At 35.0% G+C, this 72,089-nt stretch overlaps 2 protein-coding genes and 1 pseudogene across 2 annotated transcripts; all 3 read left to right on the forward strand.

The window, feature by feature from the left end:
• Window positions 1-43,808: 43,808 nt before the first annotated feature.
• LOC143602139 (uncharacterized) lies at window positions 43,809-44,793 on the forward strand. The gene is made up of 3 exons (XM_077079351.1): window positions 43,809-43,853; window positions 43,931-44,397; window positions 44,469-44,793. Exons 1-3 carry the CDS (start codon window positions 43,809-43,811, stop codon window positions 44,791-44,793), a joined length of 837 nt encoding a protein of 278 aa, XP_076935466.1.
• A 6,376-nt stretch (window positions 44,794-51,169) lies between these two features.
• LOC143602137 (uncharacterized) lies at window positions 51,170-59,349 on the forward strand. Its single transcript, XM_077079350.1, has 21 exons — window positions 51,170-51,306; window positions 52,208-52,284; window positions 52,453-52,530; window positions 52,599-52,730; window positions 52,805-52,855; window positions 52,964-53,107; window positions 53,202-53,324; window positions 54,195-54,272; window positions 54,359-54,445; window positions 54,519-54,641; window positions 54,751-54,834; window positions 55,150-55,248; window positions 55,352-55,552; window positions 55,649-55,724; window positions 56,163-56,266; window positions 56,344-56,603; window positions 57,561-57,647; window positions 57,730-57,960; window positions 58,053-58,131; window positions 58,779-58,842; window positions 58,928-59,349. Exons 1-21 carry the CDS (start codon window positions 51,213-51,215, stop codon window positions 59,041-59,043), a joined length of 2,388 nt encoding a protein of 795 aa, XP_076935465.1. The 5' UTR covers window positions 51,170-51,212; the 3' UTR covers window positions 59,044-59,349.
• Window positions 59,350-61,635: 2,286 nt separating this feature from the next.
• On the forward strand, window positions 61,636-63,620 carry LOC143602140 (putative pentatricopeptide repeat-containing protein At1g77010, mitochondrial pseudogene; annotated as a pseudogene).
• The last annotated feature ends 8,469 nt before the right edge of the window (window positions 63,621-72,089 follow it).

Here is a 72,089-nt window from a genome sequence, read left to right on the forward strand (position 1 = left end):
CTCGGAATTTGTTTTAAGGGCCCCGGGTTCAACATGATCCTCGGTCACCAACTTCTACTTCTACCCGATTCTTTGTACTTTGATTTATTTCAGGTGTAATTGTACCGTAATTTAATGCTTTCTAGATAGGTGTTTTTTGTTTATTCTTTGTATTGTAATCGTATTAAAAGTGTTTTATTTATTTTATACCGAACGGTTCCTACAAAAATATTATTTAATTGAAAATGAGAGAGAAAATGTAGTATGTTTTAGTGTAGCTTTGGATTTGAAGATAATGGAAGGAGTGAGAAAAGAATAATTAATTAACTAACATATATCGGATATCCGAAATAACCAAATTTTCAGATAGTTTGGGTTCGGATTTCGAGTTTTTCATTCGGATTTCGAATTTAATTCTTTTTTTAACACCCCTAATAAATATTGTTCTAGTCATGTAGATGATAAAATTGGCCATAGCGTGACGAACCAAAAGTCTTAAAATTACATTACGTCATTTCTGTTGAATAATTTGGGTTTGAAGGTACTCATACACCACATTTAGAAGAGCCTCAATGGTTAAGAAACGCCATAGATGTACTTGCACTTTTGGCGTACCAATGGTCTATAGTTGGGGCCACTCCCCTGCAGAGTTTCTGGCATAAAGGAACTATAATGACTCATATCAATAAGCGAAACATAATGCAATGGCAACCTAGAACACCCTACAAAACTTCTGACAATAACCCCAAGACAAGTGGTAATCGAGTGAGTTCAACGGCTAGACGGAACCGATGACCCATATCAAGACATGGGACAAAATGGTCGGACATATGCAACCGATGACCCATTACCTCTAATGACGATCCATGATATTAAGGTCACTTAAGTGCAAACTCTGCTAAAAGAAACATATTAACTGAGTCAAATTTGAACCTTAAATGCTCAAGCTATATAAAGCCTAAGGGTATGTTTGGTTGAAAGGAATGGAATGAAGGGGGAATGGAATGGAAGAAAGAATGGAATGGACAAAGGAATGAAATGGATCATTACAATTCATTCGTCTTGTTTGGTTAACATATGGGAGTGAAATGAATAATTTGATTGGTATCCAAAAAAAAAAGTTTAGGAATGAAATAGAAATAATAAAAAAAATCCTATCCCAAAATATATATTTTTTTACCAAAAAAAAACTGAATTGTCGACGATGGTGGTAGCTCTGGAGATGAAAATGGTGGTGACGGTGGCGACGGTGGTGGTGGCGGTCAGGCGGCGGCGGTGGTTGTGGTGGTGGTGGTCAAGCGATGGTAGCATTAGTAGTGATGGCGATGGTAGGGTGGTGATTACGGTGGTGGTGGCCAGGCAGTGATAGTGGTGGTGGCGGTTATGGTCGGGTGGCGACGGTGACAATGTTTGGTGTGGTTATGGCGACGATGGTGGCGGTGGTAGCTTTGGTGGTAAGGTGGTGGTGGTGGTGGAGGTGGTGATGGCGACGGTGGCGGTCAGGTGGTGGTGGCGGCGACGGTGGTGGCAGCGGAGGTGGTGGTGGTGACGGTGGTGGTCAGATGATGGTGGTGGCTATTGTAGTGGTGGTGGTTGTTAGATGATGGTGTTGTTGAGAAAGTAGGTTGAAGGAGGAATGAAATGAAAAAAAAAGGGTGGGAAGAAATGGTTTTGATGGAATGAGATTCCATGTGTAATGGATGATTCAATTCCATTGTGCAACCAAACACCTCTTATTTCATTCCCACGCAATGAATCATTCCATTCTGCCTGTCATTACTGCATAACAAACGCTACCTAATTGAGTAATGAAATACAATTCTCGATTCAAAACCATGTATATTTCCAGAATTTGTATCAACACTAACCATTCTGATCCAACCAATTTTATATTAAAATAGAATTTTAATATATAGATTTTATTTTATATTAAAATAGAGACTTCTAGAAAACAGAATTCATGAGTCAAAACTTATATTTGTAAAATATTAATTCACCGTGAATGGTCGTTGGCCGTAAAAAAAAAAGGAATTCTTATCACTTTACATTTATTAAATCAATACACGGCTACACATGTATATTATTCAAACGCACGTGTATGAATATTCCCATTCAATTCAGAGCCAAATGTGTATTTCCTGCCAACATATACTATATTATTTATTTATTTTAACGACATTCCAACGTTTAGATGATGAATCTCTAAAATTGTAGTACAATATGCAACTTTTTATGTAACTACGAAAATAATATATCTTGTAGAGATAGAGAACTTTATACAAAAATTTGGTTATTTGTTGTGCGGCGGGAAAGGTGAAAAACCCGGTACTGCTTAGACGTCTACGCAGGCAAGGGCGTGTTGTGTAGGTGAGTCTATTTTAACAAACGACGTGAAAGGAATTGGGAGGAAGCATGGAAAGTCATATTCTCCGGTTATATTTTACTACAAGAGTGAAGAGAAAAGAAATGAATGTTGATATTTAGACAACCTGTAGTGGGCGCCTTGCCCTCCTCAAAACGCCCCAAAGCGCTAAGGCACATCACCCCCAGGGCACTTTAGGTTATTTTTTGGTGGTGAGCGTTTTGTACAAAAGTGTCACCCTGTTTAATCAACCAACCAATTTGGTTTTTTTCCTCACAAACTCCAACTAATAAAAAATTTATGTTATTTATATTTAGTTTAAATTATAATAATCAAGTAATAATTAAAATGGTTTCTTTATCACTACACCACTCTTTGCAAAAAACATCATTGCTGACTGAGACGTCACGTGTCGTAAAACCAAAGGGTGAGGCTTTACCACACACATGGTCTTATTTTATTCTAACTACATCTTGGAGAGATTTAAGTAAAAAGTGAGACTAATCGAACTCCAATTTTATGAAAACTAGGGTTTCGATCCCCGCCCACCCCTCGGGCGTTGAGGGGGGTTGTGAAACCATAGCAGAAATTCAGACGTTCCCAGAAATATCCGGCAATCGTACATAACAAAAACTAACCGTCGTCCCAAATGATAGTAAATATATTAGCACTAAAACTTTTACTTTATTAAACAAAATGAATCAAGAAATTCACAAAAAGTCTTCTAAAATTAAATGCAAACTTATATTTACAATACCTAGATCTCAATTTAAGAATAAAGGGATCAAAATAGCACATTCACTCTCTCGTTGAAGTTCCAACACCACCGTCATCACCTGAATTCATGAAGATTACCAATCTAATTGTTGGGGTATTTTTTGCTCATGAGAAAGCCCAACAAATTTTAGTGTATATGGGTTTATTACTATTATTATTGTTTAGTAATATTAATAAAAAGAAAAAAAAAAGAAAAACAAATTAGTCTTTAATATGGTAAGAATATGTTGAGACTTGGTTTGGGCCTCGTGAGCTCAATCGCTCATGTTGTGTTACGTGGGCCTCACGTAAGAGAAAAAGGGTTTAATGTGTTTTTGGTTGTTGCCTGCCGACAACACGAAACAAAAATATTAAGAAAGCTTTTGGTGATTTCCTCTACTGCCGTCAACAAATAACGAAGAAAGACAGAAGTTTTGCTCCAAAGTTTATTTTGGTGTTTTGTGAAGATTAGAGACGTGCCAGAGATCGATTCATTCTCTTGTTGGTGATACCTATTACTCGTTACTCTTTTGTAGTTTGATTACATATACTTGAAGATTGTTTGTACCAAGTATATGATGATTTGTGTATGCCTCTAGTTTTACCTAGAGAAGAACTTTGTATTGCTATTATTGGTGATAGTGGATTTGAAGCGGCTCTAGTAGTCCCGTGGTTTTTACTCTCGTCTTGAGAGGTTTTCCACGCTAAAATTATTGTGTCATATTTACTTTTAGTTTACCTTATTTGTTTGCATCCTCATTGGTTCTTTTGGGTCGGGAAAAAGTTTAGTCAAACGAAGATTAATTCCGCAATTTTTGTTTACTGTTCGTGGCTAGGTGGTCGTTTTCCCCAACAGAGTGGTATCAGAGCTTCGGCTCTTGTTCTTGGGTTAAGACTTGTTTGAACGATGGAAGCTAATATAGGTAGGATGGTGAGTTTGAATGGTTCTAATTATCATGTTTGGAAAGGCAAGATGGAAAACCTTCTTTATGTAAATGATTATTATTTGCCTGTTTTTAGTATCGATAAACCTGAAGATAAAACTGTTGAAGAGTGGAATATTTTGCATAGGAAGGTTTGTGGGTGTATTCGACAATGGGTTAATGGGTTGATGATAATGTTTTGAACCATATTAGCGGGGAGAGTCATGCTCGTACTCTATGGACCAAGCTTGAAGAGTTGTATGCTCGGAAGACCGGGAACTATAAGTTGTTCTTGATTAAACAGTTGATAAACTTGAAATACCGTGATAGAACTCCTGTTACTGATCATTTCAATGTTTTTTTGGGTGTTATTAATCAGCTTGCAGGTATGGGTATTAAGTTTGAAGACGAGATACAAGGTTTATGGCTTCTTGGTATTTTACCGGATCTTGGGAGACTTTTAGGACATCGTTGTCCAACTCCGCAGCTAACGGTATTATTACTATGGAATTGACTAAAGGTAGTATTATAAATTAAGAGAAGACACGAAAGTCACAAGGTTCATCTTTGCATTCAGATGCCTTGCTTACCGAAAGTAATGGGAAAAACCATAGTAGAGGCCCGGGTAATATAGCAAAGCACCGCAGTAAGTCCAAAGAGAAGTTTGAAGATTATGAGTGTAATCATTATGGTAGAAAAGGGCACACAATAAAATATTGCAGACAACTGAAAAAGAAGAACAAGAAGGCTAATTACAACAATAAAACGAACTACAAGAAAGACGACGATGATGAAGGTACTTCGGAAACTAACACTGCCACCGAAGAATTTCATATTTGTTGTGATTCTGATAGGGTGAACGTTGCACGTGATGATTCGAGTTGGGTTGTTGACAGTGGTGCTACTTGTCATGTGACATCACAATGGGATTTTTATTCGTCTTATACTCCTGGTGATTTTGGGAATGTCAAGATGGGTAATAATGGGCTATCAAAGATCGTTGGTGTTGAGGATGTTTGCTTGAAGTTTGATACTGGGATGGATTTAGTTTTACACAATGTAAACATGTTCCGGATATTAGACTTAATTTGATCTCCGCAGGCACATTAGATGATGATGGTTTTCACAGTACCTTTGGTGGTGGAATTTGGAAACTCACTCGTGGTTTGTTGATCGTGGCAAGAAGTGAAAGAACTTCAAAGTTATACATGGCACATCCAAAAATTTCTAGAGACTCGGTTAATTCATTGACGAATTCTAATGTGACCGATATGTGGCATAAGAGACTTTCTCACATGAGTGAAAAGGGGATGTCTATTTTATTGAAGAAAGATGCCTTGTCCGGTGTGAAAGATGTTCATTTGAAGAAGTGTTCTCATTGTATGAATGTAAGCAAAAGAGAGTTTCTTTTCATAGTCATCCGCCTCATAGAAAAGAAAGTATACTTGACTTGGTGCATTCATACATATGTGGTCCTATGAAGACGGCTGGTTATATTTTGTCACATTTATAGATGATCATTCGAGGAAGGTATGAGTTTATACTTTAAAGTCTAAAGATCAAGTGTTTGATGTGTTTAAGCAGTTTCATGCCCTAGTTGAGAGACAGACTGGGAAGAAGCTTAAGTGTATTCGTACAGATAATGGAGGTGAATACATTGGTCCTTTTAATATTTATTGTAGAGAGAAAGGTATTCGACACCAAAGGCCACCTCCTAAGACACCACAGTTGAATGGTTTAGCAGAACGAATGAACATAACTTTGGTTGAAAGGTTTAAGTGTTTGCTCTCACATGCAGGGTTGCCTAATTCTTTCTGGGGAGAAGCTTTAAATACAGCGGTACATGTTATTAATTTTACTCCTTGTATTACTTTGCATAATGATGTTCCAGACATGGTTTGGAGTGGCAAAGATGTTTCGTATCGTCATTTGCGGGTCTTTGGATGCAAAGCATTTGTGCAGATTCCCAAAGATGAAAGATCAAAGCTTGATGTGAAGTCCAGACAGTGTATATTCCTTGGTTATGGGCAACATGAGTTTGGATACAGGCTATATGATCCGGTTTTAAAGAAGATGAGAGTTTGTGGAAGATGAGAGTTTGAAAGATATTGAGAAGACACAGGTAGTTCCTCAGTACATTGATGATCTCATTGATTTGGAGATATTCCTACTCAGCAATCTGAGCCACATTACGAAGATGGTATTACAAATGAAGAACACCATGGTACCGATAATGTTGATAATCAAGAGCAGGTAGAGTTGGATGAGGATATTCATCCCGAGTTACCAGTAGATATGCCTGCATTTGTCCCACTCAGGCGGTCTTCGAGAGACCGTCAACCTTCTACTCGTTATTCTACTAGTGAGTATGTCTTACTCATTGATGGGGGGAGAGCCCGAGTATTATAAAGAGGCCATGGAACATAAGCATAAAAGAGAGTGGGTTGAAGCCATGCAAGATGAGATGAATTCCTTGTATGAGAACAATACCTTTGTGTTAGTGAAGTTGCCTAAGTGGAAAAGAGCTTTGAAGAACAAGCGGGTCTACAAATTGAAGACTGAAGAACATACCTCACGGCCTAGGTACAAGCCAAGATTGGTGGTCAAAGGGTTCAGTCAAAGAGAGGGTATTGATTTTGATGAGATTTTTTCTCCAGTCATGAAGATGAGTTCCATCAGGGTGATCCTTGGTTTAGCTGCTAGTCTTGATCTTGAGGTTGAGCAAATGAATGTCAAGACAACATTCCTTCATGGTGATTTGGATAAGGAGATTTATATGAAGCAACATGTCAAAATTCAAACTCACTCAAAGTGACAAACTTGAAGGTGGGGTTTTGTTGGATATTAATAAAGCACACATGGACATGATAAACACAGGTGTACAAAATCCATATTGTGACTGACGTGGGACGACTTGCTAATTATTCCTAAACCAGATGCAAACCGAATTCCCGACTCCTATTCCTTACACTAAGATTACATGCATTCATGATTCCTTCAACATAACATAACGGAGCCAAGCAAGAATTGATTGCATAGTGCGTTAAAAAAATTAATAAAAACGAAAAGGTACTAAACACAATTGATAATAAATAAAATTAAGTGATTAGAGGTATAAACAAAGAGACTGATATGAATTTCTTGGAATTTTGGTCAAAGTAAGATACCATGACAGTGAAAGCCCCAAAACCTCCTTCACAATACATCTGCATTTTAAGTAAATATCTAAAATTTGATAAAAAGCACATTCAAAGCCATGCACAGACCCCCTCTTTGACCCATGATTTCACCAAATGTTTGTCGATGTATCAGGCGAAACAAACAAAACCACATTTACTACAAACCATATCCAAAGCCACGTGAATACCTGTTTCAAACAGAAAAAAAACATCAATCAAAACGGGTCATTTCACATTTATCTGTTTTTGTTTTAAAAACTAATAAATCTTCATTAAAAAAAATCAAGTTACCAAAGTAAATAGTTGGTGACGATTGAAAACTGTGGAAGAACGGTGACAAACCACATTTTCATGTACACATTTTGTTGAAACTGATGGATGGTTTAAGCCATAAATAAAATTGCCCCTTAGGTAGTAGATCAGAGAACATGTATCCATTCGTTAAGTGCTAACCGCCGCTGCCTAGGGTTTCAAAAATGGAAGCCAGCAACAGTCGTAATCTAATCTGAACAGATGGCAGACAACATCACCGTCTTAATTTGGCCACGGCCATATAAAACCAAAAGTCAAGGGTATCCGACACGCCGTCATCTATGGTTCCAAAATGGAACCCGGAAACAGACGAATCGGAGTCCTAGTAATCACGCAATAATCAAAACAAAAATTAAAAGAAATATATGACACTGGAAGAAAAGTTGTGTGCATGGAACATTAAATTATGCATTACCTATGAATGAAAAGTTTTCGGAAAGACTGATTGAACAAAGTCTAAGTAATAAAGGAAAATGCTCTAACTATTATATCACATGTGGTTAAAGTCAGAAGACGAAGGTGCGCTTAGATCAGGGGCGGTTGCTACAGGAGTCTGAACTTAGTAAATGTGAGGAGGGAACCTCAGTATCATGGTTTGTTATTATAGACACGCATAAAGTTGCAGACACGTGTAACACTTTAAGAGCAATAATAAACGTACAACAAATATTGCAGAAGAAACAACACATTAAGCAGAAAAATGTATGAACAGTGTGAAGAGATTTCAAAATTAATATATATACTAATTCCCAAGTTGCCTCAACCAATTATAGAGAAAACACGTAAACTCATTCTTTTATATTGTTAAAATGAAATTTCGAATATACCCCTGGCTACTGTAGATTGCTACAGTTCCACCATCGGTTTCCTTTAATACATGGATTAATTTTAACTAGAGAACAAATACAATATTCAATTTCTTTTTATTTCCTTTGAATTAGGGTGACAATGCTGACCAAAACAATTTCAAATTGGTCAATTTATATTGTTTTAAAAATCATACGAGTTCGAGTTGGGTTGAGTCATAAATTTTAACTAAAAAAGTCAAAAGAAGTCACTTGAAATTCTTCGATCTTATTTTCAGGTCAAAATGGGTCGACAAGTTTAATGAAATGGGTCGATGTGGGGTTAGTGTCTTGAGGAAAAGTGGCAGGTTTGGGTTGAAACGAGTTTTAGATTGAAACGGAACGAGTTCGGTTTAGGTTTTGGCTCGGATAAGGTTTCGAGTCGACACGTGTTTTCGCACTGGACGGGTTGGATTTCGGTTTCTTTTGTTTCGTTTTGATCGATTTTTTCGGTTTCGATCAATATGGTTCAGTTTTAGTTTCGTTTCGTCGAATTTTCGGTTTCGGTTAATTTCTCGGGGGTTTTGTTGTTGTTGTTGTTGAACGAAGACAATGGAGGAAATGTTTTAGATTTCTTACTCTTTCCGTTTTTTATTTATATTATGAGTTATGGTTTTTTGAATTTTTAGTGGTTTTTTATCTTAATAAAAACCCTTAAAAATTCAAAAAAATTAATAAAAAATCATAACTCAAAATATAAATAAAAACCGAAAAAGGCAAAAAAAACTAAAACGTTTCGTTTGTTGTCGCCGTTCAAAAAAAAACCTCGAACCGAAATCCGTTTTTTTAACAATTCGGGGTTTTCCATTTTTTATTTTTTAACCGTTACCCGACCCACTAATAAGTACAGGTCATCCTCAATAAAAATACCGCAGTTATCGAGTTAATTAATTGTTATAATATTATTGTTTAATTATTTATATAATATACATACATACTTTCACAATGTTGTAAAATTTACCCTAAACTAAGCTTTTACCTAAATACGTTTCCCTCTTCATATTATAGGGACTAGAGTGCAAATTTGGTTATTATAATCTTTAACCCGGTTGCCCAGGTCCAAACCCAAACCCGATTTCTTGATTATCAAACCGTTTATACAATTTCATGACTTGAACCTCAATTCTCGTAACGAATTTGGGCGATTGAATCAAGTGGTGTATTATACTTGCTTATTTCGGCCATATCAACGTTTTAATTTGGTTAATCGATCAACAAATGATTCGTTATACCTAATTAACCTAGCCGGCACTAAATTGATCTTGTTATACATATAAACGATTATATTTATTCAATTAAACTTGAAGATATAGCCTTCTAACCCTCGCCGTCATAACCTCTCAACCCAATTAGATTATCATCGTCGTTTGCCTGCTTGTTCGTCACTTCGTTTAGCCATCACTATTCGTTCTAAATAACCAACTATATAACATTATCTGAGGTAATTGATTTATGATTTGTATTCGTCGCTGATCAATTAACGAAAACCCTAAAATGTAATTGATTAACAAACACATATTTATCCTATTGAGAATTCTAGGGTTTAAACTGATTTGGAATTTATTTCTGTTTATTTATATTTGTGTGGTTTGAATATATAATTAGGCTAGCCACTAGCCCAGTTGGTTGGTGCACCTGTGGTTAGTTTTTTGGAGCGGCTGGTTGCGGGTTCGAACTCCAGCCGTCTCTTTTTTGTTTTATTTTTAGTAATTTTGTATTTTTAATCAATTTTAACTAATTTTAACCATAACAAATGTAAAAAAAATTATATTTTTATAAAAACCGACAAGAATACATGTGTTTTCCCACATATTTATTAAAACCCTATATATGTGTGTGTATATATAAGCGTGTATATATATATATATAAGTATAATAAAACTTGTTTAAATCTAAATATTTAAGGTTTATATAAATAAAAATTGGTTATATATATTTAAATTATTAAACTAACTTTTATATCATAAGACATAAATATGTATTTTATATATTTAAATGATTAAATTAACATTTTTATACTTATATATTAAAAATATGTATTTTTACATAATAGTTTATAATATTAAATATATTAACTAAACTATATTAAAAGATCTATAAAATAATAGATAAATCTAAATAGTATATAAATAATAATAATTAATCATCAAATTCCCAATTTTCTTTCAATTCGTCAATTATCTATATTTATTGTTTCCGCACTTATTCTTAATTAGGTTTTATTATCAAATCTTAATCTACCGTCTTCATTCTTATTATATTATTATCCTCGTCTGCTTATCTGATAAGGTGGGTATCTCACTCCCCTCTTTTACACATTTTATTTTATTGTTTTGGGGACATATGTGTTACTAGATATTTTATTATTATTTAATATTCAGTCGCAACTGTAGATCATGTATGTATATCGATTTATGCCTGACGTGTTATATACTTATATGATCTATTTAATTCGCATTCGGAGAGGTCCATCATAATCTCAAATAGTATGATCATACGAACTTCGTAGTAGCCAATGCCCATTTTGCAAGGCCACAGTTTTACTGACAACTTATTTTACTTGCACATTTGGTTAAATTGTTTATCTCACTTGAAACAGTTTGCACATTTTTCCTTATTTACTATATACTTCACTTATCCGTTGTTTTACTCACTCAACCTCGTGTTGACAAATTATTTGTATTTTTAACGCATATGCAGGTCACCGTATATTTTATTTATCATGATTATTGAAGAAACTTAGGGTTTGCCATGCTAGATGTAAGGCCACGTTCCCGGTAGCCCTACTTTCGTGTTGGATTTACTCATAAACACAGTTCTAAATATCAGAGTTAATTAAAACATTCGCGGAATATAAAAGCTTTCGTAAAACATTTCATAGCAAAACACATATTGTCTTAAAGCAACATCTTGTCTTTCAAAATAAACAAAACATTAAACTTAAACGTCTTGAGTCTTCCGATGCCAGCCTCTTATTCAGTGCCACGTGTCTCCTCAAGCGAGTTGCCTCATCCTACTCACCTGCGTGCATACTAAAAGTCGGCTACGCTGAGTGAGTTCTAGTTAATCATACATTATACAATACACATAAACTTATATCCTTTTAATCATACTTTCATACTTTCATACTTTCTTTTGTACTAACTTGCTTTCATATCTTATGTTATAAAGAGCATTACGCCCTACATTCCTCGAGTATTATTAGGGCTCGGTACCCTCCTTCCTCGAGTATTATTAGGGCTCGGTACCCTCCTTCCTCGAGTATTATTAGGGCTCGGTACCCTCCTTCCTCGAATATTAGTAGGGTTCGGTTCCCTAGTTCTCGAATATTAGTAGGGTTCGATTCCCTCTTCGTTACCATACAACCATACATCATACCTCGAGTATTATTAGGGCTCGGTACCCTTTTCGTAACCATACAACCATACAACCATCCTTTCCTTCTTTTATTAACTTTATCACGTTCATGCACATAAGCATACGTATCATACTTACCTTATACATAGCGTTACAACCTGACAGTACGTGCAATATCCGAAGATCGTTCACGTACCATCAAGCAATCATTCACACATTCACATTATTCACGTAAGGCATACACTTATCTCTTAGGATAAGCGTATTAACAAACATATTGAGTATGCACACAGCCCCGAAAACATAACACATAATGGGGCTAGAAACTCACCTGAATCCTGTTACGCTCTCCGTTAATCGTTATTCTCTTCTTGAGCTGTGCACGGCTAACTGTATAATATTTGGCAGCGGGGTCTAGGGGCGGCAGCCCCTAGCAGGGTCCAAGGGGCAGAGCCCCTGGCTGGGGTCGAGCTGCCAGGTCAGCTGGGAAAAATTTTATTTCCATTAACTGTCGTAACACATTTTCCATTATAATTTCGAATCATTAATTAATTTGCTAACTCAAAAGTTCAAGGGGTGAATTGTAATTAATTCATTCTTTTTCTAAGTCCAGGGACTGTTCTGCCATTTTATTAAACTTTCTAGTTCGTTATTCAGTCTTTAACGAATTGACTTATCTTAGCGAACTGGTCATTTGTAACGAACTGAACTCTCTAGCGAACTGGACCTCTGACGAATCCGTCCTTGTACGAACCAGTCCACATAGCGAATCAGTTCAAGTAACGAATTGGGCCTTCTAATTCGTTATCTTCTTTAACGAATGGCTATAACGAAATTGGGGGGGGGGGGGTTAATTCGTTATCTTTTCCTTAACGAATCAGGACACGAACTAAGGCTAGTTCGTTATCTTTCCTCAGCGAATCTATTTAACGAATCACCCTTAATTCGCTAAATTCCCGTTAGCGAACTAGGGTTAGGTCAGGGAATGTCAGAACATTCCCTGACATACCCTTAACCTCGTATTACTTTTCCGGCGCCGTCATTGCCGGAAAGCCGCCGCAAAAACGCGAACTCACCGGAAAAACGATTTTTAACTCGTTTTTCACCGTTTTTCGCCCCCGTTCGATCCAGATCTGAGCTAGGGTGATCCCTAAGCTCATCATAGATTCGGTTTATACCCGATTCCACCCGGATCTCATGATTTAAACGGTTTAACGGTGTCGGCTCGTTGTTTCGCAACTTTATCTAACTGGTTAAGCTCATACAATATTAAACTATCGTTACCTCGGATCGGTGCTCGGTTTCCTTCTTGATTTCGGCTAGAGATAAGGAAGAACTAGAGAGAAATCTTAAGTGTGTGTTTTGGGTGGTGTATGGAATATGTGTGAATGAGGATTAAATTGATATTAAGGGTTTATATATTTATGGATCATGGGCTTAAGCCCATGGTCTTTCCTTCTTTCTTTCCTAACCCAAGTCCATAACCCATATTCATTTACCCAGCACTGGCCCAACTCGTATTCTATTTATCTAAACCGATAACGACCCACTATGAAATAACGAAATTTATTTTTATTATAATAACCGAAAGTAGGATGTTACACTAGAGAAGAGAGTTCAAGAAATAATTTGATTTGTCTTATTTGTTTTGAAATTAATTAATAGATATTGTCATTCTAAATATTGCATGATAGTATATTGAGAGCTGTGAGCAATCAACTCACGCCGCGGCATTTCCGCCTTAGGTTGGGGTGTCACAGATTGGTATCAGAGCCGAAGGTTTAAGATAGGTCGTTAGAGATGCCTCAGTAACATGCTTAGGAACCATATATGTGCTAATCTACTTGCCTTATGTGTTCAATTTATATTGTTTACTGCTTTCTTAGTTAATAGTTTTTTTATTATTATATTATTGTCATGCACACACACAAATCTGAGGCTATGCCTCAAAATTTTAAATTTTATTTAATATAAAAATCAATTAGATTGCCTTTATTTTTGGGGAAATTCCTTAAGAATTCCCTAGTGTTGTTTTCACTCCCTCACATTAGGGCTAGGTTGTGTGACAAAGTCTTGTAGTAACTGGAAGGGGGAGAGAACTGTGAGTCTAGCCTTGACAACCGGTTCCGAGAACCCAAGGTAAGACGATATTCCTTATATGGAGGATAACCTGACCACAATACTCGATCTTATAGGCCAAAGCGGGACACAACTGTCATATGACCGACACCCTAGGCTGTCAAACGTGACCACATTAGTGGTTGCATTCCTTATATTTTTAAACCGAATTCACGTTGGTTCGTGACTAAATTCGGTAATCTTTCCGATTATTTTGTGTTATATTGTTTTTAAATGGTTAGTTGGGTACCCCGACTATCCATTTCCCAACTTGTTTTTGTTTTTGGTTGGAGTTCATCATATGTAGTGGTTCACAGGATGCTCCAACTACCCCCATTTTATTTCGTTAGTTCCTTATTTAAGTTGGTATAGTTAACATGCCATGGAACGCTCATGGGTCGTTCAACTTAATTGTATTGATAATTCGTTAATTAGTTGGTACAGTTAAAATGCCATGTGATGCTCATGGTCCGTCCAACTCACTTATTTTAAATCGTTATTTAGTTGGTACAGTTAAAATGTCATGTAACGCTCATGGGCCATCAAACTCCATTACTTTTGTTTGTTAGTTTTAGTTGGATCATTCAAATTGTCATGGAAAGCTCATGGGGGGCCAACATCCACAAATATATTTCATTAGTTTATTGTAAAGCTAACTTAATCAACAAATATTTTAACTTTTAAACTAACTTTATCTAGTTATCTCACGTTAACCTCATTAATTGCGTCAACTCATATATATTTACTCATATGACCCGTCATCTTATCCTTATTTACTTTTATTTCCCGTAGATTGTCTTCGCTCAGAAATCAACGTCGTCACCAATGTTCATCTGGTTCTCACGATCGCCGCTTGGCTGCTAGAATCACGAAGGAGTTTGCTGCTACTTCGGATTTGCTAATGGATCTGCTACTTCGGCTGCACCAAACAACTATGATTTTTGTAACTTTCTGAGTACCAAACACACTTCCTTTCGCGGTGAGGGAAATGCCACAAGCTGCTGGAATGGTTTGATAAGATGGAGAATGTGTTCATTGATGTATATAAAATTATACATCTTTTTAGCATCAAATAATCTCTAAAAACCGCAACTTCCATCAAATAATACAGTTCAAATAGCTACTTATCATGTTAAAATGTATTTTCAGGTGAACCCAAGCCTCAAACGAATAAATGAATGAAAAGCCAAAGAAAAATGAAAGAAAACCCAAGAAAACACTAAAGCACGCCCCCATGCTTTAATATGCAAGAAAAGACAAAACTCTGCAAGAAAAAGACAAAATACTGGACAGATGGACACGGGGTCGTGCCCCATGAGGCATGGGGCCGTGGTCACCTTTCAAAAAGGACAAAAGATATAACAGATCACCAGAAACACGGGGCCGTGCCTCAGGAAGCACGCCCCCGTGTTGAGTCATCATGTACGATTTGACAGAGCATTAAATGCGAGTGGACAGATGGACAGGGGGCGTGCCTCATGGAGCACGGGGTTGTGCCTGAGTACCCAAACAACCTATGAATAGAGGAGCATGTTGCACTCATTTGATGTGCTTGAAGAAAACTTCTATACATGTTTCTCTTATAAAAACACCCACTTTACAATCATATTGAAGGTCTTGTGGAGAGTTTGAAGACTTGGAGGTCATCATCATCATCATCCATCACCATTGTAGAAGGAAGATTCATCCATATATGGTTAGATTGTTCTAGTTTGATCATATGTTTGTTATCTTCATCTCTTTTAATATTCATTACCAGGCTCATTATGAGCTAAACTCCATTTACCATCTAACTTCTATGAAGAAGCTTTGTTTTACTTGATTATTATGTTGAACATGTGATTTCGATTGGTAAAGTACATGGTTATTTTTCAATTATCCTTTGATGAAGAAATGTTTTATCACTTTAACTCAATAAATCAAAGTTGATTACTAATAATCATTCATGATTCATTCATGTTCTTGGAGACTAAAAATGGTAAAAAGGATACCTTGATAACTTATTCAAGATAAAACATGGATCCTTATATTATACTTAGAAATGATAAGATATAAGTTATGATCTATTTCTCTAGTTTTGATAATTCTGAAATAACATTGTTAGCACGATTGTTTAAGTTGTCATGTTAGTTTAATAAATCATATGTTAATGGAATGTGTAATTATAACCTAATTAAATCAACCAATGGGAGGTTGTGTGAGTTAACTACAATCACCCGAAGTTGTTAGAATTGGTATTTGAGAAATCGAAGTCAATCCTAATCTTTCTACCTTACTAAAACTACTTGAGTACTTAAATTGACATTCTCCTGGTAGTATGAGATTAAGCAAGGATGAACTTGAAAATACGCATGCTACTTTCTTTTGTGTCATAAATATGTTCACTTTGAAATGAAGGACTATTCTATCATATATTAATAGGGCAAGTTTATCACATGTTTACTTATTAATCATCAAGGAAGAATGAAGTGGATTCTTGATCTTAGATGAAAACATTCATATAATTGAATTACTCATTTAGAATTTCTCTTCTTGTCACCTATATATTATATATAAGTATTTCTATTAAAGTTTAAAAATCAACTCCGAAATGATTAAAACTCTCCGATTGAACTAAAACGAAGATTCATTATTAGAAACATTTGTGTACACGGATCGATACTTGGTTCTTATCAATACTATTATACATATACGATAGGTACACTTGCCTATTTTGTGTGTTTAGTCTTAGTAGAAATCACTTTTATAAATTTAAAACATGTTCTTGTGCGAAAGCTAAATCTCTCATCCCATACTATTTTATAAGCGCACGCGCAACACATCACATCAAGTTTTTGGCGCTGTTGCCGGGGACGTGGTACGTTTTTAAGAACGATTCAAGTTTTAATTTAATCGTTGTTTATAATTGTGTAAATTTTTAACTTTTATTTTATTTTCTTTTTACTAACTATTAGATTAGATTTTCTAAGGCTAGTCTAACATTACTTTAGCTTAAATTTAATTAACTTATACTTTAGTTTAGTTTTAAAATAGCCTAACTTTTAGTTTAACTTTCACTAACTATTAATTTAGTCTTAAATATTTTAAATTTGATTTAATCCCATGTATGTCCTCTACATTCGGACCTAAGCTTGTTTCCCCAAATTCTGAACCGAAACGACTTTTTCGTCGACGAATACGTAAACGGACTGTAGAATCCGCTGAGACAATCAAAGACGAGTCAGTAGACGCCACCACATCAGGAGAAAATCAAACCGAAGAAATGATGGAAACACAAAACAATGAATCAAACATGATCTAGTATGCCAAGCCAACTCTGAAAGGCTATGGAAATGGAGTGGCTCAACCCGATATCATCAAACATTTCGAAATCAAATCAAGCACCAGGTGGAAAATTCAGTTCAATTTCAAGGTCTCCTAGACGAAGACCCTCTTTATTATATATCCTGATTCTTACGAATCTGCGGAACTTTAAAATCCAAAACTGTTCAGAAGATCATTTCAAACTCAAACTCTTTCCATTCTCTCTAAGGGGACAAGCCTTAGAATGTATAGAATCCCTTTCTTCTTGTTCCATTACCAATTGGGACCAGATGGTTAAATGGTTTCTCCTCAAATATTTTCAGCCTGATAAAAATGCCAAATACCAAGCCAGCATTACCGGATTCCGGTTTGATGATGACGAGTCGTTACACGCAGCATGTGATAGATATAAAAGTCTTATGAGAAGATGCCCACATCATGGACTGAGCGTATTGTTACAAGTACAAACTTTCTTTGATGCACAATCCAGTCAAAACAAACAGGCCATCGACCAAGTCTCCGGTGGAGAACTGGGATCCAAATCACCTAACGAAGCATTTGAAATCATGGAGAAGGCAACAAAGAAAAGTTTCGCTTATAACCCACCAAGATCTACACCAACACATAAAGGAATGCACCACGTCAATTCTAACACTCTTGTCACCGCACAAGTTGAAGCACCCTCTAAAGAATTCGAGCAATTTCAAGCCGAACTATCAAAAACCAAGATCCCTGTGACACATGTGGAGAACTCATAAGACAAATGACTGCAAACAAGTCATTATGGCCATGAAAGAAGTTTACTTCATCACCCGTCAAAACAACACTTTTAGCAACAACTACAATCCATTATGGAGAAACCAACCGAATTTCAGTTGGAAGGACGGAGGTAACACTCAAACTCTACCCGGATTCGAAAAGATGCCGATGAATCAATCTTTACAAACTAAACCTTAATATTAAGAACAAAGTTCCAGTAGCCATCAAAATCCGAACTACTCAAAAATTAAAGAAATGTTAATCCAAATCATGACAAAGATAATGAAGCAGAAAAGAAGGCCGACTCAAGAGCCGTTGATATCAGCGGAGTATTGTTAAAGCATGAAGCTGACATAAAAAGTCAACAAGCATCATTGCAGAATCTAGAAACTCAGATCGGACAAATTGCCCAAAATTGTCTAAAAGACGACCTGGTACTCCTCCAAGCAACACAATCACAAACCCAAATGTGACAGCCAGGGTTGTTACATTGAGAAGTGGCACAACCACTTATGCCTCACCAACTTCAGAACCAGTTATGGAGAAGGAAGTCCCCCATAAGACGCATGAGCACCTGATTCCAACAGGCACCGTACAACCTAAGGAACCAGTTTGAACGTATGTTCAAACTATTCCATACCCTGGACGGCTGAAGCATGAGAGATTGGAAGCTCAGTACAGGAAGTTTTTAGAATTTTTCAAACAACTCCACGTCAACATCCCTTTCGTCGAAGCCATTGCTCAAATTCTGAAATATGCAAAGTTTCTCAAAGATGTGCTGACCAACAAAAGGAAGCTGGAGGAGCTCTCCCATGTCACCCTGAGTGAAGAATGCTCAGTTGTTCTCCAAAACAAGCTGCCACCAAAAATAACCGATCCAGGGAGCTTTACTATCCCTTGTCTCATAGGAAATTTGTCTGTTAGCAATGACCCAGGAGCTAGTATTAACTTAATGCCTTATGCGGTTTTTGCAAAACTAGGTATAAGAGAAGCAAAGCCCAGCCGCATGAGCATTCAGTTAGCTGACCGATCCGTTAAATATTCTTGGGGCGTTGTTGAAAACATGCTTGTCAAAATTGACAAGTTTCTTTTCCAAGTAGATTTTGTAATTCTAGACATGGAGGAAGACAAAAGAGTACCTTTGATTCTAGGAAGACCCTCTTTAACTACTGCAAAGGCTATTATTGATGTTTGCACCGGCAAACTCACTCTCAGGGTCAACCACGAGGCAATCACTTTTGAAAAAGGAAAATATATGGAATTATTATAGCAGGTCGGTCTAGTAATTAGAGGGCGTGAAATGCCGGAATGATGCTAGGATATCCTGACTCTCAAAAGAGAAAAAGAGAAAGAGCTATGAGTTCAAGTAAGAAAGTGAAATTTGAGTTATCAAATAATGACGGTGCAGTTTTGTTTTCATGTTTGAAAATCGATTGTTTTGAATTTATTGTGTTTTATTTCCTTGTTTTGTTGTGTCCTCAGTTCGGATTGCAGGCTGCAACTCGCCTGCATGAAGCCAGTAAAAACTCTCCTCTAATAGTAGAAAGTTATGCAACATCCGCAACATCACGATGACACACTATACTGTGTTGACATCATCGATTCTATCGTGAGTTGCTATGTGCGGAAATCCTCCATCAATAACACACTAGAAACACAAGTCTTAACTAAAACTGTCACAAAACCTATTTTAGAAAACGAAAATCTTGATGATCAAGAAGTATCAGAAGTAATATATGAGATCACCGAATGTAATGAAAAATCAAAACCATCAATCTAAGAACCACCAGCCTTAGAGTTAAAAGAAATTCCGAACCATCTCGAATACGCCTTTCTAGAAAAAGACTCTCAACTCATAGTAATTATTTCATCTCACCTTTCTAAAGAAGAGAAAGACGAACTTCTTAAGGTTCTTAGAATCATAAGAAGGCTATCGCAAGGAAGATAATGGATATCAAGGGCATCAGTCATTCCTTTTGTACTCACAAAATCCTCATTGAGGAAGAATACAAACCCGTGGTCCAACATCAAAGACGTCTAAATCCAAACATGCAAGATGTGGTGAATAAGGAAGTAATCAAACTCCTTGATGCCGGATTAATCTACCCAATCTTAGATTCACCTTGGGTTAGTCCAGTTCAAGTAGTACCCAAGTAGGGAAGAATGACAGTTGCAATGAACGAGAAAGAAGAGCTAATACCAATGAGGACCATCGCAGGTTGTCGAGTTTGCATTGACTACCGGAAGCTTAATGACGCCACAAGAAAAGATCATTTTCCACTTCCTTTTATCGATCAAATGCTCGAATATTTATTAAGAAAAATGTTCTACTGTTTTCTTGATGGATTCTCCGGATACTTTCAAATTCCCATTGCTTCTGAAGATTAGAAGAAAACCACCTTTACATGTCCGTATGGCACCTTTGCCTACCTGAGAATGCCATTTGGATTATGTAACGCTCCAGCCACTTTCCAACGTTGCATGGTGGCCATCTTTCATGAAATGATCGAGCACTCAGTTGTGGAACTCTAAAGAAAAGAAACAGAAGGTGTGGGAGAAGAAGTGCAAGATTTGCGGTAAGATGCACGGTGGTGAGTACAGGTGGGGTATTGGTTCTGATACATGTCTTAAATGCGGGAAAATTCATGCCAGATAATGCAGAGTTGGGTCGAATGTCTGTTACAAGTGCGAAAAGGCGGGACATTATGCGCATGAGTGTAGTGCAAAGCTCGCATAGTGCGGTAAGACGCGCCATTTTGCTAGGGAATACACCGATGGGGGGGGAGGAGGCGGAAAGAAGGACGCTGAACAGGCTAGGCCAAGGACTAGGGCCTACATGCTGAATCAAGAACAGGCCAAGCAGATTCCTGATGTTGTGACAGGTACGTTTCTAGTAAACGGTATTTCTTCTTCGGTATTGTTTGATTTGGGTGCCAGTAGAAGTTTCGTAGCTACACCATTAAGTAAGTTAGAAAATATGAAATGTTGTCATGTGCCTAAAACCTTTACAGTAGAAACCGCTAGTGAAACTACGATTAAAAATAATGAGAATGCTTAAGAACTGTAAGATAGAGTTAGAGGGTCGCGAGTTCCCTGTTACCCTATACGTTATGACCTTAGGAGGAGTCGATGTAGTTTTGGGAATGGATTGGCTATCTGAGTTTGAAGCTCAGATAGCGTGTAAGAGTAGGTTAATAAGGTTAAAGTCCTTTGATGGTGGTACGGTGACAGTTTATGGTGATAAGGAAAGTTCTGGGCTTAATGTCATTTTGATGATAAAAGCCAAGGGCTTGTTAAGGCGAGGATGCGGTGCCTATCTGGCGTATGTTGTCAAAGCTACGGCCGAGATGAAAGAGGTGAAAAATGTTCCTATTATGTGTGACTACCCTGAAGTATTCCCTGAGTATCTCCTGGGGTTGCCACCGAAGCATGAGATAGAATTTCAAATAGACTTAATACCAGGAGCACAACCCGTCGCCAAAACACCTTACCGACTGGAGCCATCAGAGATGAAAGAATTGATGTCCCAAATACAAGAGCTCCTCGATAGAGGTTTTATAAGACCGAGTGTTTCCCCGTGGGGTGCACCGTTGTTGTATGTTAAGAAGAAGGACGGAAGTATGAGAATGTGTATAGACTATCGTGAGTTGAACAAGCTTACGATGAAGAACAGATATCCGTTGCCGTGGATTGATGATTTGTTTGATCAACTACAAGGTTCGAGTTGGTTCTCACGAATAGACCTTAGATCATGCTATCATCAGTTGAAGGTGAAAGAGGCAGACATCCCTAAGACAGTGTTTCAGACGCGGTATGAGCACTACGAGTTCCTCGTGATGTCATTCGGTCTAACGAATGCTTTTTGCGGCATTTATGGACATGATGAATAGGGTGTGACGCCAATGTTGGATAAGTCAGTTATTGTTTTCATCGATGATATATTGATTTATTCGAAGAGTGAGTCCGATCATACTGAACATTTAAGAGAAGTGTTGGAGATTTTGAAGAAACAAAAGTTATACGCTAAGTTTTGAAATGCGCATTCTAGTAACGTGAAGTGCAGTTTCTAGGTCACGTAGTCAATCCTGAAGGGATTACTGTGGACCCAGCTAAGATCGAGGCAATAACGAATTGGAAGACTCCACAAAACCCAACTGATATACGAAGCTTCTTAGGGTTGGCTAGCTATTATAGGGGATTCATCGAAGGCTTCTCCAAGATAGTTGCACCGTTGACCGGCATGACCCGAAAGTCTGTAGTATTTAGTTGGGGTAAGTTTCAGAAAGAAGCTTTTGAGGAATTGAAGAAGAGACTCACGCAAGCTCCAATCTTACCCTACCCGACGGTGATGAGGATTTGATTGTTTGTACCGATGCCTCGCATCGTGGGATAGTGTGTTAATGCAGCGAGGAAAAATAATAGCCTATGCATTCAGATAATTGAAAGTTCATGAAAGTACGTACCTGACACATGATTTAGAACTAGCAGCAGTAGTGCATGCTCTCAAGATATGGAGACATTATCTGTATGGTACTAAGTGTACCATTTACACATATCATAAGAGTCTGAAGTATTTCTTTGAGCAGAAAGAGTTGAACATGAGGCAGAGAATATGGTTAGAGTTGATAAAGGACTACGACTATGATATCAAATACTATCCTGGTAAGGCCAACGTGGTTGCTGACGCGCTAAGCCGTAATAATGAAGAAGTCATTGCAACAGTGAAGTCGTATAAGTTGATCGTTAGCTCAGATCTTTTCGAAGAAATCATCAAGGCACAGTCAGGGGTGCTTATAGATGAAGGGCTAATAAAGAAAGAAAGAATATTCGGACAGCTAGATGGCTGATAGAAAACACTCATTGTGTGAAGACTAGGTTTAACCGTATGTGGGTTCCACGCCATGGAGATCTGAGAGGTTGAATCCTAGAAAAGCTCATAAGTCAAGATACTCGATCCATCCAGGATCCAACATGATGTATCAAGATCTTAAGAGAGACTACTGGTGGCCAGGTATACAGAATGATGTGGTCGATTATGTTAGTAAGTGCTTAACTTGTTAGCAAGTCAAAGCTGAACACCAGAAGCGTTACGGGAAGATGCAGCCCTTAGAGATACCTGATAGGAAATGGGAACACATTACCATGGATTTCATAACTAAGTTACCTCGTACAGCTAAACATCATGATACCATCTGGGTGATTGTGGACAGTTTGACGAAAAGTGCTCACTTTCTGCCTATACTAGAGGCTATCTCGTCAGAAACATTAGCAAATGTGTTAATAAAGGAAGTTGTGACTAAGCATGGAGTACCATTATCAATCAAGTCTGATAGAGATATTCGCTTTACTTCGAGATTCTGGAAGAATTTCCATGAAGCTATGGAACAAGACTGAATATTAGTACGGTGTATCATCCTCAAACAGATGGGCAGTCTGAAAGGACGATCCAAACCCTTGGGATATGCTACGTGCTTGTGTGTTAGACTTTGGGGGAAGTTTGGATGATCATCTGCATCTGGAAGACTTCTCTAATAACAAATGCTATACGTTAGACGCTGTAGAACCCCTGTGTGTTGGGGAGAGATTAGTCATAAGGAGCTCGAAAGTTTGGAAGTTGTTCAAGAAACCTCGTCAAAGTTTGATCAGATCAAGGCAAGGATGAAAGCTGCTCAAGATCGACAGAAGTCATATGCCGATAAGCGGCGACGACCGATTGAGTTTAATGTTGGTGATAATGTGATGCTCAAGGTCTCGTCTTAGAAAGGAATTATTCGCTTTAGGAAAAGAGGAAAGTTAAGTCCAAGGTACATTGGACCGTTTAAGATTGTGGATAGTGTGGGGAAAGTGGCTTACAAGTTAGATTTGCCCAAAGAGTTAGAATGGATTCACTCTACCTTTCATGTTTCTCATCTGAGGAAATGTCTGGCTGATGACACGTCCCATATGCCATTGGTAGATATTGAGGTTGATGAACAACTGAACTACATTGAGCAGCCCATAGAGATAGTTGACCATAAAGAAAAGCAACTCCTTCATAAGGTTATACCCTTAGTGAAAAGTAATATGGAAGCATCATAAGGGATCAGATGCAACTTGGGAAGCTGAAGAAGAGATGCGCAAGTTTTACCCAGATTTGTTTAAGTAATAGTTAGGCTTTGGGGACGAAACCTCTTTAAGGAGCGAAGACTTGTAACATCCTACTTTTGATAGTAATAAATAAAGGAAATTATGTTTGCGCAATGATGTGTTAATATTTAATTAAGTTAAATAAAATAAAAGAGTATGGAGTTGGTTGGTGAAAGATGGAATAAGGGATGGTGATGGGCCTTAGGTCCATGGGCTTAAGAGAGTATAAATACTCCTTAAACCTCTCTAAAACCCTAAATCCCTCATTCATATCTCCTAGCCTCCCTACACACTCTAAAACACACACAAACACTTCATAGCAATCGGTCGTGACCCTAGACCTAGATCCAAGGCCAAACCGAGCTTCGATTCTTGTAGAGCTTGATCGTACAAATAAGGTACAACCCTAAATTATCATATCCAAGCTAACCGTAACCTAACAAGCGCCAAAAAGGTACGTTTCACGTATAAAGGTTATGTTTTTATGAATGGTTTGCCCAAAAAACTTAGCCCTAAAGCAAATCGGGTATAGATGTGTCATAAAAATGCAAACTAATGGACTTGACAAACTTGTAGTATGTACGGTTCATGTTAAAACCCTAGATCTAGCCTAAACGGGTTTGGGATCAATAAAGGTTCAAGCTTTATGGACACCCGGGCTAGATCTTAGACCAAGAAAGGTATGGAAATGTTTAAGGGATGATATGGTGCCATAATAGGAGTTTAGATGTTAAAATATATAAGGATAATGAAAATAAAGAAGTGTACAGTAGCTTGAGGATGTAATCGGACGGGTTTATCATTCGAATACAAGATTATATGCACAAGTCTATTCGAATCCTTGATCATTCGTATAAAAGCTGAATGCTAAAACCTATCTGTTCGAATACACGGGGACTCGAATACAGATTGTATTCTAACACTATGCCTATTCGAATCCATGATCATCTGATTACAAGTCGGCTCATTCGAATACTAGTGACAAGTTTTATGCTAATACAAGTTCTATTCGAGTGCATGTTCATTCGAATACAAGGTCACATACACAAGTCTATTAGAATACATAAAAGAAAGGAAGACAGAAAGGGTACACAAGTGTGCTCTATTCAAATACTAAGTGTATTCGAATACCAATTGTATTCGAATACAAAGGGTATTCGAATACAAGGTGTATTCGAATATAAAGTGCATACGAATACAAAGTGTATTCGAACACAAGGTGTATTCGAATACCATGTGTATTTGAATACAAATGTATTCTAATGGGTTAGGGACACTCTATTAGAATTGACCAGACTTAGCCATTTTTGCTGAAACCTAAATAATGTCATTAGGGCAAGTATTGATACAGTAATAAATGTACAGTTAGCCGAGCCTAGCTAAATAAAGGAATCACTATTAACTCAGAAAGAAACAGGAGACATGTGAGTTTCTAGCCCCATTTCCTTGTTATGTTTTCGGGGCTATGTGCATACTTAATGTGAATGTTAATACAGTTACCTTCAGTGGTAAGTGTATGAATGCTTGTCAGTATGTGAACGATTTTCGGATATTGCACATATCGTCAAGGGAGGTAAAGTGTAGAAAGTATGTATGGATAAAGTATGTATGTTATTATAACTATTGAAAGTATGAATGATGAGTGCAATTATAAAGATACGAAAAGGTAAGGTATGGTTGTATGGTAGAAAAAGGAATCGGGCCCTAATAATACTAGAGGCAAGAGGTAACTGAAGCCTAATAATATTCGAGGCAAGAGGGAACTGGACCCTAATAATATTCGAGGCAGGAGGGAACCGAACCCTAATAATGGTCGAGGCAAGAGGGAACCGGACCCTAATAATACTCGAGGCAAGAGGGAACCAGGCCTTAATAATACTCGAGGAAGGTAGGGCAAAATGCTCTTTAAAACGTATAAGTAAGTATATAAAGAAAGATAAAATATGAAAGAACGAAAGTATGAAGGTCAGAAAGTAAGAATCAAGGTATGACTAAATACGTATGTATATGGGACCTTTTATATTCCGTGAAAGTTTTAATTAACTCTTATATTTAGAACTGTGTTTATGAGTAAATCCAACATCAAAGTAGCACACCGGGACCGGGGCCATACAATTTTCAGGTGAACACAAGCCTCAACGAAGAAACAAACGAAAAGCTAAATAAAAATGAAAGAAAACCCAAGAAAACACTGAAACACGGCCCCATGCTTCACTGAACCGCCCCCATGCTTTCCTATGCAAGAAAAAAAAATCTGCAAGAGAGGGACAAAATACAGGGCATATGGACAAGGGGCCGTACCCCAGAGGCATGGGGCAATGGTCACCTTTAAAAAAAACAAAAGAAATATAACAGATCACCAGAAACACGGGGTCGTGCCTCAGGAAGCACACCCCCGTGGTGGGTCATCATGTACGATCTGACAGAGCATTAAATGCGAGTGGACATATGGACACGGGGGCGTGCCTCATGGAGCACGGGGCCGTGCCTGGTGCACAAACAACCTATAAATAGACTAGAATGTTGCACTCATTTGGTGTGCTTGAAGAAAACTTCTATACAGGTTTCTCTTATAAAAACACCCACTTTACACTCATATTGAAGGTGTTGAGGAGAGTTGAAGGCCTGGAGGTCATCATCATCATCCATCACCATTGAAGAAGGAAGATTCATCCACATTTGGTTAGATTGTTCTAGATTGATCATGTGTTTGTTATCTTCATCTCTTTTAATGTTCATAACCATGCTCATTATGAGCTAAACTCCATTTACCATCTAATTTCTATGAAGAAGCTTTGTTTTACTTGATGATTAGGTTGAACATGTGATTTAGATTGGTAAAGTACATGGTTATTATTCAATTATCCTTTGATAAAGAAATGTTTTATCACTTTAACTCAATACATCAAGTTTGATGACTAATACTCATTCATGATTCATTCATGTTCTTGGAGACTAAAAATGGTAAAAAGAATACCTTGATAAACATGGATCTTTATATTCTATTTAGAAATCATGAGATATAAGTTATGATCTATTTCTCTAGTTTTGATAATTCTAAAATAACATTGTTAACACGATTTCATAGGTTATCATGCTAGTTAAAGAAATCATATGTTAATGGAATGTGTATTTATAACCTAATTAAATCAACCAATGGGAGGTTGTGTGAGTTAACTACAGTCACCCGAAGTTGTTAAAATTGGTATTTGAGAAATCGAAGTCAATCCTAATCTTTCTACTTTACTAAAATTACTTGCATACTTAAATTGACATTCTCGTGGTAGTATGAGATTAAGTAAGGATGAACTTGAAAATACGCATGCTACTTTCTTTTGTGTCATAGAATATGCTCACTTAGAATTGAGGGAATATTCTATCATATATTATCAGGGCAAGTTTATCACATATTTACTTATTATTCATCAAGGAATAATGGAGTGGATTCTTGATCTTAGATGGTAACCTTCATATAATTGAATTACTCATTTATAATTTATCTTCTTGTCACCTATATATTATATATAAGTGTTTCTATTAAAGTTTAAAAATCAACCCCAAAATGATTAAAACTCTCTGATTGAACTAAATCGAAGATTCATTATTAGAAACATTTGTGTCCACGGATCGATACTTGGTTCATACCAATACTATTCTACATATACGATATGTAAACTTGCCTATTTTGTGTGTGTTTAGTCTTAGTAGAAATCACTTTTATAAATTTAAAACACGATTTTGTGTGAAAGCTAAATCTCTCATCCCATACTATTTAATAAGCGCACGCATAGCACATCACATCATTCATCCATTGTGAATGTCCGGACGCCAAACGGAATAAGTTCACCTTTAGCATGTTCGAGGACCGAGGTATCACATGGTGGAATTCTTTGAAGGCCGACCAAGGATCCGATTTGGTTGTAGCCATGCCTTGGGAGGACCTCAAAGAGGCGACTAGGAAGGAGTTTTACCCTGATCATGGGCTGCAAAGGCATGAGGCCGAGTTTTGTGAGCTCAAGCAAGTTTGTGGGGATAACTCCACCTGTAACATTCGGCAAAAATTTTCATTAATGTAATCATGTTTATCATCATAATAAAACTTTATGAATAAAATCCTTCTTTATTAAGATTCAATATCTTGCAAAGTCAACAAAAAGTCTAAATTTCGACACGCAACAAGTATACCGTGTAAAAACCTCGGGCAGCGAGCCAGAAAGTAAATAAATCATTAGAATGATTAAATAATCCTAAAAATTAAAAATATATGTAAAACATTCGAGACAATATATAAACATAATTTAGGAAGGCTCGAATCGCGAAAACTAGAAAATAAGTAAGCAAAAGCCAGTAAAGGGCCTGAAAAGGACCCGACACAGACTATTTTAAAAAAAATAGTTTTTATAGTCCATACTGTCAAGATTTTGATTTTGTTCAAATTCTGACAAAAATTATTAAAAACGGGATACATTTGGATATTTAAAGCACATAATACGTTAAACGATTAACCGAAATTAACTAGTTTATGACCAACCCTTCACCTTCTCCCCCCACCCCTTTTGGCCGGCCCCTGTAACACTCCGGATAAAGCGGAATACGCCCGGGTGTGATGTACAGATTGTTCAAAACACAGTGACACTATTAAGTGACAATATTATCATTAATTCATTTATAGGCATCAAGTACACAAGTTGTTGCAAATAAAGAAATTACAAGGAAAATAAAACGTTCAACTCTTATTTAAAATATCCTAGGTCTAGTGTATTCATCCGTTTCATCCGCTAATAACTGTACATGTAACATATTTATAAAATAATGTCAACTAATTTAATAGTTGGTGAGTTCACACAGTTTAAACACTACATGAAAACTTGTGAAAAACAAATAAGGGTTCTTTACACTCGAATCAAATGTCCTGAGTGTAAAGAATAAATGAACGTCTTTTCTAGTTGGATTGTGCACCAACGTACTCGGATCGGGGTCAATTTTCCACTCGAAACACGGTCTTGAGTGCAAAAGGGGGCGTATGATCATACTTATCGAAGAAATCCATGCACGTAATATTTGAGCAAGTAACAAGTAAACACACAAGTCCATGATGCGAATTGTAGTTCGTATTAAGAAACAATATGTAAATGGGTTTGAATACGATAGATATGCTACCCCCAAAAGTAGTAAAAGAGTAAAAAGGATGTGTGAGAAACTCACATTTGAGATTGAAGATAACTTAGAAAAAAAAACCGTAAGTGCGTTAAATGAAACCGAACGGTCGAATCTCGCGAGCTAAAATAATAAGAATACGATAATTACTAACTAATTTAATGGAATAATATGTCGATTTTAAAGTTCATACGTTATTTTATATATATATATATATATATATGTATATAGGGAAATGATCAAGAGATAACTCCTCCTTAGAGAGAGAACTAAAGAACTAATAATAAAATATTTTTAATTTAATAAAAAAATATTTTTAATTTTTTTTCTTTCATCCTTTTATATGTTGTTATTTTTCACCACAAAAAAATATAAACATAAAAAATAAAATAAAAACTCGTTGTAAAGTATATATGCAATACGTCGGTTTTTTTCTTAATGCATATGTGCACTAGTATGTATTTTTATATGTTCAATAGTGTTGATTAGCATATATGCAATTGTTTGTGTTGTATATATGCTATTGTGTTATATTATACACAAAAATAAGAAAAAGTCGATATAGTACATATGTGCATTAGTGTTGTATTATATGTAATAAAACACTATTGTATATACGCAATAAGCATTAGTGCGCATATGCACTACACCAACAAGTTTTTTTTAGTATCAATATCATCTTATTAGAAGAAGGAAAGAAAAAAAATCACAAAATATTATTAAAAAAATTGTTAAAAATAATTGTTTTACTAGTTATCTAGTTCTCTTTTAGAGGAGTTCTCTCTAGATCCCACCTATATATATATATATATATATATATAGATTGTTACACATTTTAAAGTATATTAATATTCAAGTCTAATGGGTTTTAGCAATTTATTATTATAATATTATTTATAAGTTTTATATTAAATAATGTTTACTGGATTTCTCGTTACCGGTTTGTTTTATTTTAGTATAAACGTTTGTTGGTTTAGAATTTATAAGGTTACAACGTTATTATTTATATATATATTTATTTTACGAGTTTTAACGAGTGGTTCGGGTTTGTAAAAGTTGGGTTCTTGGATGAAAATGATAAAGTAATCTAAAACACCTTTTATTTAAATATAAAAATGATTTCATTTATTTTATAATAATTTATAAACATATATTTGATTTATTAAAACTAGTAAATTGTTTTGTAAAAAAAATACAAAATGGATCTGCAGTGACCCGGGTCTTCCACATCAAATACATTAAACTACTGGACCAAACCTGATTTGTGTTTAAAAGACGGAAAGTGTTGAATATAAACAAATCATTAACTTCATCTTCTTCCTCATTCAAACCCTAGATTTAATACTCTCCGTTCCATGTTTGCCCGATTTTTGTTTGGGGTTTTATTATACGCTTAAAAACAAAACGATTTCATATAACAATTACCTTTAAAGGTTATAGTTTGATGACGAACTAGACTCGGCTAGAATGAAACTTAATGAACGGATTGAAGGCTGTGGATAATTTGTTTGTGTATTGTAATGTTTGCAGCAGTTTTAGACGACGATTAGGGTCGTATTTATAGTGTCTATTTGATCAATTTGTGTTTAATTCGTATTAATACTACTTCGATTATAATCCGATGGGTGAAGCTTAATTAGAGTTTATTACATTGTTAATGACGAAACAAATTGCTTGTTAATGTTTAATATTTGTGGAGACGACGTTTGGGTTAGATTAACGGATCAAACGAAGCTTGAAATGTCGTTTTTACATGTTGCCGGCGCCGGAATCAGGCGGCCGGATCTTCTGATCGGAAAAACGGATGGGGGACTGGGTTGGGTAATTATTAATTAATATATATTTTAAATGGAATTTCACACTTTTAACCCATGTCCTTATTAAACCTTTATAATTTGTTTTTAATCTTTATTTACATATTGTACCTTGAACTTTGTAATTATATATAACTTAAATTCACTTGATATATTTTATTATCTTTGGACTGTTTACTTTTTTTCACTCGTATAGTTTTTAACTTTGATTATTTTATAAACTTTTATGGCTCGGAGATGAACACTACGAATAGATAATGAACGGAAACAAAACTTTGATCATTGAAATTGATGTAAATCGATAACTTTCAAATGCGAATATATTGAAACAACTAAACAGGTCGGTTTAATAAATACAAATACAAATACGAATTTGAAAAATTGACAAATGTCACAGCATTCCCTACTTTTGAGAATTTCGTCCTGAAATTAAGTAGAAGAATCCGTAACAAAAAGATGAGGATACTTTTTTCACATTTGATCTTCTCGTTCCCAAGTGAATTCAGCGCCATGCTTGGATTCCCAATGAACTTTCACCAAAGGTATACGGCTACGCTTAGTTTCCTTGTCTTTGTGATCCATGATTTCTTCCGGTTTCTCGACAAAGTGCATTGTTTCATCGATGTGCATTTCGTCGAGTGGTACGTATAGATTTCCCTCCGCAAGACATTTCTTCATATTTGAAACATGAAACATCAGATGGACGTTAGAAAGCTCTTGAGGAAGTTCGAGTGTGTAAGCTACCAACAAGAGCAAGAATCTTGAAAGGTCCAACGAAACGAGGAGATAGTTTGCCTTTCTTGCCAAAACGAACAACTTTCCAAGGGGATACCATGAGAAGGACACGGTCACCAACATTAAACTCGAGAGGTCGTCGTCGGTTACCGGCGTAACTCTTTTGACGACTACGATCGGTTAAGAGGTTTTGTCGAATTTTAGCAATCAAATCAGTAGTCTCTTGAACAAGTTTCGGACCGGTGATTTGGGTTTCACCAATTTTGTTCCAACAGATAGGTGATCGACATTTACGATCGTAGAGAGCTTGAAACGGAGCCATACCGATACTCGAATGAAAACTATTACTGTACGAGAACTCAATCAAGTGAAGATGAGAATCCCAGTTTCCATCGAAATCCATGACACATGACCTAAGCATGTCTTCGAGCGTTTGAATCATGCGCTCGGATTGCCCATCGGTTTGAGGATGGTAGGAGGTGCTAAGATCCAATAGAGTTCCCAACGCAGTTTGAAGCGATAACCAGAAGTGAGAAGTAAAATGACTATCACGATCGGAAATGATACGTGAAGGTATACCATGACGACAAACAATACGCTGAACATAGATATGAGCGAGTTGATCAACCGAAAAATTTTTGTTGATCGGGATGAAATGAGCGGATTTAGTCAAACGGTTGACTATAACCCATATACCATCATGACGATTTCGAGTAGTCGGAATTTTGAACACGAAATCCATGGAGATATCCTCCCATTTCCAAATAGGGATGTGTGGTTTAACGAGCAAACCAGATGGTCGTTGGTGCTCATCCTTAACTTTAGCGCAAGTAAGGCATTTTCCCACATATAACGCGATGTCTTTCTTCAGACCGGGCCACCAAAATGTGGACCGTAGATCAAAATACATCTTATCTGCACCGGGATGAATGGAATATCGAGACTTATGAGCTTCGTCCATGATGAATGTGCGAAGTTCATCATGATTAGGAACCCACAAACTATTGAGGTAATACAACAAACCATCGCGCTTAGTTTCAAGCTAATTCTCGGCACCACTGGACATTTCATCATACATATTACCCTCGGTGACAGAGACATGTTGGGCTTCAAAGATACGAAGTTGGAGATCGGTTTGAACAGTCACTCTATGAAGCAAAATTGATATCACATGGGTCTTTCGGCTACAGCAGTTGCTTTACCAGGGTGGTAACGAATTTCGCAGTCATAGTCGCTAAGTAGTTCGGCCCATCGTCGTTGCCGCATGTTCAGATCTTTTTGGTCAAAAATATGTTGAAGACTCTTGTGATCGGTGAATACCACACACTTAGTGCCATAGAGATAATGTCTCCAAATTTTCAACGCGAATACAACGGCACCGAGTTCGAGATCATGCCTTGTATAATTCTTTTCATTAATCTTAAGTTGTCGTGAAGCGTAAGCGATAACTTTACCTCATTGCATAAGGACACAACCGAGGCCTTGATTGGAAGCATCGCAATAGACAACAAAATCCTTATTGCCCTCTGGAAGTGCAAGGATCGGCGCATCACATAACATGCCTTAAGAGTTTGAAAAGCTTCATCTTGCTTTTATCCCCACTCATAAGTTTTATCCTTGTGAGTTAAAGAGGTTAGGGGCAAAGCGATCTTGGAAAAATTAAGAATGAAACGACGATAGTAACCCGCAAGACCAAGAAATGAACGAACTTCGGTAGGAGTGATTGGAGTTTTCCTATTCTTAACGGCTTCGATTTTGGCTGGGTCAACGTGGATACCATTTTCGTTTACTATATGCCCTAAGAACGGAAATTCTTTCAACTAGAACTCGCACTTTGATAACTTAGCATAAAGTTGGTCCTTCCTTAAGAGATCAAGGACGGAATGAAGATGCTTCTCGTACTCGGCTTTGGACTTGGAATAAATAAGAATGTCGCCAATAAAAACAATTACGAATTTATCTTAGTAGGGTTTGCATGCGCAGTTCATGAGATCCATAAACACCGCGGGTGCATTGGTTAGCCGAAAAGGCATAACCATAAATTCTTAATGCCCATAACAAGTCCGAAAAGTAGTTTTGGGTATGCCATCTTCATGCACGCGTAGTTGATGATAACCCGAACGAAGATCAATCTTTGAAAAGCATGAAGCTCCTTGGAGTTGATCAAAAAGATCGTCAATACGAGGCAAATGATAACGATTCTTGATTGTGAGCTCACGGTAATCGTACAGAAGGATCCATCTTTCTTCTTGACGAAAAGAACGGGTACGCCCCATAGGGATGAACCAGGGCGAATGAACCCTTTGTCTGAAAGTTGTTGGAGCTGGTTAGACAATTCTTGCATCTCGGAGGGTGCAAGACGATAAGGAGCCCTCGCAATCGGGGTTGCACCAGGCATGAGATCGATTTGAATTCTACATCACGAATAGGAGGAAGACCGGAAACATTATCGGGAAACACTTCAAGATACTCGCGAACAACATGAATGTCCTCAATTTTTCGTTCCTTCTTTTCCACCACATGGGCTCCGAATGCTACATACTTCTTGCGTAAGTACGTTTGGGCTTGAAAACAAGTGGTAAGATTTAGGCTCGAGGGAGAAGGCTTTTCACCAGAGATACGAAGGATTTGACCATCGGGAAGCAAATACGAATGAACTTCTTGAAGCAAACAATTTCAGCACGTTGAGCAGATAACTAGTCCATGCCTACTATGTTGTCGAAACTTCCCAATTGCATAGGAACATGGTCGATTGAGAACTTGTGGCCATGCAGATCTAACTTGCAATTTCTAATCACCGAATCGATTGATACAGTTTTACCATTAGCTACCTCAACAAAGTATAAGTTTCTAAGCTTAGATCGGGGTTTAGCAAGTAAAACTGAGTGGTTAATTTGCGGCTGGAGGTTTCATAGACGCTTGTTGAAACGGAGAGACATTCTGCAAACAATGGTGACGAAACTCGTGATACTCGGAGTAGGGTGTGGTATAAAAGTCCTTGTTAAAGTTTGTTTTAAAAGAAATAATAAATAATTACATAATTGAAAATTAAAATATCAAAAAAAAAATATTAAATCTTGTATGGAACTTTAGAGTTTTCATGAATCACCATGGACTCTTATTTTCTAAAAAAAATAAAAATCAAAGAAACTTGAAATCAAATCGAAACGAAAGCTGGGAATTCGTGTATCACCATGACTTGTCAGACTTCCAGTTAAAACACATTATAAAACATTGAGGGTCGGAGTCACACGTCGCATGAACCACTATGACTTGCATGACATCCTTAGGAGTGCAACCATATTCTTTTCACAAAGAGAACATGATCACATTTGAAAACTTAAAAGTTGTGATTCATATGGCGTTTAAAGTCGTATGCTTTGGCTTAATAGAGTGTATGTCCTTTCCTAACTCTCCAGGTATGCAGCCGGGTCCCGCGTCTGATTGGGATTTATGCGCATTGCTTATCCTTAGGTTTCAATAACCTTGGTGTCAAGAGTTTCGGAAAACAAGCACGTCCCCCTTATAGTTTACTACATACCCACCATATAGAACCATCTTTTAGAAGAAGAATTATCGGAACACCACAATAAAACTCGATAATTGAAAATGCTTGGAAAATCTTTGTTTTTAGGCATAAACCTTGGACTTGTATGTGCTTTGTGTACATAAGGCGTAAATGAATTGACAATAAAATCTAAGCAAGTGCATTGAACAATCACATAAGGCCTACATTTTTCTAATCATGCAACCTAAACAATTAAGCAAATAAACTATAACTAACTGGAACACTACGTCTAATGTCCTATGTTATAGTCATGGCTCTGATACCATCTGTAATACCCTGGCTAAAGAGGAATACGCCTGGGTGTGACGTACAGATTGTTCAAAACACATGTGACACTATTAAGTGACAATATTATCATTAATTCATTCAAAGGCATCAAGTACACAAGTTGTTGCAAATAAAGAAATTACAAGGAAAATAAAACGTTCAACTCTTATTTAAAATATCCTAGGTCTAGTGCCTTCATATGTTTCATCCTCTAATAATTGTACATGTAACATATATATAAAATAATGTCAACTAACTTAATAGTTGTGAGTTCACACAGTTTAAATACTACAAAAAAAAACCATACAATTCCATGAAAATTGTGAAAAGCAAATAAGGGTTCTTTACGCTCGAATCAAATGTCCTAAGTATAAAGAATAAATGAAGGTCTTTTCCAGTTGGGATTGTGCACCAACTTACTCAGATCGGGGTCCCTTTTCCACTCGAAACACGGTCCTGAGTGCAAAAGAGGGCGTATGATCATACTTATAGAAGAAATCCATACACGTAATATTTGAGTAAGTAACAAGTAAACACACAAGTCCATGATGCGAATTGTAGTTTGTAATAAGAAACAATATGTAAATGGGTTTAAATACGATATATATGTTACCCCCAAAAGTAGTAAAAGAGTAAAAAGGGGGTGTGAGAAACTCACCGTTGAGATTGGAGATAACTTGGAAAGAAAAACCGTAAGTGCGTTAAATGAAACGAATGATCGAATATCGCGAGCTAATATAATAAGAACACGAGAATTACTAACTAATTTAATGGAATAATATGTCGATTTTAAAGTTCATACGTTATTATACATATATATATATATATATATATATATATATATTGTTACACATTTTAAAGTATATTAATATTTAAGTCTAATGGGTTTTTACAATTTATTATTATAATATTACTTATAAGTTTAATATTAAATAATGTTTACGGGATTTGTCGTTACCGGTATATTTTATTTTAGTATAAACGTTTGTTGGTTTAAAATTTATAAGGTAACAACGTTATTATTTATATATAATTATTTTACGAGTTTTAGAGAGTGGTTCGGGTTCGTAAAAGTTGGGTTCTTGGATGAAAATACTAAAGTAATCTAAAACACCTTTTATTTAACTATAAAAATGATTTCATTTGTTTTATAATGACTTATAAACATATATTTGATTTATTAAATCTATAAAAATGGTTTGTAAAAAAATACAAAATGAATCTGCAGTGACCCGGGTTCGAACCTGGGTCTTCATGGCCATAGCAAACACACTAAACCACTGGACCAAACCTAATTTGTGTTTAAAAGATGGAACCTTTTGAATATAAACAAATCTTTAACTTCATCTTCTTCCTCATTCAAACCCTAGATTTAATACCTTTAATCCGTTTCATGTTTGCCCGATTTATGTTAGGGGTTTTATTATACGCTTAAAAACAATACGATTTCATATAACAATTACCTTTAAAGGTTACAGTTTGATGACGAACTAGACTCGGCGGGAATGAAACTTGATGAACGGATTGAAGGCTGTGGATAATTTGTTTGTGTAATGTAATGTTTGCAGTAGTTTTAGACGATGATTAGGGTCGTATTTAGAGTGTCAATTAGATCAATTCGTGTTTAATTTGTATTATTACTACTTCGAATATAATCCGACGGGGGAAGATTAATTAGAGTTTATTACATCGTTAATGACGAAATAAATTGCTTGTTAATGTTTAGTATTAGTGGAGATGACGTTTGGGTTAGATTAACGAATCAAACGAAGCTTGAAAGGTCGTTTTTACATGTTGCCGGCGCCGGAATCCGGCGCCCGGATCTTCTGATCGGAAACGGTGGGGGGGGGGGGGGGCTGGGTTGGGTAATTATTAATTAGTATATATTTTAAATGGAATTTTACACTTTTAACCCCTGTACTTATTAAACCTTTATAATTTGTTTTTAAACTTTATTTACATATCGAACCTTGAACTTTATAATTATATATAACTTAAATCCAAACTTGATATATTTTATTATCTTTGGATTGTTTACTTTTTTTCACTCGTATAGTTTTTAACTTTGATTATTTTATAAACTTTTATAGCTCGGAGATGAACACTACAAATAAATAATGAACGGAAACAAAATTTTAATCATTGAAATTGATGTAAATCGATAACTTTCAAATACGAATATATTGAAACGACTAAACGGGTTGGTTTAACAAATACAATACAAATACGAATATGAAAAATTGATAAATGTCACAACCCCCTTACACATCACCACCATCACCTCACATCTCCTCTAACGGCCACACTCCAACTCACCCCTTCCAATCATTGTAGCTTCTAGAAGGTTATGTGTTGGATGAATTAAAGAGGCTCCACCTTACACTCTAAACACCCACTCATCACTCTACTCCTCCCTCTCTTTCTCTCTATAAACACGCCACAAACACACACACACATACACACACTCAAAATTCAAAAATCATAAACATACTTTAAATCAAGATCCATGTAGAATTAATCAAGAACAAGAAAGATCAAGCAACATAGGAAGAAGATTAGGAAGGAAAAACATCACAATCACACCCACTACACCCTTAATCTCATCTTCAAATTCTCAAGAACACAAGTAAGTATTGATATAAGGTTGATTTCTAGGATTTGACACAATAGATTAGATGTTCTTGAGTTAAGATTGAGCTTGAAAGTTTGAAATCATGGATGATGTATGTATGTATGAGCCGTATGTATGTGTAAGAGGAGGGTTTAAGCTCACTTATGCATGCATACATTCATCTTGAAAGATCATACATTGATTGTTAGAATTGATTATGAGCATTGTTAGATTTCTTGATAATTTGGTATAAACTTGGATGAACTTGATGTTAGGGTTTGATAATATAATTGAATTGGGTAAATTGTTGATCGTTAGTTTGATGTTATGGACTTGAATCATTGAAATTGTTGTTAGAGAAGAACATAGTAAGAACTTGTTCATATTTGAAAATTTTGGGGATTTTTGATTCTTGGATTAATTAGAGATTTTGGATGAACTAATAGATCAAGAAAGTGTTATGGAATAATATAATTGGAAATGAAATAGGGTATATGCTAGTAAACTCATAAAAACCATTAGTTAATACTTAAGATTGTTAGAAATTGTAAAGTTGCCTACTAAGGAAACTTTGTTGAATGAAAAGATGAATTCTTGATTTTGATATGAATTCTTGGTATGAATGTGTTTGATATTTGATGAATTGCATCTTTGAATTAAGATATGATGCATGGTGGAAGTATAGAGTAGTTTAGCATATTGATTAAATTAGCAACTACTTACTAGAAATGGAAACTTTGTTAATTGATGAATTGAAAGAGTAAAACTTGAATAGAACCATAGGATGCATGAAACCCTATCAAACTATTTGAATGAGATAAACTTAAGTTCATACTTAATCAAATTTGAAAGATTGAATTAAGTAGAATTATCAAAAGTTAAAAGTTACTATAATAGAAAACTTTGTTAGATTAACATTTAAGAAATCCATAAGAAAACATGATCTATTGATTTGAATGATTGATGATGATTGAATGATTTAGTTGAATGATGTGATGAAGTAATAATAATAAGAATGAACACAAAAGTTAAAGTACATAATCTTTGAAAAACACTTATATTATCACACATTTTAGAATCTTCTAAAATAGAATAAAGGAATATTGTTGTAAAGTGTTGTTTTGACTTCCTGTGAAACCTATAATATAAGTTTGAGATCTGGATTTTTAGGTCATATTATGATATTTGTTCATATAAGGAATGATAAACTTGATTAGTAATATTATTAACAAACTTAGAATATGAACTAGTAGCTTAAAATTGGTTTAAATGTGTCTTGTGAAATTATGTGACCAAAACTGGAATTAAGGATGAATTATGTGTTATTATATGTGTAATTAGTTCATAAAAATAATTGGTGTAGACTTATTTGACTTGTCGGTGACTTTAATGGTCGAAAAATCGGCTTTTAAACGTGAACCGACACGACTATTAGGGACTGTTTTGGAACAGTCCTTAAAGTTATAACATACTCATATATAACATAATTTAATATATGATAAAGGGACAAGACAACAAACTTAGTCCTAAATCGGTTCGTGTCGCGAAAACCGACACGAAAACGTTTAAAAAGTTGCTATTTTAAGAAAATGTTAACGAAAATAAAATAATATATTTTTGTAAAGTAACTTATAAAACTCGACTAATATACAAGTAAAAAGTATTTGTCAATATTAAAAGTTACATTTTTATACGAAAAAACAAACGGTTCGTTTTTAAACGCGAAACCAACAAAATCAACAAAAACCGACAAGATTTATAGATTAATAATTTCTTAAAACTTTCCAGCAACTGAAACTTTAATATTTTATTATATATATATAGATCAGTTGCTTATTATTTTATTTAGTTATTTAAACAATAGTTAACGAAAACCGAACTAGACGTATTCTTTAACCTAATACGAACTTACTTGCTTATGTGCTTGTGTGGACATTAGAACAGGATTAACAACTAAAGACTTTTATAAAACCAAGTTTTTATTAACAAAATATGTGTACAAATTTAGGACACGGGATTTAGGAACGAAAAGCTTCAAACCGTGAGTTTCTTTATCAACCCCTCGTTTTCGATATTTTTATTGTGTTTTGGTGGAAAAGCATATTCTTTATCGATTTTTATTATTGAATTTTTTATTAAGCATTTTATTTTACAAACAGTTTAAAAAGTGGGATGAGTCAACAATTGTTTAAATAACTGTTAACCAAATTAATAAGGGCATAGAAATATTGGTAGATATATCGGGATGACGCCCTCCATTTTCAATCGTGTTGGGTTAAAAATGGGAATATTTTGAGTATGGTAGGTATCCAGTTATCAATTTTGATAGTCATACACTTGTTGTATTCCTTGCTAGTCTACAACAGTATGATTTGTTTAAAAGATAAAATACTTTGTTTTTATGGTATGTTCGATTGTTGAGAATTTTTGAAAGATATTATTACCATCTTAAAAGAATGATAGGAAATGCCACCATCTTGCTTATGGTAATGGATTATGATAAAAGAATGGTTGTTGAACCATGCTATGGAAAGAATTGTTTTGAATTTGTTTACATTATCGTATTACTCGATAAATTAATATGATGTTGCTTGTTATGATTTTATGATGAATTATAATGAAGTTTCAATTGCCTTATTTTCTTTATATCATTTACATATATGTAAATATATATATAGGGACAACTCCATAAAAAAGTAACCAAATTTTGAAACTTTTCTAATCAGGTCATTAAAGTTTTCTTTTTGTTCTAATCCTAAATATTTTACCTGGATAGCAGGTCATGTAGGTTTTTTTTTGTTTTTAAATAGTTTGACATTGCAAAAGCATTTTTTAAAAATTGAGAAAAATAAATTTTAAATTGTGAAAAATTGCAAAAAGTAAAAATAATAATAATATGGAAAATTTCAAAAAAAAATGAAAAATAAAAAAAAAAACAGATTTTTTTTTTATTTTTTTTTTGCAATTTTCCAGCTTTTTTTTTGCGAAAATTGAAAAAAAATAGTAATATGGAAAATTGCAACAAAAAAAAAACCAAAAAATTAAAAAAAATATCTTAATTATTTATTTATTATTTTTGCATTTTTTCTCAATTTCTGTCCATGAGAATATTACCATTACGCATCTAAATCAAGAATGGAGGGTTGATATTGATTTTAGCATTGATAAGTATGTATTTGGCAATGGATGGCTCTCATTTGTCATAGACAACGGTTTTGGATTTGGTGATGTTTTTGTTTTCTGTCCCACTCAGCCACACGAGTGGAGATTGTTATATGTTTCAGATTATCCGGATTAGCAGCATAAGGTTTTTGATGTCTATGTCTCTTATCCAACAATGAATAAGTTGGTATGTTAAACCGTATTATTATTCGGACGTTTATATAAATTTAAATTTTTTTAATATTTATTTGTTTAATTCTTAAAATTTACCTTTTACATATCTAGGTAAAATATATATGATTAGAACAAAAAAGAAACTTTAGTAACCTAATTGAAACAAAAGATTTTATGAGTGACCTGATTGGAACAATTTCAAAACTTGGTTACTATTCTATAGAGTAATACATTTTATTAATTATACATATCGTCGTCGTCTTATATATTTTATAATCATTAGTTAACTTTACAAAAACTTTTTACTAATTTAATTTAGGGATTATCTCATAGAATAGTAACCAACTTTTGGAAGTGTCTTAATTAGGTCACTGGTGTATTGTTTGTTCTAGTTAGGCCACTAAGTTTTGTTTTATGTTTCAATATTAGGTTTTTTACCTAGATATGAGGTAATTTAAGTTTCCTTTTTTCAAATTAATAAAAAAATAACATAAATAAAACAAAGTGACGATTCATGTTGCAGTTACATCTCCTACCATCAAACCCTATCATCGATCCTTAAACTATCGGCGTCCAACTCCTACCACCGAAACAAGTTGCTTACCAATCAGGGTAGCAAAGGATTATTTAAATTGGACCAGGAGTGTTTGCCTGTTTGGTTTTGGTTTGCTGATTATTTAAATTGGACCAGGAGTGTTTGCCTGTTTGGTTTTGGTTTGCTGCCGGCTAAAGGTGTTCATCGCATTGGTTCTGTATTTTAGTGTGTAGACATTAAAGAATTTCAAAATTGTCACCAAAAGTCAATGGCTTAAATATTGGTGCAGCAGGTCTCGAAAAGTAAGACAAGTTTTTTTTTGTTTAGGTTTTTCACTTGTGGTATTTTTGAGTGGAAGATGACTTTGTGCTTTTTGGTGGTTGAACAGGTTGGTTTAACACTGATGTCTACCGAAGAACCAGGTGTTAACTTAGCAACAACTGTTGAGGATGTCGACCTCGTTTCATTACCAATCCAAAACACGAATAGAGAGGTGTGCTATTTTAACTTTTCTTCATATATAAATTAGATTTTTTTATCTTCAAGTTGCACCATGACCTGAATATTTCATATTGAGATTTTAAAACACAACAATTTTGATATAACAATATTTAATCACCTTAATTAAGTGGTTGTCTTTATAATATTTAGTCATCTTTATGTGTTTTTATAACTATATATCTATTGGTATGTAATACTTTTTTAATTAATTAATGATCCCTTATTATATATACTTTGTCAGGTGAACTTAGAAGATATTTTACATGATAATGATGATGTTAATTTTAATGATCATTTCTTGAATTTACTTTGTTTCGACAACAATGACGAGGATGAAGATGATGTTAGTTTTCTTGAAGATTAGAGTGGAAGTGAACAAGATTATGGAAAAGATGTTGAGGATGATTATGAGGATGTAGATGTTATGTATCCTTGCTATGATCCTAATATGGATTGGAAGTTGGCAAAGCCCATATTATTAATGAAATTTGAGAGTCCTGCGCAACTGAAAGACATGCTAATTGATTATGGGGTTGCAAATGGTCACCAATTAGTATTCACGGTGAACGACCATGCTAGGCTGTTAGTAAGATGCGGGGACAGAAGAAATTGAAGACGATGGGAATGGGCGAAAAAAGAAAGTGTGGAAGTGTCTGTTTCGGCTTTAGGCCTCTAGGATTAAAGGTGATGATTCTTTTCAAATAAAATCATTAAATGATAACCATACATGCTCAAGGAAGTTTCATTTGGGTTCACTTGTTACATATTCTTGGATTGCAAAAAGATATTTCAAGAAAATAGTTAAAACTCCATAAACTAGTTTACGAGACATGCAAAAAGAAATCACGAAAAAATACCAATGCAGAGTGAGTATCGGTCAATGTGATAGATCAAAGCAAAAGGTATTGGATGACTATGAGGGAGGGCTGATAGAGCATTATGCGAGACATTCAAATTATCAAGCTGAGCTATTGGAAACAAACCTCGGGAGTACTGCAAAGATGATCGTGGAAACAATGCCAAATGGAGAGATTTATTTTGGTAGTTACTATATTTGTTTTAAAGCTGTCAAAGATGGATGGATTAGCGGTTGCATGAAAGTTATTTGTTTAGATGGATGCTTTTTGAAAAATAGTGGTCAGTTGCTCTCGGTTGTTGGAAGAGACGCCAATAATCATATTTTTCTTTTAGCATGGGCGGTTGTGTCAGTTGAGAACAAGGAAAACTGGACATGGTTTCTTAATCTATCGTAGGATGACATTGAAATGGAAAGCGGACATGGACTAACTTTAATTTCCGATCAACACAAGGTATTTATGCATTTAATACACATCTATTTATTTGTTGTTATTTATAACTTATATGTTTTATTTTCGTTATTGATTAGGGAATTATCGAGGTTGTAAAGGATGTATTTTCAAATGCCGAGCACAGGCAGTGTACAAGACACATTTATGCTAACTTTATAAAGAAATTTTGTGGGCTTCAATCTAAAAATTTGTTTTGGAAAGCTGCAAATTCTACTAGTAAGGAATGGTTTGAAAGACATATGGAAGAGTTGAAAACTAGTAGCAAATGTGCTTATGATCATCTTATGGAAAGAAATCCAATTACTTGGTCAAAATCTTTTTTTGAGGTTGGTAGAGCATGCGATGCTTACGAGAATGGAATGAGTGAAAGTTTTAATTTGCGTATACGAACCGCACGAAGGAAGCCCATTATTAGCATGTTAGAATATATTAGAAGATTTGTGATGCGTAGAATGTTCTTAGTGACGAAACAATCAGAAAGCTTTGGATATGAAGTATGCCCTGCAACAAAAAAAAAACTAGAAGTTATTAAAAAGAAACAAAGGTAACGGTTCTATCTTAAAAATTTTGTTATCTTGTTATGAATTTTCATATATTTTTTGGTTGATTGTGTAGGCATTATGATGTTATTCCAAGTGGTAACAACATATTTGAAGTAAGGAGTGCAAAAAATGCATATGTAGTGAAGATACAAGAGCAAACTTGCAATTGTGGATCATGGCAATTATCAGGCATCCCTTGTGTTCATACGGTAGCAGCTTTAGCGTTCCTCAACAAAAACCCAGATACTTATGTCAGTCCCTGGTTTAAAAAGGACATGTTTAAGGAAGCATATAAACATTGTATAAAGTCGATGAAGGGAAGTATGCATTGGCCTAAAACAAATGATATTAAACCCTACCTCCAAAAGAAAGACAAATGCCCGGTAGACCGTCAGTAAAAAGTAAAAGAGACCCACTGGAAAAAGAGAATAAAAACAAAAAGTTGGAACTAGAAGAAAAATGACTTGTCAGAATTGCCTAGAAGTTGGACATAACATCAGGTCATGCGCAAAAGAGAAAAAATACCCACAACCAAAGGTGGCATGACCAAGAGAAAGAAATAAAAAAGTAGAGTCAACAAGCATGACTCGCGAGATGGATGATTAGGTGATTTGACCCGTTTGGGTGTTTTTTGGTGTATTTTGACTCGTTTGATGAATTATGGACTAGTTTCACGCGTTTGGTTGTATCTTGGTGTATTTTGACCCGTTTGGGTGTATTTTTGGACTAGTTTCACACGTTTGGGTGTATCTTAGTGTTTTTTTTTTGACTCGTTTGGGCCTATGCTGACCCGTTTGGGTTTTTTTATATTTTGACACGCTAGAAATTTTGATGTATTTTGATTCGTTTGAGCATTCTACTAAGCATTACATAATTAAAAGATTTCTTTGGTGTTGTCTTTTGTAAATATATACTTAAAATGCACTTTTATGAATGTCATCTAAGTATTTTTCTTAGTTTTTATAAAAAAAATTAGTAGTTTATTTACAAGATTTTTTAATATTTTTTTTTGCCATTTTTAAAATTTCTTTTGGCAATTTTTTAAAATTCGTTAAAACTTTTTTGCAATTAACTTTTTTTGGCGAAATTTGAAATTTTGTTTGCAGTATTTTAAAATTCGTTTAAAATTTTTTATATTAATTTTTTTCTTTTCTGCTTTTACATTTTCCAATTTCATAACATTAAAAAAAACTTAAATAAAATAATATATAGAATGAATGACTTGTTTTTATTTATGTTATTTTTTTATTAATTTGAAAAAAGAAAACTTAAATTACCTCCTATCTAGATAAAAAACCTATTATTGAAACATAAAACAAAACTTACTGATCTAAATAGAATAAACAATTATACCAGTGATCTAATTGAGACACTTTCAAAAATTGGTTACCATTCTATGAGATAGTCCCTTTAATTTACGGCTTTATAATTAGTCAGATAATATTTTCAGTAATTAGAAAAGTTGATAAAATTGAAAACATATTGATCAAAACACACCTTTACAGTTAGAGGTGAAAAGAAAACCCGAATCGGAACCGAAAAAACCTAGAATCATGCTTTTTTATACCTTGGTTTTACTACCCAAACCTGTGGGGGATACATATAAGATACTAGTCTATATGCCCGTGTAACACACGGGCTAATTTTTATTTATTGAATAACGATAACAAACATTTTATGCTTTATATAAGCACAGTATTTCAACTCTCTTAAGTTATGTATGAAACCAAATTACCAACTACAAAAGTGTTACTCGACCTACATCACCATCCGGTTCAGCCATTGATTCAACTACTATTGTTGTATGTTTCCTGCACAAAGTAAACAACAGCTTAATGGGCCAATTTGGGGCGTGTTTCATCTCAAATGGGTCAAACAAATATTAGCTAAAAACGAAATGGGTCAGGTCGTAGGGTATAAAAAATTAACTTAATTGATATTAATATATAGTTTAACTAAAATATTTAGCCCAGGTGTAAAATAACCAATTAACTGTTAAAAGTAACAAAAACATTAGGCACAAATTCGGAACTATTAGCCAACCTTTATTTTTTATTTCCGCCCAAATTTTCAAACTCAAATAAAAAAACTGAAAAAACGAACCCATACGATTTAAAAATTTCAAAAACCGACATTTCAATTTTGTGTTCGGTTGTAGCCCAAAACCGAACTAGCCCATGCCATCCTTATTCAAAATGTAAAAACTAATTTATACCTGTTAAAAGCAAATTGGTGTTGGATGGCCTCTGCGTTGCTAATAAACAACCATGGACCACAAGGTCTTACAAAGGATGCTATAATATTATTCAACCTGCAACCACAAACGTTGGTAATTAACACAAATCATTACCCAGATCTCCATTACTTGACATGAACTTGCACCGCAAACCATACTCGTAAAAAGAGTTCGAGACCAAATGGTCAAACCGGATCCGGACCCAAATCGAGAAACAGAAAAAAAAAAAGTTAAACCAAACGACTTTCAAATACTAAGAAACCAAATTGTTTGATCCCAAAACCTAGCCAAGACACATGAGTGCCCGATTTATGTTTAATCTCATACAGGTTAAATTGATAATCCTAAAAGTCCTTAAAGACAGTGAATAACAAAATGCATCACCTTATAACCATCTAAAGCACTTTGCACAAGCTGAGAAACCTCAACAAACACCTCTTCTGTGGATGAAACGAACTATTGAAAGAAAACAAAGCGCACATCTTATTATTGCTGCAAAACAAATTTTGCTTTCATGTTAGGTAAAATAAAAAGAGGTTTTATACCATGAATGCGTATAAATAAGTAAAACAAAAAAAATGACTTAATGAAAAGAGAATAACACACCCATCCATCTTCTTTTCTAATTTGTTTGATTTCTTGTAAGAAGCCTTACTATTTTCCATAGGATCTCTCAAATCTACCAGAACGAACATGTCACGACCTAATAAGTTTAACCACAATAATATAAGTCACAATATATATAATATAAGTCACAATATATTCAAGATTAAATGGTTAACCAAAAATGCATTCATATCAGTTATCACTCTAATCATATGTATCATATCTTGTTATTAAATAAGTCCACTAAAACATTAGAATAATAATCATACAACAATAGATGCACCCTATCACTAACTTTCCATATCTGCTCTTTTTGTAATCAAACAATAGTGTAGAATGATTAACTGTAGTAAGTTTATGCTCAAAGTGGTTTTAAATGGTTTAATGGGTCCCATATAAAGGTCATATACAAAAACTCAGCGAAAGAAACCTGTTAAATAGAAGAACAGATATATGATTGTGTGGATCAAGTGCCGCTTTAAACAACAGCTTTTCCATCCACCTGAACAATAAGGGTAAACTACAGTTAGTTTTAACATGTTAAAAGATATAATGCTATGTATATCAGGGAGTGTTTGGATAAACAATTTAAAACTATATTTCTGATGGCATGTTAAGTATTAGGTAAACTAACATACTCAAATCAGTTTTATGTTACAAAATAAAATTATCTTTTGTATAGTAAATAAAAACAAACGGGTCAACCCGACTCGTTGAGGTAAACGTATTCACCACATAAATGCACAACTGTCCATATCCAATTTTTTAAATTCATCAGTAATCCCTGTATTCCCATTCCCAAATCCACGTTAAATTGTTATTCATGAATTTTAATGGCAATATTTATTTTTTAAAAGTAATAAATATTTGGAAAATAGACTTTTTAGAGGCTCACTTGGAGGTTGGAGCCCATCAGTCCAACCAAATTAGGAATTTGATCTAACACAAATTCAGTATTATTAGAAACCCTAAAGCCCTAAAATCGGCATGAATTACAACAAACGTTGAAAATGTGATAAGAGATCGAGAACTCACAGTGAATCAGCGTCCTCCCTAAACTCAAATGCATTCACAAGGTAGTGGTTTCATCTGCATAGCTAATCAACAAACCACAAGTCGATTAAACAAAATACTAAAACATAGATTGATGAATATGAATACACACACAAAAAGAAAGCACCGATGATGATGATGATAGTAGAAATTGGACGGTGTTGATCCATAAATTGCTATATATGGAGGCATGGAGCGGGTTTCTTCAAGATTGAGGAGAGAGAGAGAGGGAGAAAAGTATGAGATCGTATTTCAAAATTTGAATACTGAGACTGCAAATGGGGAGGAAAAAGAGGACACACTGTGAAGGGGTTTATTCAAACCCTAAGGGGTGTTTGGTTGCTGGAACTGAGGGATGAGAAATGGAACCATTTCTCATCCCTCCGATTTTGTTTCTCTGTAAAAAGCGGAGAATTGGATTTCTCTGATTTCATTTCTCAGCCTCACGTCCTCTTAAGCGCAAGTCACCAGGACACCACGAAGAACCCTGGAACCTAACCAAATGCCAAAAACCCACTCACAAATTCATCGTCCGCCTCGAGATTTCCTCGCCGGACTCCTTCTCCGTCAAGCCATTGCCCGTCGACGGCTACTCGTTTCCCGGTGAAGCCGATTGCTTCCAGAAGTTAACCCACTGCCTCCCTATTGTATGTTTTATTATTTATTAATTAATCCTCCTTACATTCTATTCTATTGATTATTATTGCCCTAATTCACCAGGTGGTTCCATCGCATTACACACAAACTCATGTCGGTGGAGAGGCATGCGTGTTCCATTTGAAAGACTATGACGCTGTTGTCAAAGCGTTAAAGACTGAGCGCATTGAGTATGAAGATATCCCTTACGTGACGCGCAGAGCTGTAAGCGTATTATCATGTGCTTATGTTGAGGGAAGATGGGAGCCCTGCAGGCCTGAACACTTGACCGAACAGAAAGTAGACGAGTTAATGGGAGGACTTTCAAAGTCTCTCTTGGAGGTGATGCTTCCCTTCCAAATTGAAGGTGTCAAGTTTGGATTGCGTAGGGGCGGTAGGTGTCTCATTGCTGATGAAATGGGCCTCGGAAAAACACTTCAGGTAATAATAATTGTAATCAGATGATAACTAGTATACATTGACTTAGTTGTTTGCTTGATTTTAGGCCATTGCAATTGCAAGCTGTTTCATGAATGAAGGCCCAATTCTAGTCGTGTGCCCCGCTATTTTGAGATATACATGGGCAGAAGAGTTGGAGCATTGGCTTCCATCTTGTTTGCCTTCTGATATTCATCTAGGTATCTTTCTCAACTAGGGGTTATCCTGTTATTTTATTTTAATTAATAGCGTTGCAGTTGAAACTAGCATACAGATGATGAAATATTTTAAATTCGACTGTGAGCTGTTTTTTTTTAAAGTTAACCGTGATGTTCGGTATCGAGGAATGCATCATGAGAGGCGCAACTGGTTCGAAGTGTACTTGCTCCTCCTCACACTATGTATAACAGTACCTGAGTCTTGATGATCTAAGAAAGTGACAAATAATATATGGAAATAGGGTATATAACTAGTTTTTGGATTGTATATTGATGATGATTTTGTTGGTTGGTTTTTCTTGTCTTAATGTAAGTGTCTGTTCTTTAGGAGTTTAGGGTAATACTATCTCTTCAACATGTGCATGTTTTACCTGATGCAAATACACATTTTATTTGTCATCTCAGCTTGTTTCAAATAGTATCATTGGCATAAATTACAATTGGTAAATGTAAGAACTATATCTTTTTGAGCAACTTATAATAGCTGATGCTTTGTTTCTGTAATTGCATTGTCTTCCAGTTTTTGGTCATGTAAATAATCCTGAAAACTTAGCAAGGTCTCCAAAAGTCGTTGTCATATCTTATACAATGCTGCATCATTTGAAGAAGAGCATTTTAAAGCAAAAGTGGGCTGTATTGATTGTTGATGAATCACATCACGTGCGCTGTACGAAACGAAAATCATCTGAAGCAGGAGAGGTATAGTGTGTAATTATATTGGCAATTCACTTAACCTTAATTTTTTTAATATATTTGTATACTTGTTGACTCCCTATTTGACGTCTGAGCTGCATATTTGTCTATGTACCAGACAAGAGAAATGATTCTCAGCTATATTTATCTACTGAAATCTCTGTACTACCAAACAGAACAGTCAATTCTCATTCTCCAGACCAATTCCCTTTCTCTGTAATTCCATTTATCTATTCCATTTCTCTACAATTCCATTCTCTGTACCAAACACCCCCTAAATAGCTAGGCGTTTAGAGCAATAAGATTTTGATAAAGCTTCCGGAAGAAGTTTTGTAAAACCAGAATAGTCAAATAAACCTGGTGCTGCCACGTTAGTAAAGTAAAGGAGAGGATGACACATCAGCTCAAAACATCTTCTTTTATTATATAGGAAGATACATTTCAGAATCAACATCCGTATTTAAAACTGGACCAATTTGTACCCAGTGATACCCGAAATCGAGGTTTTTCAATTTTCGAAACATGGTATTTCAAATACTCAATTTATACCTGAAAAGTACCTGAAAAATGCCCCCTGATTAGTGCAGCCTCTTAAAAATCCCTATCCATAATAATAATAACAAAAACCCTGAAAACAAGGTTTTTTCATTACCCGAAAATAAAGTATTCAAATATTCGATTTTAAAATAACCAATACTCTACCCAACCCGAATCTGAATACATAGGGTATAATTTTTATAGACAATTCAAATACCCGAACCCGACCCGGGTATGACTCCATACCAAACAAAAACAAGTGATTATATTTGGTGTAACCTAGTTAAAAAAATGGGCCATAACCCGGCCCAAATAAATACTTGATAAACATAGAAACACAAGTTCTGTTCAGTCTTAAATCCCAATTAGGGTTTATTGTTGTTCTTGAGCTGCAACAACAATGGCGGGTGGTTCTCGATCTCAAATTAACAAATCCCATAAGACCCGTTTCGCGTCTAAGTCATCTCGCAATACCCACAAAGTATCCGTCAAAGGTTTGCTTTTTTGTAAAGATTTAAGCTTTGTATCTGTTTATATGATTTTGAGCTTCTTTTGAAGTAATAGGTGGATAAATTATGCATCTTTTTAGTAAAATAAGAACGTATACAGGTGTTTTAATTAAGTTATCTGATTGTATTATTGTTAGGAAGTTAAAAAGCTTAGTTACTTTTGGTAGTTTGTTCAGCCATGAAACTGAAAAAACCAAACCGAAATGAAACAGAAGCCGGCAGTTTGGTTTTATGTTTCGTATCGTTCGGTTTTGGTTTTGTGTGTAATTAAAATCGAAAAAGCCGAACTAAACTTATATTCTCTTTTTTTTTTGTTTATTTTGAATTTTATGTGATTTATAAGAATTTGATATAAAGTATAACGTGAATAATTTATAGACTAACAAAAGAATTCAAGCAAAAATACATCAGTTTTTAAGCACAAATGGGGAAACTGAATTGAATGCAAACCAAAAACTGAAACCGAGCTGATCCATGGACATCCCTAGTTATTAAGAATATAAAAGCCTAGTTAAGTTTGGTAGTTTTGTTAGTTGAGTTTGTAGATAATTAGGTTTACAAATACATATTTAAGTTTGATAGTTGAATTTGTTAGTAGTCAGTTAGGGTTACAAGTGCATAGTTAAGTTTCTTATATTAGTCATCAGATTATATCATTTTTATGAGTATAAAAGTTTAGTTAAGTCTGGTAGTTAGTTAGTAGGTAATTAGGCTACAAATACATAGTTAGCTGCATTGTAGCAAATTGTAAAGTCTAATCACAAGTTTTCGCTTTTCACTATTTTCTGACTGTACATTCTATTTAGGTTAGATGGATTTTGGTTTATACAAAGTTTATAAATATAAAATGTCTTATTTATTTTTTATTATTTTCACTGGAGGTTAGATAAAAGCAAGATTAGCAAACCTGATCGCAATGTAGTGAAGGGGGCTCGAGCTGCTCGGCTTCAACGTAACAAAACGGTAATTTGCATTTTTTTACACTTGCCATTAGTTTTGAGCTTATGATATTTTTTAATTTATATATCAAATGAAAATTGTTATATTTTAGTCTGGAAAACGCTTATATGTTTTATAACAGCAAAAGAATCTTAAAAGTAGAAATTTAATGGTCGGTTTTGAACGATGCAGATGAGAGAGCAGAAGAGGGCTACACTATTGAAAGAGAAACGGGCTTCTAGTGGAACAACCAGTGCTCCTCGTGTTATTGTGAGTAATATTTATGTTGATTTTATATTACTGACCATATGGAAATTTAATTTGTTTCCATAAACTAGGTTTTATTTGGGCTATCTGCTTCTGCAAATGTAAGCTCATTAGCAGGGGATCTTATGGCATTACTGTCAAATGAGAACAACGGAATTTCGTTACCAGCCGTTGCTTCATCTGAGTATCGGCTAAGAGCAACGGTAGGTTGACTTGTTGACACAAATCACAGTATGGAATATATTTTAATATCACATTCTCAAATATTTATTTGTAGGTCTTACAAGCACCACATGGTGATTTGATGGCTTGTATGGAGATGGCTAAGGTACTTAGACTTGATGCTTTTGAAACATCATGTCTATATGTATATGCTTATATATATTTCCTGTTTTTGGTTTATTCAAATTAACGCTGTTGTATATATCTTTCAAAGATTGCAGACTTGGTAGTTTTTGTGGCTTCTGCTAACTGTTCAACCGAGCACGGTAGTTCCAATTTTTACATCGATGAATTTGGCTCTCAGTGTCTCTCTGTGTTTAGATCTCTTGGTTTACCAAGTACTGCTGTTTTTCTTCGAGTAAGCACTACACAAAAAAATTCTATGCTTTTGAATAATTTATATGAACACAAGTATCTTGTTTGTATTGACAGTTGGATCTTCTGTTTAACAGGATTTACCTTCTGATTTGAAAAGAAGAAATGATTTAAAGAAAACATGCATTTCTAGTCTTTCTTCTGAATTCCCTGAAGATTGCAAATTTTATCCAGCAGATACTAAAGATGACTTGCACAAGGTATGGTATATATAATAGTCTTATTTGGCATTGGCAATTTTGAGTCGTTTACCTTTGAGCGGGTAGAATCGGGTTGCAATTAATCTTTAACCAGTCCAATTGAGTTAAAAATAAACCCTAGCTTAAAAGACATACGAAAGAGTATATATAAGTTTTAATGCATAAAACATCCCAGTTCACTGTTATTATTAATGATTGTTTTTTATTATCACTGAAATGACATTTTTTGGAATCCTATTTGTCTGTTGACACATTAAATTGGCATTAAGAACTTTTTTTAAGACAATAGATGTGATAGGTCTCATGATTAGACATATATCAAAAATAGGGGTGTGCATGGGCCGGTTTTTCGGCTCAAACCGCACCAAAAAGTGAAAAACTGAAATATGGGGTTTTCAGTTTTTGAAAACTGTTCGGTTTTGGTTTTCAGGTCATGTTATGTTTTGCCATTTAGGGCTTGAAAGTTTTGGGCAAAAAAAGTAGTTTGCCCAAGATAATGAATTTGAACGTTTGTATTTGTGTTGGGCTCTCGTCTACTTGTGAGATGCTTTTTTTCCCTTTTATAATATTTGGCTTTCCAAAAAAAATTAATAATTAATTGGTTTAATACTTTCGGGCTAAAATATTTGGGTTACATTAATAATTATATTCTATTTAAAACTCAAATTGGAAAATGTAAATCTATAATTCTGTTTGGTTCGATTTTTTCGGGTTTAATTACATGCAAAACTGAAGCAAAAACATATAACCAAACAGTTTATTGTTTGCGTTTGTTTTTTTCCGGGTTCATGCACACCTTTAAGTTCAAAGTTACGGTTTCAACATCTTTGACCATCGTCTGACTCTTGATTTAACATGGTTTCTATGTAGTTCATGTTTCTTTTTAAGGAACAAAGGCTCATAATACCTCATTGGCGCACCCAACGACCCTATCTAATGGCTCACAAGGTAAGTTATTAATATTTTCAGTTCAGAAGTGCATATATTATATTATAAACTATTAATATTTGAATGTGTATTTTACACCATGACAGGTGGACATGGCGGCTGATGGGTCTGGAAAATGTACACTTCGCATCACTGGTTATCTTCGAGCCCACAATCTTTCTGTAAACCAGCTGGTACGCATTTAATTATTTACTACACTTAGCGGTATAAAGATTTGGTTAAAGTGTTTAACCTGGTTTTCATCAGGTTCATGTAGCGGGTGCTGGGGATTTTCAGTTGGGAAAGATTGAACTTCTAAAGGATCCGTGTCCGTTGAACTTTAGGAAAGAAGCGGATTTTATGGATGCGGATGAAATAACTGATTTACAGGTACAACTTCTTTTGAAGCTACTGGATTTATTATGTTTTCTATTAATATTATTAACGAACTTGCCAACAGTGTTAGGATGTTTACCTATTATTATTTGAAATTTTGCAGGTCATCAAAACTTTACTCCCAGATCCTATGAAGCAAGAACCTTTACTTGTTGAAAATATACCTGATCCTCTTCAAGGCGAACAGGTAACTTCTACCGAAGATTATTTTTTATTCTTATTTTTTTTACTAAGATTATTTATAAAGTGCAGATTTTTTAATGCATTCTATAAAATATTCAAAACATAACTCAATTGCTTTTCTGGTCTCTGGTTAGAAAACCTCATTTGCTTTTGTTTTTAAGTTCACTATCGTATGGAAACTAAAGGAATTTTTTAGCCCACCTTGTAAAAAAATCTGTCCTTTTTTACAAGTTTGTTTTTATTTATTTTACTTTTTTGAACAATTAGAATTTCTAAGACACTACAAAGTTTGATTTTTTTAAAATCTTTATGTATATAGACATGGCCAACAGAGGCAGAGATGGAAGAAGCTGACAGGTTACATAAAGAAAAGAAGCAGAAAAAACGGTCTCTTCCACGCGGTACTTCTGAATACCAGGTATGTAGTTATTTTGAGTTATTTTGACAAGTGTTCACATATTGTTCAATTTGATGGTTTCATGATTTATATAATATAATTTTGTTTTGGTAATATGTTACAGGCTGCTTGGATTGTGGATGAATCTGATGTGTCTGGTACAGACAGTGATGATGATGGTTCAGAAAATGGCATGGTGGTTGATGAAGAACATGAGTTGACTGGCCAAAGTGATGGTGGGAAGTTTGATCGTGAGTTTGACGAGGCTTCACTCAACCTTAGGGATGATTCTGAGGATGAAACTGATGCTGATAATATGATGATGGTATCTTAACAAACCTCTTATGCTCGTTATTTGGTTAATATTTTTATATGATTGATATTTCGGATGGATCATAAAATTTATTTTTTTGGCATGCAGGATAATGATAATTTGACCAAGGAGCAGATAGAAGAAGATATTCGAAAAATAAAGGAGGCGCATGCTGAAGATGAGGGTATGGACTTGACTTGTAAACGAACTGAATGAATACGAACGGGGCATGTTCGTGTTCATTAGGTTAACTTTAGCCAAACAATCGGGCTTGAACAATTAAAAGATTGAAGTTTCGTGTTCGTTCGTTACAAAAAGTGTGTTTGTTTATGTTTATTTGTTGATAGTGTAAACTAATGGTAAATGAACTAACATAGCAGAGTGAACATCATGATCTAATTTGGACACTAAAAAGAATACTAAAACTGACCTATTTTGTTCAGTTTGTTTACAGGCCAGTGGCCATGATGGGCTCCTTTGTCCACTTTTTTCAATCTTTTTGTTTATCACGTTTGACTGATTACTCAGACATAAAAAATATTTTTAATCTTAGCCATTTATAGATAAACAGGTAAATTTGCCAATTATATTTTTGATTGATTTTATTATCTTTTTGTTTCAGAGTTCCCTGATGAAGTGGATGTTCCAGTAGACATTCCTGCTAGGAAACGTTTTGCCAAATACCGAGGCTTAAAGTCGTTTAGGACATCTTCGTGGGACCCAAAAGTAAGCTCTATTAAATAAGAAACTATGATTCTCATAGTTTTTGGATTCTTTATAATCTTATATTCATGTTCATTTAGGAATCTTTACCTCAAGAATATGCAAGAATCTTTGCATTTGATAACTTTACTAGAACACAAAAGCACGTGTTATCTAAAGCTCGGGACATGGAACACGGAAGTTCAGATGAATGTGTACTTGCAAATGCTTATGTGGCACTCTACATTAATGAAGTCCCGGTTCATATTGCTTCCAAGTTATGCGTTCTGGCGAAGACGATGCCAGTTATTGCATGTGGTCTTTTGCAACATGAATCAAAGATTTCTGTTCTTCACTTTAGGTATCTTATTATATATGCATTTTCTGTTTCTGTATCTTTTCTGTGTTATGTAAATAACATAGAGCTCGTAACAAGCCGAGCTTGAGCTCTTTGTAAGATTAAACGAGCCGAGATTGAGCTGAGTTGAGCTCTAGTAGGCTCAAAAGCCTAAACAAGCTTATTATTTATATAATTTTTATTTAATAATTAAAATTTTTTACATATAGCTCGAAACAAACCGAGCTTTGTTGAGCCTATTATTCATATAATGTTGATTTCATGTAGTTTACATAGAGCTCGAAGCAAGCCGAGCTCAAGCTTGGGCTTAAATTGGCTTGTTTACGCTTGTAATTATATGTGTCAAAATGGGCAGGTTAGGTAATAGGTTAGAGTAGGTGAAAAAGTCTGGTTTAAAATCATTGTTTTTGTGCTTAATGCATAGTTAGCTTATATGATATGGCTAAAAAGAACTTACGTATTTTTGTGATGATTTTGCTTTTGAAAGAACATGTTTTTAGGCTTGTAAACGAACACGAACAGAGCATGTTTGTTTGTTTAACTTTAAGTGAACAAACGGTCAAACACAAAACAGTTAAACGAACAGGTTTCTTGTTTGTGTTTGTTTGTTCTAAAATGAACATGTTTGGGTTTGTTTAGGTTTGTTTGCCTATAGTATAAACGAACGAACATAACTGGACATAGATGAACTAATATAAATGAGCTAAAACTAGTTAAAAAGTAATGTGAAAAGATGTTGGGCCTAAAAGGTTATAAAACTAGACTATATAGTAACGGGCCAAGAAAATTTGAATGAATATATTAATAAAACGTAAACGAACATAAATGATCATAGTAAAATGAACATAAACGAATTTAAATGAATGAACTTCTTGTCGAACTGTTGATGAACATTTTACCCAATGTTTGGTTTGTTTACAGGCTACATGATTCATAAGATTTTATGTTATGTTTTGGCAGGTTAAAGAAACACGAGACATACACTGAGCCAATAAAAGCCAAAGAAGAATTGATATTTCACGTTGGCTTCCGACAGTTTATCACAAGGTTTGGTTTATCTACATTATAATTTTTTGCATATACTATTATTCATAGTTTGACCACTTTGACTTTTTGAAAAAACTTGCAGACCTACTTTTGCGTCTGACAATTTCAATTCAGACAAACACAAGATGGAGAGATTTCTACACGCAGGACGGTTTTCAATAGCTTCAGTATACGCACCAATTTCATTTCCTCCTCTTCCTTTAATTGTTTTAAAGAATCAAGGTGATTCTGTTGCACCCGCACTGGCTGCTGTTGGCTCGTTAAAAAGTATTGACGCTGATAAGATTATTTTGAAAAAGATCATTTTAACTGGGTAAGAAATGGATTACGTTTTCATTAACTTTTATATACTTATTTTGTTACTTTAGAGATTTAACTTTCTTGTTGTTTATTGTTTGTTTTTAGTTATCCTCAACGTGTTTCGAAATCGAAAGCTGCAGTAAGATATATGTTTCATAATCCAGAGGATGTGAAGTGGTTCAAGGTATGTGTTTGTGGTTAAAACTAGAAAAGAAATCTCATTGTTTTGTTATTTAGATATATAGTTATTTTTACATATTTTTTATTATATGATTTTTATGTATCAACACAATATACATTATTTAGTTATTTTTATCGTAATTATACATTTAATGATACTTGTGATTATTAATTATTTTATATATTTATATGTAATCAAATTATGATTTTACATAAAAAGAATAGGGGCTTGCGTGCCTAATCAAGCTAAATATAGTATATGAAGCCTGGGCTCGAGCTCAAATTATTAACTGCACTCCAGCTTAGGCTCGAGCTCGTTTAAGCTTCATAAGGTTTGTTATTAGGGGCGTAAACGAGCTGAGCCGAGCCAGGGATTGCCTAAGATTGAGCTAAGATTGGTTTGACCTCTATTTCTAAACCTAGAGCTCGGCTCGTTTATATTTATTAGTTACTTAGTTATTATAATTCTAGATATTTAAGTATTTAACATATCAAATAAAAAATATATAACTAGTTGGCTCGTTTAAGCTCATATAGGCTTGGGAGCCTAGTCAAGCTTGTTTATTTAAAAGAGCCGAAGTTGTGTAACTTGTCTAAGCTCGGCTCGGTTTGTTTACACCTCCATTTGTTGACTTGTTTGTTATGATACAGCCCGTGGAAGTTTGGACAAAACTGGGTCGCCGTGGTCGTATTAAAGAGCCCCTTGGTACACACGGTATGGTGCTAATAAGCTTTGTTTTTTTTTTACAAATTCCAAAAGTTAAATTTATATTTTAAATATATTATGTTGTAATTTGTAGGTGCGATGAAGTGCATATTAAACGGTGTTCTCCAGCAGAACGACACAGTATGCATGAGTTTATTCAAGCGATCATATCCCAAGTGGCCCGAACATTGGTTCCCGTTGTCCGCTTGAGCCGTCTGTTCGTGTTGGACATGGTGCTGGAATGAAGCTTTGGTTCAGATTGATTACTTGGCTGATGCCATTGTGATCTTTTCTTCATTATTCACCACCTAATTGCCTGCTTTAAAATTTTGGTTGGTTGGATGGTGGATGATGGAAAAGTTTTGGTTGTATATTATTTGTTCTCCTCTCTTTAAGGTATTATTATTATTGTATTTGATTATTATGATATATGATTCTTTTGAGTGAAGTGTTCTAATGTTAAATTGATTGTAACTGAATGGTGGTTATATTGATATTATTTTTACTTTCTGTCCGGCTTTTTTGTGGGTGGATTTGGATTATGTTTTAAGTTCAAGAGTTTGAATGTTAAAAGGTTTTAAGAGCATTCAAAATGGATTCTCCACATTATGTATGTAAGCAGTGTCCACCATTTTTTAGGGTGTGTTTGGTAACTGGAGTTAGAGCTGCACAAATCGGGTACACCTTGAAAACCCGAACCGGTTCGGAACCGGTTTTTTTCAACCCGGGTAGAGAATGACACCGGTTCCAGTCAGGAACCGGTTCGGTTCCCGACCCGAACCGGTGCCCAGATATGCGAACTTTTAAGAACCGGTAGGGTATGAACCGGAACCGGTTTTTACGTAAAAACCGGTTCCGCCGGTTTTTTTTGAAATTTAAAAATTAGAGCCGTTAGGAACCGGTTCCAACGGCTATATAGCCGTTTTTGACCGTTGGAACCGGTTTTTTTAACTATAAATAGGGTATTTTCTTACTAATAATAGCAAGTTTCAAAACTATCAAACACACTTCAATTCCAAAACCATAAAACACACTACAAACCAAAATTAACCTTAAACCGACCACAAATGGCATCCAATGATGACGTTGTTATGGTGATCGAAACAACAAGATGCCCCGATGTTTGGGTCCATTACGATTTGTGTCTCATGACCGACTCACATGAGTTGGCACGTTGCAAATATTGCTCGAAGTTTCTTAAAGCAGGGTCCGACTCGACATTACGAAAACATACGAATAAGTATTGTCGAGAGAAAAAAAGATTGGAAGATAAAAAAAAGGAAGTGGGAGAGTCGTCCGGCTCTACAACCCAAAAATAAGTATTCCCGGATTAAAACGACGGACTTTGTTTTTTATGTTTTAGTTGTTATGTTTAGTATCGTTTATGTGTTAATAATGTTTGTAATAGTTAGTTTTTAAATAAATAAAATGTTCGTCGTTATTAAAAAAGTAACAAAAATTAATCGAACAAATTATAATAAAACATATAGTACAATTCTTCTTCGTCGAAACAAATAATTTTACCAAAACAAATAATTAGTCGAACAAGTTACAAATAATTTTACCAAAACAAATAATTACAAGTAATGGAAACAAGTAATGGTGAAACAAGTAATGGAAACAAGTTATATATAGGTTTGGCCCAAAAACCGGTTCCAACGGCTATATTACCGTTGGAACCGGTTCCAACGGATATATTGCCTCAAAAACCGGTTCCAACGGCTATATTACCGTTGGAACCGGTTCCAACGGCTATTTGGTGTCTAAAAACCGGTTCCAACGGCTATATTACCGTTGGAACCGGTTCCAACGGCTAGTTTGACTTTTTGTTTGACCCTTGAAAAAAAACCCGTCGGAACCGGTTTTTCCGGGTACGACCCGAACCGGTTCCAAATAATAACCGGGTAGGAACCGGGTTGGAACCGGTACTGAAATATATATAGTAGAACCGGTCCCGATTTTCGGGTACAAAAATACCCAAACCGGGTATTGTTCCAACCGGGTTGGAACTGGAACCGGTTCCGGTTCGGTTCCACCGGTTAGGTTCCGGAACCGGTTTTTTTGTGCACGTCTAACTGGAGTGGTAAGTGGATGAGAAACACAGTTCACATTTCATTATTTTTTTTAATTGTAATTAGTAATTACATTTTACACTCTTAGTATGTTACTTGTTTCGCTCATAACATATAATTATTTAAAATCTTAAGTATCCAACTATAAAATTTTATCTGTACAAAGATAAGTATTCACCTGTTATCTCTTAAAAAAAACCGTACTTCTCTAAACTTTTATATGATTTTCTCTCTCATTATCCATCTTTAATTATATTTTATTATTATTATTATTATTATTTATTATTATTATTATTATTCAACCAATTGAAGTACAAATCAAAATTCTTGATCTACAAACCGGGATGATAAAATTTTCAAATTTAGAGATGTGAATTCATATATACAGAGATTGGTTCGAGTTCGAATCTGGCTTATGACATAAATTTATTTATTTTGAAGTTTCACTTTTCTGTAAATTTTTTTTATCTAGTTTAGTTAAAAGACCCAAAAGTTAGTTAGAAACATTTTGCACGGTTATATATCTGATCTCTTAATTACGACGTAACTTTTTCATTTGCAAAAAGGAGTTGTCGCCACGACGAACTGAACACGTGTAAACATCAGCTTGGCCATATTATGACTTATGTTCCTTTTTTTAATAGTTATAACCGATATCGACCGAGTTTAAAATTTAAGAAAATCTTTGAAGCTTACTTTATACCATCATCCACTTTTTCAATCCAGCGATATGGATCTTGATTGGCACTCATGCAGTCGTTTACTACAAACCATCACAACCGACCAAGCCAAACAACTCCACCCCTTATTACTCAAACGAGGCATACTTTACTCCTCAATAACACTAACAAACCGTCTCATTCAACTCTACTCTAAATGTGGCCACTACTCTAAATGCCCAAAAGAAACCCCTTCACACATGGAACTCACTAATCGAGGGCTACGTCAACTCACGCAACGAAAGCGAGACTTTACGCTTGTTTAACGCAATGCCCGAGAGGAATAGTTTTACGTGGAATGTGCTTGTATCCGGTTTTGTTAAGACGGGAAAGTGAGTCTTGCAAGAATGGTTTTTGATCAAATGGTGGTCAAGAATGTGGTGGCGTGGAACTCGATGATTCATGGGTATGCCCGAAACGGCCAGGCGTTGGAGGCGGTTAGTTTGTTTCAAGCTATGAAATCTGGAACGGGTGTGTTAGATGCGTATGTTTTAGCTACGGTGTTTGGTGCGTGTGCTGATTTGTTAGATATTTAGGGAAAATCATGCATGGTTTCATAGTCGTTGACCGGGTCAACGTTGACCCGGTTTTGGGAAGCTTGATGGTGAACATGTATGGGAAATGTGGCGATTTGGATTATGCGAACCGAGTGTTGCAAACGCTTCCGTACGTTGATGATTTTTCTCTATCTTCGTTGATCTCTGCATACTTGAATGACGGCAACGTGACAGATGCGAAACGAGTGTTTAATATGAAAAGCAACCCTAGTGTTGGTCTATGGAACTCTTTGATTTCGGGTCATATTGTTAATAATATGGGAAGAGAAGCACTTATTATGTTAAATGAAATGAGAAGAAACGGGACCCGTGAAGATGTTTCGACTATCGTGAGTGTTTTAAACGCGTGTGATTGTTTAGGTTTTGTTGATTATGCTACACAAATGCATGCACACGCGTGTAAATTTGGAGTGATACGTGATCTTATAGTCGCATCCGTGCTTGTTGATACTTATTCTAAATGTGGTAGATCGGATAGCGCGTGTGAGTTGTTTAATGAGTTAGATACAAACGACACGGCTTTGTTGAACTCGATGATTACAATTTATTGTAATTGTGGAAGAGTTATAGATGTTAAAGAGGTTTTTAACAGTATTTCATCTAAAACATTGATTTCATGAAACTCAATGATATCAGGGTTGAGTCAAAACGGTTATTCAACCGAAGCAATTGCTTGTTTCGGTGAGTTAAACACAAAGTGGCTGAGAATTGATGAATTTACCCTTGCGAGTGTGATTAGCGCATGTGGTGCGATTTCATCACTTGAATTTGGTGAATCATTGTTTGCTAAAGCTATTGTTATCGGTCTAGAATATGATATAATTGTTTCAACTTCGGTTATCGATTTGTATTGCAAATGTGGGATGATTGACAATGATAGAAAGATATTTGGTCAAATGGTCAACTTTAACCAGTTTGACCAAGCTTTAAGGAACTCCATGTTAATGGGTTATGCTACAAATGGGTATGGAATTGAAGCATTGGAGTTGTTTAATAACATGAGAAAGCTAAACGTTTCGCCTAATAATATTACGTTTACTGTTGTTTTATCAGCATGTGATCACTGTGGTTTATTTGAAGAGGGGTTAAAGTGGTTTCATCTAATGAAAGACGAGTATTTTATTGAACCGGGAATCAAGCATTATTCATGTATGGTGGATCTTTTATCAAGGTTCGGTCGGCTTGATGAGGCGTTAAAGTTAGTTACACACATGTCGTTTGATGCTGATGTAAGCATGTGGTCATCAGTTTTAAGAGGGTGTGTAGCTAATGGGAATGCAATTTTGGGGAGAAAAGTTGCAGAGAAAATAATAAAGATTGACCCGAAGAATGCAAACGCACATGAACAATTTAGAGCCGTATCGCTCGACCACACCAACTTCCAGTGCGTTGTCGTTGAAGAAAATGAACCCATCTCCCGCCGATGGGTTTGGAAGTAGCTATTGTGGATATCGTAGTTAACAAATGTGTTAGTATAGAGGCAAGGTAGCAAAAAGACCCAAATACCCATAAAGATTATTCGCGAATGGAAGAGGGCTCCCTCAAAAGTCATCCGCGGAACACAATATCACCCGCATAACTTAAGTCAGAGGAAGAATAAGAATAAAGTCCAGAGACTATTTGCGGAGTCACCCAGACGTCCTCAGAAGTCATCCGCATGGTACTATTCCCACCCGCAATGGAGACTAGAGGGTGACGTCAGAAGGACAACTGTAATTAACCAACTTCCTTCTAGAAGATTTACCAAGATCCTTTCTTGGAAAGCACGTGATGCAACAGCCAATAAGAGGAGGACAGCTGGCTAGGTTGTTTTAACCGTGCACATGGCCATTTAGCTCGTCCTATCATAGGCGGACACGTATCCAGGTTGTTACAACAACATCTTCTAGAAGAAGGACAACTGGACAATTAATATTCCCTTACCCCTTCAGCTATAAATACTTTTCACCATCCTTACAAGGTATTCATTCACTCCTAACTATTACTCTCAATACTTTGTACTTTTCTCTCAATCAGATCAGTACTTATTCTCACACCGGAGGGTGGTTACGGGAAGACCCCCTCCCCTCTTGTCCTTCTCGTAACGAGCTTGTCACACCCGACCAAAGGCGACGGAGCATGCTTTGGTGCAACAGATTGCCCAAGAACACAAGACTATTAAAGAACAATATTTAAACAACTCATTCATTTCATTCAATCAACCAAATAACACAAATTGTTCATACAAAATAGCATCAAACATAAGAAATAAAACTGTTCATTCTTCTAATAACCACAAGGTCTCAAATGAAATGGTATCTTCAAACTCCAATCAACCAATAATCAAACCTGTAACAATGCATAAAATAATATTTATCAACATGAATGTTGGTGAGCAATTTCATAGTTTTGAGTATATATAATATGAGGCGAAATCCACAAACGTATATGAGACTATAAATAAAAGCAACAATTGCCGTATATAAATCATAAGTAAATGAGGATCCTTTCTAATCGGTAACAATCGACATACTCATATAATGAGGCCCTATTCTACTAGCACAAGGCTAAAGTAGTTAGGGGTGCGTATGATCATACTTATTGAGGCTCAACAACATAAAATAAACACTCGTGCACGTAAACCATATGAAACATATAACACACAATAGAGCAAGTATTCTAAGTATCATACACCCTAGAGTTTGTGGTTTGAGGATCGAGTAATATAAATCATTCTTGTTTTGAATAAGTATGCATGTTACCCCCAAAGTATAAAAGTGAAAACGGGGGAATGAAATGTACTCACGTGAAATAAGTAACTTGAAGGATGGTTTGCGATAAAACAGGGGAATGGTAAGTTCAACGGGCAAGACCTAGATTAAAAAGGGTCTTGAGTTAGTAGATAGTTTTTAAAAGCTTTAAAGTAAAATAACTTGACAAGTAACATAAATAATTAAAGTTTGAAGGCTAAAATGTAAATACATAAGGAATTAAAGTAATGATTTTTGAAAAGTAAGTATACTCAAAGTCGGGTCTCGGTATTCTATTTATTAGTTTTTACTTAACCTTTGTTAAGTAAATATTTGGTATAATTGCAATATTGCAAAGTTAAATAGATACCAAAACGAGATTTTACGAGTGTTCGGATTTGTTGGTTCGAGTCTTGATAATTGATCAAGCTCGAAGCCGATATTCCAAAATGTTATGAGATAACTCAATGAAATCAAAAGAAGCCTAACCAAGTGTGTAGTTCTATTAAGAAGAACCTCAACATCCGTTAAGCGAGTGTTTGGTTTTGTCGGTCCAAACTTGTTATAAGATCAAGTTAGATCCAACATACCAAGTTTTTTGAGAAAACAATTTAAAATTAGTTTATAAAATAGTTTTAGAGAAAATATGAGATTCGGTGGCTCAAAACACACTAGTGTGTCTTAAGCGAGTGAATCGGTTTAGTTCGGTCTTGGTTAGGTCCTTGACTCGGAATAAGACCGAGGATGATTACCACATACCCAACGCCGTGTAACTTTATTAAAATAACTTAGAAATGATAATACTCAAGTTTACATACAACATGTTAAAATAAAGTGTTTAAACAAGAGTTCGGTTTCGGTTCGGTCCTTGACTCGGAATAAAACCGAGGATGGTTGTCACATACCCAATACCATAGAACTCATTAAAATAAACTTAATAATAATACTCAAGTCTTACATACAATATGTTAACAATAAAGTATCTAAACCAAAGTTCGGTTTTGGTTCGGCTCTTGATTCGGGATGAAACCGAGAATGGTGGCCACATACCCAATACCATAGAACTTATTAAAATGATTTGGAAACTAAAGTAATTAGAAAATAAACAACATTAGTAAGATTGCATAAATTAAAGCATAAATTAAAGTATTTATGAAGGACTATAATAGTCCTCCATGCAGCCTTTCCTTGTAGCACAACACTTCAACCAACCGTGACCGGAGAAGTGAAAGCCGAAGGAAACAAGGGGTGTATATTATATATATGTTGCAACACCAAGCTTTAATAGCAAGAATTAGTTAGAAACAAATATTAGTATTTGACCTTGATGAGTCAAACTATAAGAACTTGAATAATGGATACTTGGATCTTAGTTTGAGAGAATTTAGAGAAGAAGGAGCAACCAAAATGGATGCATGAGGCTTGTTTTTATAGTGAGAAAAGTATGGTTTACACATAAGAGGTAACATGCAAGTGATTGGTTAAAATGGTCAAACAATGCATAAAAACACAAGAGGTATTTGACACAATTAGTCCTTTAAGTCGTTTTAAGTCGTTTTAAGCCATAAAGAGGTGTTTTAACGCACCGAAAAAGATGTTTTCTTGATACGATACTTGTGTAACATAAACGACCATAAAACCCAACATTTTATTAATAACGACGGATCGGAAAGATCAAAACGGGTCAGGTTTTTAATACAATACAAATACAAGTTAAACCGAAAATGACAAATGTCACAGAGCTCACGGTGGCTTTTTTGCAGGCTTCCGTCATCGGACTTGGGAGATTGGACTTGTATAGTTAGTTTGGTAATTATTTGACCCGTATCCTGTGGACTCATTGATCTATCCCTTTTGGGATTAGATCCATGTTTCTTCATTGGCACCATCCGTGCTTGTGCTAGAATTATAAGAGTTTTTGTTGTTCCGAACGATATGAGTCAATCTCTTCAAGGGTCGACAGAAACTCCAGTGGCAGTCAGGCCTTCTACTGGTACCGTTGCACCTAGAGGCCCAACTCCAGGCGATTTTGGACACATAACGATGGTAACTCGCCAAAATCGCCAGGAACTAGATCTGGAAGACAGATCTGGTAATTCCGCTTCGGCGAGACTTCATTGTCAGAACCTTATATCGGAGGGAGTTCAGTCTCCTGAAGAATGGTTGCGTTTGCAGCAAGAGAATGCTCTGGCTGAATATCAACGCATGATTCATGAAGAATGAATTTGTGCTCGAACTTTGGTTTATGATGAAATTCCTCTAAGATCCCCCATCTCCTTGATCTGCATAACGGTCTACTAAAAACTTTAAAATAACCGAGAATAGTAATAATAATAGAGATATAAATTCTTTTAACTGAAAGTTAAAAATAACCGAGAATTTGGTATTAGGTGCGAGGTGCTAGTAAAACAAATAAATGTAGGAAAGTATGCAAAAGAAAATATATACGAGTTTGATGAGTTTTGTAAAGATCTAAGTATTGAAACCGGGAAATCGTCTAGGGTTGACAAAGGATGCAGGGTTAGGATATTGCATGGCGGAAACAAGTTAGGCCTTCCAAAGTATGGCGAGTGTGCTCGGGTCACCATAATGATGGCAGGCTTGAAGCATGTGGTCAAACATATGATTGAGACAAATGGTTAGGTACAGTTCTTGCAGACGGGTGAGTGGCGTTGAGTTTGGGTAGGTTTTGGCATTAAGTGGTAATTGAATCTATCAACGCTTCAGAGAAGTAATGTGGTGGAATTTACACATATTATACAAATGGTGTGTTTCGGCGCGACCTTTCGGTTGAGCTTAGTTTGCGTTTCCACGAATGGTGCTGGGTGTGAATTTTGAATTAACTATAGCGATGAAGATAGGTGCGGTCAAACGTGGGGTGATTGGGATCGCGGAGGCCATTTACTTGATAACTTGGATTGTCATTTTGCGAGTTGAGTGTGACAACTAGGAAAACAAGGAAGCATGATACGAAACGTGAAGATTTCGCGTGACTTGAGACGTAAGTATGAAAACGACTAATAGATACATCAATAAAAACAATTAAAGAAAAGAAATCGCATGAAACAAATTTGAAATCGAACTTGGAATTCCCATGAAACGTCATGAGTTTTCACCTTTCAATAAACGAAAACCTCATAAATTATTGAAAAATCATATGGAAAAAGTATTAAACTTACAATAAATAATGAAATCAAATTGAAAATCGAATGTTCATAAACCACCATGACTTTTTAAATTTTCACTTCTAAAACATAAGGGTAAATAAATATGTAAATAAGGTAATCGAATTGAAATTCGACCATTCATGTATCACCATGACCTTACGAATTTTCAATTCTAAAACGTAGTAGTAAATGAATAAAATAATATAGTGATCGAATCGAAATTCAACCATTTATGTATCACCATAACTTTTTGAACTTTCAATTCTAAAACATAATAGTAAAATAATAAAATAATTGTATTGAAATTCGGTTATTAACTTTTGAACTTCTAAAATTTTAAACCGTAAATGAATGTATCAATAAAGAAAATGAGTCACAAAATTTTTAAAAACTTAACAATTTTCGTTAAAAATGCGTAATTAAATCGAACCAAAAGCTGAGTATTCGTGTACAGACTTCCAGTCAAAACACATTGTAAAACATAGAGGAGTGCAACCATGTTCTTTTCACAAAGAGAACATGGTCGCGTTTGAAAACTTAAAGTTGTGATTCATATGGCGTTGAAAGTGGTATGCTTTGGCTTAATAGAGTTCATGCTCTTTCTTAACTCTCCAGGTAAGCAACTGGGTCCCGCGTCTGATTGGGATTTATACGCATTGCTTATCCTTAGGTTTCAATAACCTTGGTGTCAAGAGTTTCGGAAAACAGGCACGTCCCCCTTACAGTTTACTACATACCCGCCATATAGAACCATCTTTATGAAGAATAAATATCGGAAGACCACAATAAAAATCCATAATTGAAAATGTTGGAAAACTCTTTGTTTTTAGGCATAAGCTTTGGACTTGTGTGTGCTTGTGTAATTGAAGTACTTGAATCATTAGTATAATAGTATTTGCGTACATAAGGCATAACAAATCAATAATATAAAAATAATATGCATTGAACAATCAAATTAGGCTCACATAATTTCTAATCATGCAACCTAAACAATTAAGCAAATAAACTATAACCAACTAGAACACTACGTCTAATGTCCTATCTTACAGTCACGTCTCTGATACCAATCTGAAACACCCCGGCTAAAGCGGAATACGCCCGAGTGTGACGTGCAGATTGCTCAAAACACATGTGACACTATTAAGTGACAATATTATCATTAATTTATTTAAACAACAAGTACACAAGTTTGTAAGTAGGAGAAATACAAATAAATACACATTTAAGCAATTTGCCCATTTATGTTGAACATTCTAAGTACCAGTGTCATCGTCACGGCAACATCCTCTAAATAAGGTACCTGTAGCATATATATAAAATAAAGTCAACTAAATGAATAGTTGGTGAGTTCACACAAGTTTTGTTTTGATATAAGTACATAAAAATCATAAAATTCCATGAACAAGTATAAATGAGCAAGTAAGGTCCTTTCCAAATGGGATTGTGCACCAGCGTACTCAGATAAGCGCAAGTAAGTGTCATTTCGTTGGTAACAACCAACGTACTCGGATCGGGGTCCCTATTCCACTCATAACATCGAGGTCCTGAGTGCATAGGGGGGCGTATGATCATACTTAATGACGAAACCATGAGCACGTAATCTTTGAGCAAGTAAGCAAATAAACACACAAGTCCATGTAACGAATTATAGTTTGTAAATAATGAATAAACGAAATTGTATTTGGATAGGATATATATGCTACCCCCAAAAGTAAACTCACATTTGCAATTGGATGATAACTTGAAATAATAACCGAAAGCGCGTTTAAGGAAATAAATGATCGAACCTCACAAACTATAATTAAAAAGGAAATACAAAATTTATAAGACTAACTATCGGGATTGTAAAAGTTAAATAATATTAGTTTTAGGAATTATGCATTATTTAAGTATCTATTTCATTAACTTATGGCAATTGGAGACTTGAGAATTTTTAATTAGTTTAACAACAATGAATAAAGTTTATAAAAGTCATTTAATGTTTATTAGTTTAAAAATGATTTGTAGATACATAATTATAACTTATTAATATAAGATTAAATAACATTATTAATAATAATTTATGATTAAACTTTTTTTTCAAGTAACATAATTAATTAATTTACTAATTAATTAACTTAATTGTTTTGCATGAATTCTTTTAAAGAAATTATAAACATTAGTTTATGTTGAAATAAAATAAACAAAAATTAATTTACTCAATTATTAATTTAAAGATATGAAGTATTTTACATCTATTGTGAAATATTCTAAATAAAAGAAATTTTTATAAATCATCTTATTTAAAAGAGAGTTTATAAGTTTATGATGATCAACAAATCATAAGATTTAGATAAATATATATTCATGCTTTTTCTTGCATAATAATTAGGTTTGATCCAAAATTTAGAAAAATCATAGTGTTTATCTTGGATATCCATGATCATAATGATTCTTAAAACCAAAATATAAGATTTTTATGATAAAAGTAACATGATCATGAAGAACAACTTATGAACAAGTATGAACATTCAAGATAAATATCAAAACAATAGCTATAAAATGCATGAAATGGTAAAAACTTACTTGTTAGTGCTCTTAAGCTTAAGAAATTAATGTACTGAGGTGTGAAAATAATGGAGGATTTGTCCTCCTTTTATAGTGAAAATATAGAGTTGTTATGTCTTATGAAATTAAAGAAATTAAATCATGTTTAATATAATTAAAACACAAATTAAAAATAGTTTAATGGAGAATTCAAAATGTTTAAGTATTTTAATTAACTTTGTGTAATTAAAACATATATTAGTTTTTTTTATTAGTTAAGTAACATAATATGATAAGATGATGATAATGATAATAATATATAATAAAAGTAGTAGTAGTAGTTAAATAGTATTCTAGTAAATTGCATGGGACATGTACATAAATATTTGATCTTGATTATGAATGTTTTAAATTTGTATGTAATACTACAAGGGTGGTAAAAAGTATAATTGCATAGAATGATCACATAAAATACATTAACGAAAATTGAGATTAATTAATAATATTATAAATATATATAAATTTAAATAGAAACAAAACCAAAAATTTAAAATGGGTCGGGTTTTCGGGTTTGAAAAGTAACGAATGTTACAGGACTTACATCTTTTGGAAATTTCATCCCGAAATTAAAAATAAAATTAATATTTTAAAGAGAACAACTAGTATACGAAGTTGTTAGAAATTTTAACAATTTTGTAACATCCGAAAATTCCAAAATAATATTAATTATATTACTTAATAATAGAGGAAAGTTACTTGGATTATCAGGAAATAAATAAAAGAATAGGAGTTGGTATGGGTCGGGCTAGTGTCGGGTAATGGACGTGGGTTATGGATTTGGATTAATAGAGGTGGGTTAAATGAGAATGGGCCTTAGGTCCATGGGATTTCAGGGGTATAAATATCCCCTAAACCCAAAATATCTTTCATTTTCTCCAAACACACACACACCGCACACATACCGCCGGCCGACCGAGCCAAAGGAAGAATCGGGCAGGACCGAGAGAGAGCGATTAGTGTGCTAGCAAGTTAAAACAAGATCCAAACAAGCTCAAAAATGTATGATTCTTAACCTTTAAGGTTTAAAGATCCAAGCTTTTTAGTGTATAAGCGACCGAAGATGGTCGGGAAGCGTAGTGGGTGATATTGAACCATAGCAAGAGGTGTTAAAAACGCTCAAAATGCTGAAAGAAACCGAACAGCGGCTGTCTGGGTAACTTCGCCTTCATCTGGGCAACTTCGCCTTCAACGCGACGAACTTCGCCTGCAAGCTAAGTTCGCCTGATGAACTTCGCCTGCAAGCTAAGTTCGCCTAATGGCAACTTCGCTGTAAGTTAAGTTCGCCTAACTGGCAACTTCGCCTGAAGCCAAGTTCGCCTGATGGCAACTTCGCTTTAAAGCTAAGTTCGCCTAGCTGGTAACTTCGCCTACAGCTAAGTTCGCCTAAGGTTAACTTCGCCTAGAGCTAAGTTTGATTAGAAAATAA

Source organism: Bidens hawaiensis, unplaced genomic scaffold (assembly GCF_021521415.1).
Source record: "Bidens hawaiensis isolate Kalapana, Puna unplaced genomic scaffold, B.hawaiensis_p1.1 tig00057959_1, whole genome shotgun sequence".
Classification (NCBI taxonomy): Eukaryota; Viridiplantae; Streptophyta; class Magnoliopsida; order Asterales; family Asteraceae; genus Bidens; species Bidens hawaiensis.

Excerpts from the sequence above, each read along its gene's own strand:
- LOC143602139 (XM_077079351.1), top strand. The coding sequence starts at position 43,809 with ATGGAAAGCGGACATGGACTAACTTTAATTTCCGATCAACACAAG. Across the intron at positions 43,854-43,930 it reads TAATTTCCGATCAACACAAG|GGAATTATCGAGGTTGTAAA; the intron begins GTATTTATGCAT and ends GTTATTGATTAG. Across the intron at positions 44,398-44,468 it reads GTTATTAAAAAGAAACAAAG|GCATTATGATGTTATTCCAA; the intron begins GTAACGGTTCTA and ends TTGATTGTGTAG.
- LOC143602137 (XM_077079350.1), top strand. The coding sequence starts at position 51,213 with ATGGCGGGTGGTTCTCGATCTCAAATTAACAAATCCCATAAGACCCGT. Across the intron at positions 52,731-52,804 it reads AGTATCGGCTAAGAGCAACG|GTCTTACAAGCACCACATGG; the intron begins GTAGGTTGACTT and ends ATTTATTTGTAG. Across the intron at positions 54,273-54,358 it reads CCTATCTAATGGCTCACAAG|GTGGACATGGCGGCTGATGG; the intron begins GTAAGTTATTAA and ends ACACCATGACAG.